The sequence below is a fragment of the Bos indicus genome, chromosome 18, assembly GCF_029378745.1.
Source record: "Bos indicus isolate NIAB-ARS_2022 breed Sahiwal x Tharparkar chromosome 18, NIAB-ARS_B.indTharparkar_mat_pri_1.0, whole genome shotgun sequence".
Taxonomy (NCBI): Eukaryota; Metazoa; Chordata; class Mammalia; order Artiodactyla; family Bovidae; genus Bos; species Bos indicus.
The window spans coordinates 60710876-60782964 of record NC_091777.1 but is presented as its reverse complement, the minus strand read 5'-3'; the positions used below and the strand labels follow the sequence as shown (position 1 = coordinate 60782964).

General features: G+C 42.9%; 3 protein-coding genes and 1 pseudogene across 3 annotated transcripts; 3 read left to right on the top strand and 1 right to left on the bottom strand.

The window, feature by feature from the left end:
- Positions 1-773: 773 nt before the first annotated feature.
- On the bottom strand, positions 774-22854 carry LOC139176991 (zinc finger protein 345-like). The gene is given in 4 exon segments (XM_070770243.1): positions 774-859; positions 1266-1385; positions 10424-10955; positions 22006-22854. Coding segments are annotated over 4 exon segments (1587 nt in total).
- A 7-nt stretch (positions 22855-22861) lies between these two features.
- LOC109571594 (large ribosomal subunit protein eL38 pseudogene) lies at positions 22862-23092 on the top strand (annotated as a pseudogene).
- A 28666-nt stretch (positions 23093-51758) lies between these two features.
- Positions 51759-53855, top strand: LOC139176990 (protein FRG2-like-2). The gene is made up of 4 exons (XM_070770242.1): positions 51759-51975; positions 52307-52387; positions 52619-52696; positions 52981-53855. The coding sequence occupies exons 1-4, from the start codon at positions 51759-51761 to the stop codon at positions 53448-53450; spliced, it is 846 nt and encodes a 281-aa protein (XP_070626343.1). The 3' UTR covers positions 53451-53855.
- Positions 53856-58328: 4473 nt separating this feature from the next.
- LOC109572014 (zinc finger protein 677-like) lies at positions 58329-67834 on the top strand. Its single transcript, XM_019978544.2, is given in 5 exon segments — positions 58329-58447; positions 61486-61553; positions 64216-64369; positions 66177-67660; positions 67663-67834. Coding segments are annotated over 4 exon segments (1692 nt in total). The 5' UTR covers positions 58329-58447; positions 61486-61538; the 3' UTR covers positions 67702-67834.
- Positions 67835-72089: the final 4255 nt, after the last annotated feature.

Below are 72089 nucleotides of genomic sequence, written 5' to 3'. Positions count from 1 at the left end.
TGACACCAGTTATTCTCATAAGCACACGCACTAGATAACAGCCTGCAAATTCATAAGCAAATGTAAATTCCTCATAGGTCTTCCCCAGCAGCCCTGGTCACCAGCAGTCTTCCTAAATCCCAGGCCCTTCTATTTTTAATTATTCATTTATTTATTTCTGGCTGCACCGGGTCTTTGTTGCTGTGCGGGCTTTTCTCTAGTTGTGGCGCATGGGCTTAGCTGCTCCGCAGGACTGTGGAATCTTCCCAGGCCGGGTATGGAACCTGTGTCCCCTGCACTGGCAGGAGGATTCTTAGCCACAAGGAAAGTCATTAGTTCTCGGTGAGAATACTTCGTGTTCTACAGGGAACCTTGATGAAGACAGACACCTGAGAAAAGGTTCTGGGACGTGAGGGAGAAACATTCTGAAGCTCTGATCTTGACCATCATCAGAATAAAAGGGGAAAAAATTTAGCCGTTGAAAACCACGTCAATAGGCAACATCAGAAGTAGAGAATGAAAGGTTTGTAAACTGTTAATCCAGGGCATTTCAGGAGGAAAAGCAGACATAGCCTCTGACCCAGGACAGACATTTACCCGAGAAGCTGCCATTTCTTCCTCTTTTCCTCCTGCCCTGGGTCGTTTTCTCCTCAAGGTCATGGGGAAAGATCACCTCAGCATCATGAGATAACACCTTCCAAGGCGTCAGCACAGCGTCTTCGCCTGCTCGCAACACGCCCACAGGCAGAAGGAGCTTGAAAAGCTGAGAGGGCCCACCTCTGCTGTCCTTCGTCTCAGGAGAGACTCAGGACGATCAGCTCCTCCCGGAGACGCACGTCAAGTTTTCCTTTGCTGTCCACACGTGTTCTCTCCCCGGATTCTGCCAACACGGGAGAGGTGAGCGGCACTGACGTCCCCTCCTGACCCCGCCGCCCGCCCCGGCCTGAAGCTGGCTCTGAGCTCTCACAGACGCGCCCGAAGCCCCGTGTTCAGCCCGGGCCTCGCCTGGAGCAGGAAGACAAGCAGCGCTGATGCTCCTCCAGGACCAGGGGCCGGAGTTTGCGAAGAGGATCCTCCTGGGACCCCAGATGAGAGCCGCTTGCCTAAAGATTTTCTCTAGCTTTAAAGTGGATACAAACCCTCCCCAGTCTAAGAAGCTATGAATTAGCCAGTTTGAGGGGAACCCGTGAAATGACACGTTGAGCAAGCCCCCTGTGGGTGCTGTCGCTGCTCCTGTAACCCCTGTCTTCCGTGACACTGAGCTGGAGCCATCCCACACAGCACACCTGGGAGCCCTGAGCCGGTGAGGGTGCGGGGCTGGAACCTCTGAAAACACCGGCTCCCTCCGCCTGATGCCCCGGGGAGGGGCTCCTCCTGGGGGTGGCCCTCCGTGGCCTCGAGCTGCGCTTGGGGAAGGGGAGGCGGGAGGCGAGTGGTGCACAAAGTCACATGACGCCCTTGGTGGGGTGTGTGTGTGTGGGGGTGGGGGGGGTGTGGTGAGGCTCTGCTCTCCCAGATCTTCCCAAAGTTACTCTGAGCCCTTGGGTCCTGTCTCACCCTCCCCTTCCTGGGGCCACGTGCTTCCGTGCTCAGTAGCTCAGTCGTGTCCCACTCTTTTGCGACCCCGTGGACTATAGCCCTCCAGGCTCCTCTGCCCTTGGAATTTCCCAGGCACGAATACTGGCGTGGGTTGTCATTCCCTTCTTCAGGGGATCTTCCTGACCCAGGGATCGAACCTGCGTTTCCTGGGTCTTCTACATTGGCAGACGGATTCTTTACCACTGAGCCACCTGGGAAGACCCCTGGGGCCACAGGCATTCCCAAAATGATTTGCGTTTTGACCACCTATCCAGAGGTTAGGGGGCCTCCATGTTCAGAAACCAGGAGGCACGATTTTACGAAGGTGTTTACATCACAGCTTTCTTTGAAAATAAACCCTAGGCAGGCATGGAGGATGGATTAAAATGTATGTTGGGAAGGGACCAAAACCTTTGGACATGAACCATAAATGTGTATTTGAAATTGAAAGTGAAGTCACTCAGTCCTGTCCAACTCTTTGCGACCCCATGGACTGTGGCCTGCCAGGCTTCTCTGCCCATGGATTTTCCAGGCAAGAAGACTGGAATGGGTGTCATTTCTTTGTACAGGGGATCTTCCTAACCTACGGATGGAACCTGCCTGTCTTGCATCTCCTGCCCTGCTGCCGCTGCTGCTAAGTCGCTTCAGTCATGTCCAATTCTGTGCAACCCCATAGACGGCAGCCCACCAGGCTCCCCCATCCCTGGGATTCTCTAGGCAAGAATACTGGAGTGAGTTGCCATTTCCTTCTCCAATGCATGAAAGTGAAAATTCAGAGTGAAGTCGATCAGTCGTGTCCGACTCTTAGCGACCCCATGGACTGCAGCCTACCAGGCTCCTCTGTCCATGGGATTTTCCAGGCAAGAGTACTGGAGTGGGGTGCCATTGCCTTCTCCACTCCTGCACTGGCGGGCAGATTTTTTTTTGTTTTTAATGACTAGTGCCACTTGGGAAGTGTTTGCACACTATGAGTCTGGGCTAATGTATAGCAATGTGTGTCCATCATGAAAGTTTTACACAGATTATTTCATGGTTCTGGAAGTACTCTAGACTCAGGATATTTATAGCCTGAACTTTACAACCCCTGGGAAACAGTGACTATAATATCAAAAAACTTAATATCAAACAAACTGCACAATCAAAAAATGGGCAGAAGACCTCATTTCTCCAGACATTTAGGTGGCCGCCAGGTACATCAAAGATGCTCAACATCACTAATTATTAGATAAATGCAAGTCAAAATTACAATAATATCACATCCCACATCAGTCAGAATGACCATTATCAAAGGGCCTGCAAATAGTATCAGAAATGCTGAGTGGCGGTTTAGTCACTAAGTTGTGTCCTACCCTTGTGACCCCATGGACTGTAGCCCACCAGGCTCCTCTGTCCATGGGATTCTCCAGGCAAGAATACTGGAGTGGGTTGCCATTTCCTCCTCCAGGGGATCTTCCTGACCCAGGGATCGAACCTGGGTCTCCTGCATTGCAGACAGATTCTTTATCAACTGAGCTATGAAAAAAAGCCTAGAGAGGGTGTGGAAAATAGGGAACCATCCTACAGTGTTCATGGGAATGTAAACTGCTACAATCACTAAAGACAGCAGGATGGAGGGTCCTTAAAAAACTAAAACTTAAAACAGTATCATTTCAGTTCAGTTGCTCAGTCATGTCCAACTCTTTGCGACCCCATGAACCGCAGCATGCCAGGCCTCCCTGTCCATCACCAACTTCCAGAGTCCACACAAACCCATGTCTGTTGAGTCAGTGATGCCATCCACCCATCTCCTCCTCTGTCGTCCCCTTCTCCTCCTGCCCTCAAACTTTCCCAGCATCGGGGTCTTTTCAAATGAGTCCACTCTTCACATCAGGTGGCCAAAGTATTGGAGTTTCAGCTTCAACATCAGTCCTACCAATGAACACCCAGGACTGATCTCCTTTAGGATGGAATGGTTGGGTCTTTTTGCAGTCCAAGGGACTCTCAAGGGTCTTCTCCAACACCACAGTTCAAAAGCATCAATTCTTCGGCACTCAGCTTTCTTTATAGTCCAACTCTCACATCCATACACGACTACTGGAAAAAACATAGCCTTGACTAGATGGACCTTTGTTGACAAAGTAATGTCTCTGCTTCTTAATATGCTGTCTAGGTTGGTCATAACTTTCCTTCCAAGGAGTACGCATCTTTTAATTTCATGGCTGCAATCACCATCCACAGTGATTTGGAGCTCAGAAAAATAAAATCAGCCACTGTTTTCAGTTTCCCCATCGATTTGCCATGAAGTGACGGGACCAGATGCCATGATCTTCGTTTTCTGAATGTTGATCTTTAAGCCAACTTTTTCACTCTCCTCTTTCACTTTCATCAAGAGGCTCTGTAGTTCTTCACTTTCTGCCATAAGTGTGGTGTCATCTGCATATCTGAGGTTATTGATACTTCTCCCGGCAATCTTGATTCCAACTTGTGCTTCTTCCAGCCCAGCATTTCTCATGATGTACTCTGCATATAAGTTAAATAAGCAGGGTGACAATATACAGCCTTGAGGAACTCCTTTTCCTCTTTGGAATCAGTCTGTTGTTCCATGTCCAGTTCTAACTGTTGCTTCCTGACCTGCATACAGGTTTTTCAAGAGGCAGGTCAGGTGGTCTGGTATTCCCATCTCTTTCAGAATTTTCCACAGTTTATTGTGATCCACACAGTCAAAGGCTTTGGCATAGTCAATAAAGCAGAAATAGATGTTTTTCTGGAACTCTCTTGCTTTTTCCATGATCCAGCAGATGTTGGCAATTTGATCTCTGGTTCCTCTGCCTTTTCTAAAACCAGCTTGAACATCTGGAAGTTCACAGTTCATGTATTGCTGAAGCCTGGCTTAGAGAATTTTAAGCATTACTTTACTAGTGTGTGAGATGAGTGCAATTGTGCAGTAGTTTGAGTATTCTTTGACATTGCCTTTCTTTGGGATTGGAACGAAAACACCTTTTCTAGTCCTGTGGCCACTGCTGAGTTTTCCAAATGTGCTGGCATATTGAGTGCAGCACTTTCACAGCATCATCTTTCAGGATTTGAAATAGCTCAACTGGAATTCCATCACCTCCACTAGCTTTGTTCATAGTGATGCTTCGTAAGGCCCACTGGACTTCACATTCCAGGATATCTGGCTCTGGTGAGTGATCACACCATTGTGATTATCTGGGTCGTGCCACCTCTTCTTAATATCTTCTGCTTCTGTTAGTTCCATACCATTTCTGTCCTTTTTTCAGCCCGTCTTTGTGTGAAATATTCGCTTGGTATCTCTAATTTTCTTGATGAGATCTCTAGTTTTTCCCATTCTATTGTTTTCCTCTATTTCTTTGCATTGATCTCTGAGGAAGGCTTTCTTATCTCTCCTCGCTATTCCCTGGAACTCTGCATTCAAATGGGTATATCTTTCCTTTTCTCCTTTGCTTTTTGCTTCCCTTCTTTTCACAGCTATTTGTAAAGCCTCCTCAGATAGCCATTTTGCTTTTTTGCATTTCTTTTTCTTGGGGATGGTCTTGATTCCTGTCTCCTGTACAATGCCACAAACCTTCGTCCATAGTTCATCAGGCACACTGTCTACCAGATCTAGTCCCTTAAATCTATTTCTCACTTCCACTGTATAGTTATAAGGGATTTGATTTAGGTCATACCTGAATGGTCTAGTGGTTTTCCCCACTTTCTTCAATTTAAGTCTAAATTTGGTAATAAGGAGTTCATGATCTGAGCCACAATCAGCTTCCGGTCTTGTTTTTGCTGACTATATAGAGCATCTCCATCTTTGGCTGCAAAAATTATAATCAATCTGATTTTGGTGTTGACCATCTGGTGATGTCCATGTGTAGAGTCTTCTCTTGTGTTGTTGGAAGAGGGTGTTTGCTATGACCAGTGTGTTCTCTTGGCAGAACTCTGTTAGCCTTTGCCCTCCTTCATTCTGTACTCCAAGGCCAAATTTGCCTGTTACTCCAGGTGTTTCCCGGAGAAGGCAATGGCACCCCACTCCAGTGTTCTTGCCTGGAAAATCCCATGGACAGAAGAGCCTGATAGGCTGCAGTCTATGGGGTCGCTCAGAGTCGGACACGACTGAGCGACTTCACTTTCACTTTTCCCTTTCATGCATTGGAGAAGGAAATGGCAACCCACTCCAGTGTTCTTGTCTGGAGAATCCCAGGGACAGGGGAGCCTAGTGACCTGCCATCTCAAGGGTCGCACAGAGCCGGACATGACTGAAGCGACTTAGCAGCAGCAGCCAGGTGTTTCTTGACTTCCTACTTTTGCATTCCAGTCCCCTATAATGAAAAGGACATCTTTTTTTGGGTGTTAGTTCTAGAAAGTCTTGTAGGTCTTCATATAACTGTTCAACTTCAGCTTCTTTGGCATTACTGGTCGGGGCATAGACTTGGATTACTGTGATATTGAATGGTTTGCCTTGGAAATGAAGAGAGATCATTCTGTCATTTTTGAGATTGCATCCAAGTACTGCATTTTGGACTCTCTTGTTGACTATGATGGGTATTCCATTTCTTCTAAGGGATTCCTGCCCACAGTAGTAGATATAATGGTCATCTGAGTTAAATTCACCCATTCCAGTCCATCTTAGTTTGCTGATTCCTAGAATGTCGACGTTCACTCTTGCCATCTATTTGACCACTTCCAATTTGCCTTGATTCATGAACCTAACATTCCAGGTTCCTATGCACTATTGCTTTTTACAGCATCAAACCTTGCTTCTATCACCAGTCCCATCCACAACTGGGTGTTGTTTTTGCTTTGGCTCCATCCCTTCATTCTTTCTGGAGTTATTTCTCCACTGATCTCCAGTAGCATATTGAGCACCTACCGACCTGGGGAGTTCATCTTTTAGTGTCCTATCTTTTTGCCTTTTCATACTGTTCATGGGGTTCTCAAGGCAAGAATACTGAAGTGGTTTGCCATTCCCTTCTCCAGTGGACCACATTCTGTCAGACCTCTCCACCACGACCCGTCCATCTTGGGTGGCCCTACACAGCATGGCTTAGTTTCATTGAGTTAGACAAGGCAGTGGTCCATGTGATCAGATTGGCTAGTTGCCTTGTGATTATGGTTTCAGTCTGGTGTTCAGTTTTATGTTACCATAGAACAGTATGGTGTTTCCTTTAAAACACAGATTCCTGAAGTTTGGGGGAAATGAACTCAATGGAAAATAGGTAAAATATATCTAATTTTAAAATCTCATTTCTCAGTTCTTAGTAAATCAAAAAGTTTGAAAGCATCAATTTTGATCTAATGCTTCTTAATTCTTCAAAAGACCAGGGTACAAATACAGACACACTCTTCATTCTTAGTTTTTTCACTGCTAATGTATACCTTCATGTGTTTATATATTGCATTCAGTGTATGTCAAAGCCATGGAAAGAAGCTTCTTTAAGCATAGACAAGAAACACGTGCTAAAAATACATAGTGTAGAATTTTATGAATATTAGTTCAGAATATTAACATGGCTTTTAATTTTAGTTCTTTTCAGTTTTTAGGGTTTGCACTTGTTAAAATGAGACTGTGGCAGTCTGTGGAATGTCTCAGTTCCACAAAGGACCACAAGGGAAATGAGGGAGGTAAGTTTATGACTCTAGGTCCTGAGAGAATTCACAGGCAGCCTTGAGGGCCCCCCTGAGGGAGATCAGGCTAGAACCAGGCTGAGAAAGCTCCAGTACTTGGGGTTCAGGCCTTTATAAGGGACCCTGGGTGAAGTGCTGTGGGCTCCCCAGGCTGAGCGTGGATGGGTCCATTCAAACCAGAGGAGCAGGATTCTGGTGAGTGCTGTGAGGGTGTCATTGAAGGGGGGCCTGTGCAATAGACCCTGGGGTTCAGAAAGACTGCTGGTCTCAGGGAAGGGGGTCATCTAGTGCAGGTGCTCACAGGACTGGCTGGTGTGAGTTCAAGGACCTGCAGGCTTCCTGCTCCCCAGACAGACGCTGAGGCAGCAACAGCACGGAGCAGTCAGGGAAACTGTCAACAATATCTGTATAATCTTTCTTATTAGAACCGTCACAATGTCCCAGCAGTTACAGAGAGAGAAAAACGTACAATGTAGAAATGATGGGAAATACAGGAAATTATTTGAGGTTTAAAGGCACTAAGGAAGCTAATTTCTACAGATGCCATCCCTCTGTGCTAAAAGTAGTTTATTATTACAATACCTTCCCTGCAAACTTAAAAAACGTGGGAGAGGTTAATTTTGGCTTTGGTTAACACTTCATTACACATTAAATGTAACACTACAAACCATTCTCTTCTATTAATCAACATCAATATTAATTCACACATAGTCAACATAAAACATTTTATAATCCACTCTATGATCCTTGGGCTTCTGAGGTGGCTCTAGTGGTAAAGAACTCGTCTGCCAATGCCGAAGACATGAGACATGCATCTTACTTTGTGATCACTGTGTGATTCTTGATTAAATAGAGATTACAAGCTTTCAGAAACATTCCTGTTCCTATGATAAAACGATCTGAGAATTGTGGTTTCTATGATTTACAAAACGGAGGCCAGTTATTTAGTAAACATGGACGTACATTAACTATATGAGTTTTCCAGGAAGGGTTTTCTACACTTTTCTCAGGGAGAAGGAAGATGTCCTTACCTCAAGTCTGTCTGGTAATATGCATGATTTCTCATGTTGATGTAATAAAAGTACAGCGTACATCGTGAGAAACGTTGGACTGGAAGAAACACAAGCTGGAATCAAGATTGCCAGGTGAAATATCAATAACCTCAGATATGCAGATGACACCACCCTTATGGCAGAAAGTGAAGAGGAACTCAAAAGCCTCTTGATGAAGGTGAAATTGGAGAGTGAAAAAGTTGGCTTAAAGCTCAACATTCAGAAAATGAAGATCATGGCATCCAGTCCCATCACTTCATGGGAAATAGATGGGGAAACAGTGGAAACAGTGTCAGACTTTATTTTTCTGGGCTCCAAAATCACTGCAGATCGTGACTGCAGCCATGAAATGAAAAGACGCTTACTCCTTGGAAGGAAAGTTACGACCAACCTAGATAGCATATTCAAAAGCAGAGACATTACTTTGCCAAGAAAGGTTTGTCTAGTCAAGGCTATGGTTTTTCCTGTGGTCATGTATGGACATGAGAGTTGGACTGTGAAGAAGGCTGAGTGCCGAAGAATTGATGTTTTTGAACTGTGGTGTTGGAGAAGACTCTCGAGAGTCCCTTGGACTGCAAGGAGATCCAACCAGTCCATTCTGAAGGAGATCAGTCCTGGGATTTCTTTGGAAGGAATGATGCTAAAGCTGAAACTCCAGTACTTTGGCCACCTGATACGAAGAGTTGACTCATTGGAAAAGACTCTGATGCTGGGAGGGATTGGGGGCAAGAGGAGAAGGGGACGACAGAGGATAAAATGGCTGGATGGCATCGCTGACTTGATGGACGTGAGTCTGAGTGAACTCCGGGAGTTGGTGATGGACAGGGAGGCCTGGCGTGCTGCGATTCATGGGGTCACAAAGAGTCGGACATGACTGAGCGACTGATCTGATCTGACCTGATTAGTTTTATTCTTAAAAATCAAGTGACATAAGTATTACAATTTTAGAACAAACCTCTGTCTTACATTAATACAGGGAATGATTCCTGAACACTTCCATCATGGTGACCTATAGGGATGTTTGACGTCAATGACATACAACACCACTTAGATATTCAGTGTACACATTACATTACTGTGTTCTTCATCTTCTAATGGAAAATAAATACGAATGATTTCTCTCTAGGTTAGAAGGGCTTCTCTTATCTTTGAGGCAGCAACCATCAAAAACGAAAGTCAATTTATACACTATGAATGAACCTTACTATGTAGAAATCTGAGAGTCGAATTACATTCATTTTGGTTTCTTAATAATTTCAAATAATGTTAGTATAAACCAAGATACATTGATAATAACTATACGTCTCCAAACATCCACCCCTTCATCTTGTGTTCCATACTAACATATCAATTTTCTATGCATTTTAACAATGGATTACCTTCTACAGTATTCTCAATTTAGAATCATTCCAGAAAAGAGGTATAGATGCAAGTCTTTCTAGTATGCATTCTCTGATATTTATTTACATTTGATTTTTAAGCACAATTCTACATTTTTTACATTATTCACACATTTTCCAGGGTAAATGCTCTCATTTTTTTTTCTAAAGTGTGTAAATATTTAGGACAAACCTCTTTTATCACTTACTGACTTCTAGCGTTTTTCTCCAGTATGTGCTGTCTAATGTCAAGGGAGGTGATGGCTCTGATTAAAGCCTTTGCCACATTCCTTGCAAATGTAAAGTTTCTTCAGAGCATGAAATCTCTGATGTCTAGTGAGACTTGAAAGTGAAAAGTGAAAGTGAAGTCGCTCAGTTGTGTCCAACTCTTTGCGACCCCAAGGACTGTAGCCTACCAGGCTCCTCTGTCCATGGAATTTTCCAGGCAAGAGTACTGGAATGGGTTGCCATTTGAGATCTGGGTAAAAGCTCACACTCTTTACATTTGCATAATTTCTCCCCAGTGTGAGTTCTTTGATGTTGAGTAATGCTTCCAAACCAGTTAAAGGTTTGGCAACATTCCTTACACTTAGAAAGTTTCTGGGGCTTCCCAGGTGGCGCTAGTGGAAAAGAACCTGCCTGCCAGTGCAGGAGACAAAAGAAACTTGGGTTCAATCCCCTGGGTTGGGAAGACCCCCTGGAGGAGGGCATGGCAAACCACTTCAGTGTTCTTGACTGGAGAATCCCATGGACCTCTGAGGAGCCTGGAGGGCTCGAAGAGTCGGACATAACTGAAGTCACTTAGCATGCATACATGTGCTGTACAAAGTTTCTCTCTGGTGTGAGTTTGCAGATGTATAGTAAGACTTGAGCTCTGATTAAAGGCTTTGCCGCATTCTTTACATTTGTAAGGTTTCTCTCCAGTATGGATTCGCTGGTGTCTAATAAGAGCTGAGTAACGGGCAAAGGCTTTGCCACAATCCTTACACTTATAAGGCCTCTCCCCAGTATGAATTACCTGATGTTGAATAAGATTTGAACAATGGATAAAGGTTTTGCCACATTCTTTACATGTGTATGGTTTCTCCATGGTATGAATTTGCTGATGTTGATTAAGGCTTGCATGCCACTTAAAGGCTTTGTCACACTCCTTACATTTAAAAGGTTTCTCCCCAGTATGAATTCTTTGATGTTTAGTAAGTTTTGAGCTCTGATTAAAGGCTTTTGCACACTCTGTACATCTATAAGTCTTCCCCCCAGTAAGAATTACCTGATGTTGAATAAGACTTGAACAGCAGCTAAAGGTTTTGCCACACTCTTTACATTTATATAGTTTATTCCCAGTATGAATTTGCTGCTGTTGAGTAAGGCTTGATTGCCAAAGGCTTTGCCACAGGAGAGTGAAATAGCTGGCTTAAAGCTCAACATTCAGAAAACGAAGATCATGGCACCCGGTCCCATCACTTTATGGGAAATAGATGGGGAAACAGTGGAAACAGTGTCAGATTTTATTTTGGGGGGCTTCAAAATCACTGCAGATGGTGACTGCAGCCATGAAATTAAAAGATGCTTACTCCTTGGAAGGAAAGTTATGACAAACTTAGATTGCATATGGAAAAGCAGAGATATTACTTTGCCAACAAAGGTCCATCTAGTTAAGGCTATGGTTTTTCCTGTGATCATGTATGGATGTGAGAGTTGGACTGTGAAGAAGGCTGAGCGCCGAAGAATTGATGCTTTTGAACTGTGGTGTTGGAGAAGACTCTTGAGAGTCCCTTGGACTGAAAGGAGATCCAACCAGTCCATTCTGAAGGAGATCAGCCCTGGGATTTCTTTGGAGGGAATGATGCTGAAGCTGAAACTCCAGTTCTTTGGCCACCTCATGCGAAGATCTGACTCATTGGAAAAGACTCTGATGCTGGGAGGGATTGGCAGCAGGAGGAGAAGGGGACGACAGAGGATGAGATGGCTGGATGGCATCACTGACTCGATGGACTTAAGTCTGAGTGAACTCCGGGAGTTGGTGATGGACAGGGAGGCCTGGCGTGCTGCGATTCATGGGGTTGCAAAGAGTCGGACACGACTGAGCGACTGAACTGAACTGAACTGTACATTTGAAAGGCTTCCTTCCTATATGAATTTGTCTATGTCTGTTTAGACTTGATGATTTACTAATAACTTTTTCACATTTATTACATTTGCAGCATTTTTGCTTAGTCTGAATAAGTTTTGAAGACTGATTACAACCTTTACCGTATTCACAATTATGATTTTTCTCTCCAATATGAATGCTCTTATAACTAGTAAGATTTGAGCTTTGATAAAAGACATTCCTACATTGATTACTTTTAGAATCATTGATAATTGAAGTCCTTGATATTTCATAACATTTGGGTCTTGGTCAAGGTTATACCCAGTTTCATTGCATGAATAGCTTCTCACTCCATCATACATACTCTTGTAATTATTGGGAGTAGAGCTCTTATGTAAGGCATTACTCATTTTACTACACTTGTAAAGTTGTTCCACACTAAGTATACCTCCACATGTATTGGACAGTGATGGTTCACTAAGGTCTCTCCTGGTATTATCAACATTACAGATTTTGGAATGGGCAGAAAATATCTGTTGGTTGAGGAATAATAAACCCTTGCTAAAAGATTCATTAAATTGATTATATTGGGAATTTTCCCCCTCATTTTTAAATTTCTGGTTTTCAGGCATTTTTTGAATGTATGTTTAATCGAAGCCTATGTTCAGAATTGTGTGACTGATTATTTGCAGTAGAAACTGGATGAATTTCCAGATTTTCCACATTTTTCTCAAGAGAACATGTATGTTTCAAACAACAATGTGGGTTTTTTCTTACCAACATACACTTCTCTGCAGATGTTGATGTCTCAAATTGGTGTTTTTCCCAATTTGACTCATATCCTTGATTTCTGTTGGCAGTAACGTTTGCATTATGGGAAACTGTCTCAATTTCTTTATATCCATGTAAATATCCTCTCTGTCCTTCACATGCCCTTGTATATTTGCAGTCTTTCATTAAATATAAGTTGCCAAGGTGAACTCTTTCATACATTTCTAGCTTTGCTTTGGAGATTAAATCTTCTAACTGGATTTTTTGGCATCAAATCTTGCATGTTATGAGATGACACAGCTGAAAAATACCAAAGAACATGGTATTTTACTTACAAGTCTCAGTGAATATCCTTTAAAATTTACATAAAATTGATGAACCCTTAGCTAGATTGAGACAGAAGGACCAAGATGACAGAGGATTAGGCAGACATGGAGTTGATCTCTCTCCACAAATGCATCAAGAATACATCTGCAAATGTAACAATTCTCACAGAGCCTCTGCAGAAAATTAGCAGAGGACGTGAGACACCTAAAAGGACGAGAAGGATTCCTGCTGAGTGAGGTAGTTCAAAAGAAAGAAGAAGGAAAAGGAGGAGGAAAAGAAGCAAGATAGGACCTGCAACCCTGAGGGAAGCAGAAAGAAAGGGGTGAACTCCACATCCGGGGAAGAGAACATGGCAGCCAGCGTGTGGCAGGAGGACAGAGTGAGACCTGTACACGGGGTACTGACCCCTGCCCTGCCCACCCAGCCTGAGAGGGTGTCCACCACTGCAGACAAGGGCTCAGGGTGCTGAAATGTGGGGTTTGGAGAGCAGACCCAGGCAGAGGACTGCGGTTGGCTCTGAGGAGATATCCTCAGGGAACGGGAATGAGGGGAGAGCTCTGCAAACAGGATGCTTGAGGTAGAAGCCTGAACCACCATAGTGCGGAGCGCCATTGGTGAGTGATGCCCAAGGCGAAGACCCACCATTGTTTGTAGCCTCTCTCCCCCTGTGCCGGCCCCTCCTCACCAGGCAGTGCGAAGGCCTCCCGCCAGGGTGGGTGCTCTCACGATGCTGGCTGCTGCCTCCTCCTCTGTGCCCCCTCCCTACCAGGGTAGACTGGTGGGCTCTGGGAAACCTCGGGAGCAGGTGCCTATGGGTCGTCCACATGCACAGAGCGGGCTAAACACTGCTGAGCCCTAGGGTTTGGAAATTAAGGAAGTAAAGCTGAAATCTCCTACTGGAAGCTGCACAAACTCGTTTCTATACCATCACAACTGTCTTTGTAACCTACAGAGCGTCTGAATGGACAACCAGGGCTCCCCCAGTCATAGAAGGTGTAGCTTTAGCAGCTGTAGACTTTGTGGGCTCCTACACTAGGGGGCGGGGCCAGGCCGGAGTCTGAGCTGCCCCACAGCACCACAGTGGGTCCAGCTCCATGATGAATGCCATCCTGGGACCTGACTTCAGAGGATCTATGCTGGTGACCTTCTGAAAACAACATCTGAGAGACACCAGGGCCGTGTGCCAGCATACACATGGTTAAAGTAGGGCCAAGGGCAGTGCCAACACAGGGCCACATGAGATTCACACAATGGGTGAAATTGACACACACAGCACACACAGAGGTGAACATCCTCAGAGGAGCAATACTCAGGGCCTTCTCTCCCAGTGGGTGTGCTCCAATCCCACCTTCCTCAACCACAGATCAGAATCACAGAGAAGAAACAGATCTGGGTGGGCTCTATTCCACCCACCAGGGAGCAGACCCCACCACAGACAGGGCAGTGACAGCCACAGAGCCAAGGGGAAGCTCGCTTCAATATCCAGGGCAGGCTCGGGTCACAGTAACAACAGTCAAAGCCCAGATCAAGGAGATAAGGGCACAAACCTCTGGACCAACCTCACCCATGAGGGTGCAGACACCACAGCAAGAGGAACTAGGATCCTGCAGCCTTCATAAGAGAGACCACAGGCACAAAAAAATTGGACAAAATGAGAGGACAAAGAAATATGTTGTAGAGGAATGAGCAAGATAAAACCTACAAGAACCACTAAATGAAAAAGAGGCAATCTAGTGATGACTTTTTGCTTTAAGTCATGTTGAATTGAGACATTTTCACAAATACTAGGTGCTTAATAATTCTTTAATCCACTTCTTACCACATCTGTTTTTATTTGAGCATATTCTATTCAATGTTTGAATCTAAAAATCATAAATGACATTGACATACAACTAATCAGAAAGTGAGAATATATAGAACAAGTCCGGGGAAACTGATAACAAATAAGATAAACTTAAGTAGTAGTTCTTAAGAAATTAAATAAGAAATGAGACTTTAAAAATATGATGGGAACACAGGGAACTCTGCTCAATGCTCCGTGGAGACTTAAGTGGAAGGAAATCTAAAAGAGAGTGGATATGTATACGTATAATTGATTCTCTTTGCTGTACAGCAGCACAACATTGTAAAATAGCTACACTCCAATAAGAACTTTTTAAAAAGATGTCTTCATATAATCTAAAAATCTTAACAGTGAGGAACAACTGTAAAAATATGGTAGAAAATGATCTAAGCTCCCATGTCAATTTATTTGAAAATTCATTGAGTTAAATGAATACATTAAAGTATTTTAGCATTGAGAAGTCAGAACAAATACACTTAAGATATTTCACATGAGTTCATATGAAGAAAAGGGAAACTTTGAAGTAACCCTGAGATTTGCATTCTCTCATTTTGGGGAGGTTTTGATCTATGCAGTGAAGACATTACTTGAGTTTAAAATTTACAAGGTCATATTTGTAGCTTGCAGTGTTATAGATAATATAAATCAGGAAAAAAAAAAAGTGTCTCCAGTTTTCCTAGAACTTTGGCAGTGAATCTACAACTCCACTTACACACTTCTGTCTGGAGGTAGAAACAAACTTTAAAAAGAGTATCATAGAGTCACTCAGAAATGGGCACAGTTTTCCTAGGATCCCCAAGAAATGAAAGAGCAGCCAATTCATGCAGGTTGTCACAGGCCAAGAAGAGAATTTTGGTTCTCACTGTGAGTGAGAAAAGTAATCACTGCAGATGAATTCATGAATGATTAAAGAGACAGAATGGGGCAGATGTCCCTCTATGACAGCAACAGAAATAAACCCAGACTTTTCCAAAATCTTATCCACTGAAGCAGATCTTCCCAAATCACAAGACAAAGGGTGACTTCTTCATAGATCCTTGGACCTCTCACCTGAGTCATCGACTCCATCCATTCACACCTACCTGGGTATGTGGCTGTTGTCTCCATTCTCCTTACATCCCACAGATGCTTCCTTTGCTCCAGAAAGATGACCAGATCTGGCTTAGAGACAAGAAGACCTGTTCATCAGAAAAAGGAAACTTAGTTTTGCTGGAGATTCATCAGTTTCCAATCCAGTGTATATTCAGGTGAGAAGAGAAGGTGTGGTAGAATATTAACACAGCCTAGAAAATGATTTCCCCAAATATTTTATTGAAAGTACCTTTACAACACTAACAAATACATAAAAATGAGAACCTGAGATACTGGTAAAGTACTACAAGGCAAAAGTAAGTAGTGGAAATCTGATTTTGAAATGAGGGCAGAACTATTTTATACCACAGAACTTATAACATTCCTAGTAATCCAGAGAGAAGGAGGTAGATTACATCAAGGAAGAGGAAGGTTAGAACCATAAATCATCATGAAGTCTTTCTAATCTCACAAACTTCCATTTTTTCCCCTAAAAAGCAGGGATCTGAAACTCTATTATAAGAAGCAGATAATTCCAGGAGACATTCTAGAAATGCAGGAACCAAAACCCTGAGGGTAGATAAGGGATTCTGGAAGGAAATTATCCTCACCCAAGGAGGCCAGTTCCCATAGTTCTCTAACATCACTTCCCTGTACAATTCCCGCTGACCGAGGTTCAGGCACTCCCACTCCTCTAGAGTGAAGTCTATGGTCACATCCCAGAATGTCAGCAGTCTCTGAAATATAAGTTACATGTGCCATGTGGCCATAGCAAGACTTCCTAATGTGACCCAAGATGGAACCAGCAAGAGAAATGGTTTTGATTTAGGAGAATGTCTGGTATTACACAAGAATATAATTTTTACACACTAATGTTCTCTATCATATTTTTAGCCCCAGAAAAAAGATGGTATACAATTCACAAAACCACTGTAGAGATTCTTTTTATCTGGGAGAAAAACTGTATTATGATGTGATCTACAGAGGCATATTTATTTAGTATGTTGTTCTTGTGTTATACAGAATAAATCATCTATCAACCAAACCTGAATATTTTTCTCCAAACTGGGAATATTTTTTAAAAGTGGATTCCAATTCAAGAGTTCTGGAGTCAGGCCAGAGTTATTCTTCTTTAACAAGCTCATTTTTAACTGGATAGTTCATGGTTATTACGTCAAGGCTGTATATTGTCACCCTGCTTATTTAACTTATATGCAGAGTACATCATGAGAAATGCTGGGCTGGAAGAAGCACAAGCTGGAATCAAGATTGCCGGGAGAAATATCAATAACCTCAGATATGCAGATGATACCACCCTTACGGCAGAAAGTGAAGAGGAACTAAAAAGCCTCTTGATAAAAGTGAAAGAGGAGAGTGGAAAAGTTGGCTTAAAGCTCAACATTCAGAAAATGAAGATCATGGCATCTGGTCCCATCACTTCATGGGAAATAGATGTGGAAACAGTGTCAGACTTTATTTTTTTGGTCTCCAAAATCACTGCTGATGGTGACTGTAGCCACAAAATTAAAAGATGCTTACTCCTTGGAAGGAAAGTTATGACCAACCTAGATAGCATATTAAAAATCAGAGACATTACTTTGCCAACAAAGGTCCGTCTAGTCACGGCTATGGTTTTTCCAGTGGTCATGTATGGATGTGAGAGTTGGACTGTGAAGACAGCTGAGCGCCAAAGAATTGATGCTTTTGAACTGTGGTGTTGGAGAAGACTCTTGAGAGTCCCTTGGACTGCAAAGAGGTCCAACCAGTCCATCCTAAAGGAGATCAGTCCTGGGTGTTCACTGGAAGGACTGATGCTAAAGCTGAAACTCCAATACTTTGGCCACCTCATGCAAAGAGTTGACTTATTGGAAAAGACTCTGATGCTGGGAGGGATTGGGGGCAGGAGGAGAAGGGGATGACAGAGGATGAGATGGCTGGATGGCATCACCGACTCGATGAACATGAGTCTGAGTGAACTCCGGAAGTTGGTGATGGACAGGGAGGCCTGGCGTGCTGCAATTCATGGGGTCGCAAAGAGTTGGACACAACTGAACGACTGAATTGAACTGATATCCTTGTACTTTTCTGAATCTTCATTCCATTAACTTTGGAGAGTTTGACATTGAAACACCAATTTAAAATCATAATTCATCTATTTTTAATATATATTATATAATAGAATCTATGTAACTTTGTTCTGTATTTCACATGTCTCTCACATACACTTTCATAAAATAAAAAATAAAATGAAAAAATAAAAAAGGAACACAGACAAATACAGAGACAATTCTGCTGCTGCTGCTGCTGCTGCTGTCACTTCAGTCGTGTCCGACTCTGTGTGACCCCATAGATGGCAGCCCAACAGGCTCCGCCGTCCCTGGGATTTTCCAGGCAAGAACACTGGAGTGGGTTACCATTTCCTTCTCCAATGCATGAAAGTGAAAAGTGAAAGTGAAGTCGCTCAGTCGTGTCTGACTCCCACCAACCCCATGGACTGCAGCCCACCAGGCTCCTCTGCCCATGAGCTTTTCCAGGCAAGAGTACTGGAGTGGGTTGCCATTGCCTTCTCCAAGAGACAATTCTAATAAATGTGTATACCAGTGTAGATAACTGGGAAAAACAAAAATATACCTGAAAATGGATCAAATAATGTTATCATTTTTGTGCATACACACTAAAATGGGAAGTATATATGTTTTAAAAGTGAGAAAAAGTACTCAAGTCAATAAAGTCTGGTTAAATTTCATTTATTTGTGGATGATAATCTGTATTCTTTAAATACACTAACATACAAACGCACATAACAATATAAAATAAATTAGAGTTCTTGGTTCTGAGTCCTTTCTTTCAAAATCTATATCACTTGTGTTGAGCTGTATTTTAGAAATTTAACATAGTTACACAAACATTAGGAATAATCATAACTATTTGTGAAAATCAAAAAATGCGATAAGATGATTATTTGAGATATGACAGTGGAGTACAATGTAAACTCAGATCTGGACTTGCATGATGAAAACCTCCACTTCCAAAACCCAATATGCACACTAAACACAGGTTTGTTCAGTATCCAAAGCAAAGAGAAACTTAAGAAGGTATGGATTTCTACTGTAACTGGTGGCTTCTGTATGTCCCTGACAACCATCCAAAACCTTTCTTAAAGATGAAGAGGAAAAATGTGAACATCACAGTGCTGGAATCTCGCATAAGACCCTGAATCAGGAAAGATGCAGTATAATGGGATAAATGGTAAGAGGTGATCTGAATCTACCCTGAAAAATGTCAGTCATGCAAATTTCAGTTCATATATACCTCCCCGGCTCTGCATCTTATATTTTAAGAGCAAGTTATTTTAATGATATAGACCTTACATTATTATTTCTTTTTGTTTCAAAATTTTCTGAAAAATTCCGGACCATTGAGTTCATTCTATTTATAACTGCATTTTCTTACTCCTGTTCTAAAGATCTGAAGTTGCATACAGATGGAAGCTCCTCACTGCAATTCCTCTACTTCCCTAAGATCCCAACACCAAACTACATCCCAGTGGGAATCTTGGATACCAGTGACTCCTCATGTTGATCTCTCACAAAGGGAATATACTTTCAACTTTCACCAGTTGAAAGTCACTAAATCACACGGAGAATTCATCTTGCTCTATAGAAAGCTGGGATACAGACAATGGAGAAAGGGCTCTGAGACATAAGGGAGAGGTGGTCTAAAGAGCTGGTCTTCACTATTGTAGGAAAAAGCAAATAGTTGAAAACAAACAGCCCAAGCCCCGCCCCCACCCCCACCCCCCCAAAAAAAATACGAGTAGAGAATTAAAGGTTTGCAGGTTCTCAGTCCAGGCATTTCAGGAGGAAAAGCAGACACAACCCCAGACCCAGGACAGGACATGTACCTGAGAAGCTGCCATTTCCTCCTCTTCTGCGTCTTCTCTAGGAATGTTATGCAGCAAACACACCTCTGCATCTTGAGAAAATACCTTTAAAGGCATCCGCGCAGCTCTATAACCTGCAACCACCTCTCCTGTACTCTGTCTCAGGAAAGATTCAAGAACAATCACTTCCTACTTGGAGACCAGCCTGTGAACTTATTTCTTGATTGTTCTCTCCCCACAGAGAGCTCCTAACCCTCTGCTCACACAGACCATATGAGCTGACTGACTTCCCCAGTCCAAATCCAGTTAGACCAACCCTGCTGCCTCTCCTCAGACTGAAGCCTGGCCTCAGCTCTCACAAATGGACCAGGAGCCACATGCTTAAGCCAGGCCTCCCCTTAGAATCCCCTGGAGCACTTCCTACACACCACTCTGATGCTCCCACAGGACTGAGAGAGAACTCTGTGGGGAGGGCACAAGGGAGGTCATTTCCTAATACTGATCACGTGATCCTGATGGAAGCAGATGGAAATCACTTGGCCAAAGATTCTTTCTGAACCAGTTCAGTGAATACAAAGCCCTCGAGGTCAGGTTCCCCACTCTAAGAGGTAATGCATCTGCAGGTCTGAGGTGGGGCCATGAAAGGAGTCTTTACCAAGTTTCCTGTTTATTCTGATGCTTCTCCCCCAAGACCAGGTTCAGAAGGCGAGCTGAAGCCCTCACACTCAGCACACCTGAGACATCTCAGGAGGGGAGGGTCTAGGATGGGAATTTCTGAAGGTCAAGCAAGAGAACCAAGTAGAGAAAGCTCCAGTACTTGGGGTTCAGGCCTTTCTAAGTGACCCTGGGTGAAGTGCTGTGGGCTCCCCAGGCTGAGCGTGGATGGGTCCATTCAAACCAGAGGAGCAGGAATCTGGTGAGCTCTGAGGGTGTCATTAAAGGGGGGCCTGTGAAGTAGACCCTGGGGTTCAGCAAGACTGCTGATCTCAAGGAAGGGGGTCATCTAGTGGAGGTGCTCACAGGACTGGCTGGTGTGAGTTCAAGGACCTGCAGGCTGCCTGCTCCCCAGACAGGCACTGAGGCAGCAATAGCATGGACCAGTCAGGGAAGCTCTCAACAGAACTCTGTATGGTCCTTCTTATTAGAACCGTCACAATGTCCGAGTAGTTACAAAATGAGAGAGGAGATACAACATAGAAATGGTGGAAAATATCTGAAGTTATTAGAGGTTTAAAGCCAAATGGCATCTCTCTCTGCTACCAAATAGTTTGTTAGTCTCTTCTCTACAACCTTAAAAAAGGTGGGAGAGGTTAATGGTGGTAGTAGTGGGTTAACACTAAATTCATTACAATCAACCAAAACACTAAAAACTATTCACTTTTATTAATTAGCATATTTAGAACATAGTTGAAATAAAACCTTTTACAACCCACTGTGTGATCCTTGATTAAAATACAAATTATAAGCATAGAGAAAGATATTTATTTTTCTGATACAATGATCTGAGAATTGTGATTTCTATGGTTTACAAAACAGAGGCTAGGAATCACTTAGTAAATTGACAAACCCTAATTATATGATTTTTTCAGGAAGGGTTTCCCATACGTTTCTAGGTTACCACAGAAGATGTTTTTATTTTAACGTTGTCAACTAATATCCATGACTTTCGTTGATATTATAGATATGTCAATATTTTAGTTATCCGTCACTGAGTTCTTACAAATCAAGTGATATAACTACTGAAAATTTAGAACAAACCTCTGTCTTACTTTAATACATGGAAAGAGTCCATCGTCACTTACATGACGTGACCTACAGGGATATTTGATATCAATGACAAACACCTCCATTTAGATGTTCATTGTACATTTTACATTACTGTGTCTTTAATCTTCTAATGGAAATTAGATATAAATGGTTCCAACACAATATAGAAGGTCTTCTCTCATCTTTGAGGTAGTAACCATCAGAAAAAGTTTGTTTCTACACACTAGAAACAAAGCCTAGCATGGAGTATTTGAGAGTTGAATTACATTCATTTTGGTTTTCAAATAATCTCAAATCATGTCAGTCTAAACAAGGATACAATGCTAATAACTGTAACTTCTTAAACACCAACCATTCATCTCATGATCCATACTAACATATCAATTTTCTATTGATATGAAACATTGATTCAATGTTTTAACTACAGATTACTCTCTGCAGTAATTCTCCTTCAGAGTAACTTCAGAAAACAGGATTGACGAAATGCTTTCTAATAAGCCATCTCTGATATTTACTTAGATTTGAGTTTTGATTAAATACTTTTCTACGTATTTATTACATCATTCCCATGTGTTTCTTGTGTAAACTCTCATGTTTTCTGGTGTATGTTTAGGACAAATCTCTTCCATCACTTGTTTCATTACTATGTGTACTCTCAAATGTCTAGTGAGATGACCGCTCTGATTAAAGCCTTTGCCACATTCCTTTCATTTGTAAGGTTTCTTTTCAGTATGAATTCTCTGATGTTTATGAAAACTTGAGCTCTGACGAAAGGCTTTGCCACATTCTTTACATATATAAGGTTTCTCTCCGGTATGAATTCGCTGATGTTGAGTAAGGCTTGAACTTTGGGTAAAGGCTTTGCCACATTCCTTACATTTATAAGGTTTCTCTCCAGTATGGATTCGGCAGTGTGGAATAAGGCTCGTAATTTTGATAAATCCTTTGCCACAATCCTTACATTTATAAGGCTTTTCTCTAGAATGAATTACCTGATGTTCAGTAAGACTTGAGCAGCAAGTAATAACTTCACTGCATTTGTTAAATTGGTTGGACTTCCCAGTATGAAGTCGCTGATGATGATTAAGACTTGAGTTCTGTTTAAAGGCTTTGCCACACTTTGTACATTTATAAGGCTTCTCTTCAGTGTGAACTCGCTGATGTCGAGTAAGACTTGAGCTACAGTTAAAGGCTTTGTCACATACCTTACATTTATAAGGTTTCTGGCCGGTATGGATTCGTTGATGTTGTGTAAGATCAGTGCCACGCATAAAGCCTTTGCCGCACTCTGTACATTTGAAAGGTTTCCTTCCTGAATGGATTTTCCTGTGTCTACTTAGATTGGATGAGTTAGTAAAGACTTTCCCACATATATTACACTTGTTCTCTTTCCGTGGATTCTGAATCCTCTGCTGTCGAGTAAGATCTGAAGACGGATCAGAAACTTTCCGGGGTGCTCCAAGCGATTCTCTCCTGCTGTTCCCCTTGCAATCTCCGCGCATTGTCGCCATGCCTTGCAAAACTGAAGAAATCGAGGACAATCGGCTCACAGCTGGGCGAAAGGATGCCAAATCTGTGAAGATCAAGAAAAATAAGGATGATGTGAAGTTTTCAGTTCGATGCAGCAGATACCTTTACACCTTGGTCATCACCGACAATAAGAAGGCAGAAACGCTGAAGCAGACTGAGCCCCCAGGTTCAGCAGTGAAGGAGCGGAAATGAACCACACACACTGATTTAAACTGGATTCAAATTTTAAAAATCTCAAAAAAACAAGGAAAAAAAAGAAACATTATCATATTTATTACAATTATAAGTCTGCTCTCCAATATGAATACTCTTATATAAAGATGTGTTCATTGATAAAAGATATTCCTACATTTATTACTTTTAAAAACCTTGTGTGGACATTGAGGTCTCTGATACTTGTTCAGGTTTGAGACTTGTTCAACCTTATGCCCAGTGTCATTGCATGTATAGCGTCTCACTCCATCACAAATAGTCTTGTAATTATTGGGGGTGGAGCTCTTACTTAAGGCCTGACCTATTTTAGTACACATGAAAAGTTGTTCCCCATTAACCATATCACGATATGTATTGAACTATGGTGGTTGGATTAAGTGTCTTGGATTATTATCAACATTACAAATATTGAAACAGAAAGAATATATCTGTTGTTGGAAGACTAATGACCCCTTGCTTACCGATCTCTCAAACTGCTTGTATTGGGAGTTTTCCCCCTGATTTTTAAATACCTGGTTTTTAGACATGTTTGAATTTATGTTTAATTGAAGCCTATATTCAGAATAGTTTGAATGAGTATTTGCAGTATGGACTGGATATCTTTCCAGATTTTAGACATTTCCTTTCAGAGAATATGTATATTTCAAAAATGATGTGGGTCTTTGCTTAAAAACTTGCACTCTCTGCAGATATTGATGCCTGAAATTGGTGTTTTTCCCAAACTGACTCATAGTACTTTTTTTTTGACAGTCATATCTGTATTATGTGAAACTGTCTCAATTTCCTTATGTCGTTGCAAACATCCTCTCTGTATTTCACATGCTCTTGTATATTCCCAGTCTTTCATTAAATGTAAGTTGCCAAGGTGAAATCTTTCATTTATTTCTAGGTTTGCTTTTGGGAATACATCTCCTAACCCTGGATCCTTTGGCATCAAACCCAGGGTGTCGTAAGAAGACGCAGCTGAAAGATACCAAATAACAAGTCATTTTAGTATTTTCTGTGAACATCCTTAAATATTTACATGACATTGATGAACCTTTGCTAGATTAAGGATAAAATAGAGATGGAAAGATCAAAATGGCAGAGGATTAGGAAGACGTGGAGTTCATCTCTCTACAGATGCATTGAGAATACATGTGCAAATGGGACAACTCTCAGAGAGCCCAGCTGAACACTAACAGAGGATCTTGGACACCTAAAAGGACAAGAAAGGCTCCTGCTTAGCCAAGTAGGACAAAAGAAAGAAGGAAATGGAAGAGGTGGTATGGGACCTCCAATCCTAGTGGGGGAACTGAAGAGAGGAGAGGTTGACATCTGGGGAAGCCGGTCACTGGGATGGGATGGGAGCTCAGTTGGGGTAGAAGAGGAGCCTCATTCTCTGTGGGAAGAGAACACGGCAACAGTCTGTGGCAGCAGGACACAGTGAGACCTGTACACAGGCTGCTGACCCCAGCCCTGCCCACCCAGCCTGAGAGGGCTGAGTGGGCACCACCCTGAGAGGGCACCACTGCAGACAAGGGCTGGGTGCTGGAATGTGGGGTTTGGAGAGCAGACCCAGGCAGAGGACTGCGGTTGGCTGTGAGGAGACATCCTGAGGAGACAGGAGGGAGGGAGGAGCTCTGCAAATGAAATGCTTGTGGAGGAAGCCTGAACTTCTATAGTGCAAAGCACCATTGGTGAGTGATACCCAAAGGGAAGACCCACCATTGCAGCCTCTCTCCTTCTGTGCCAGCCCCTCCTTGCCAGGCTCTAGGAAGGGCTCTCACTGGGCTCCACTTCTTATCACACAGGTTTTTATTTGAGAATGTTCTATTAGATGTTTGAATCTAAAAGTCATAACTGATATTGACAGAGAACTCATCAGAAAGTGAGGACATGTGGGATAAAGTCCAGGGAAACTGATAACAAACAAGATAAATTAATAGTCATTCTTCAGAAATTAAGTAAGAAGTAAGACTTTAAAGATATGATGAGAACACAGGAACCTCTACTTAGTGATTTATGGAGACCTAAATGAGAAGTAATCAAAAAAGAGTGGATATGTAGTGGATATACATTTATGTGTATAATTGATTCTCTTTGCTGTACAGTAGCACAGCATTGTAAAACAGCTATACTCCAATAAGATCATTTTTGAAAGATTTCCTTATATTATCTAAAAATTCTAATAGTTTAACAACCATTAAAAATATGGTGGAAAATGTTCTAATCTCTTATGCCAATTTATTTTAACATTCTTTGAGGTAATGGATTATATTCAAGTATTTTAGCATTGAGGAATTGGGACAGATACACTTAATATATTTAACATGAATTCATATAAAGAAAAAAGAAACTTTGAAGTAACCCTGAGATTTGCATTCTCTCATTTTAGGGAGGTTTTGACTGATGCAGTGAAGAAATGACTTGAGTTTAAAACTTATAAGTTCATATTTGTAGCTTCCAGTGTTTTAGAAATTATAAATCAGAAGAAAAAAAAAATCCGTCCCCAGTATTCCTAGAACTTTAACAGTTTGTCTACAACTCCACTCACATACTTCTGTCTAAAGGTAGAAACAAACTTTAAAAGGAGCATCATAGAGTTACTCAGAAATGGGCACAGTTTTCCCAGGATCCCCATGAAATGGAAGAGTAGCCAACTCATGCAGGTTGTCACAGGCCAAGAAGAGAATTTTAACTCTCACTGTGAATGAGAAAAGTAATCACTAGAGATGAATTCATGAATGATTAAAGAGACACAATGGGGCAGGAGATATCCATCTATGACAGCAACAGAAATATAACCAGACTTCCCCAAAATCATATCCACTGAAGCAGATCTTCTGAAACCATATACAAAGGATAGATTCCTCTCTGATGCTTGGACTTCTCACCTGAACCATCTGCTCCATCCATTCAGACATACCTGGGTGTATTGCTGTTGTCTCCATTCTCCTTACATCCTGAGGATCCCTCATTTTCTCCAGAAAGGTGACCAGGTCTGGCTTAGAGACTATGAGACCTGTTCATCAGAGAAAGGAATATTTGTTTTGCTAGAGTTTCATCAGTTTCCAATCCAATATGTATTCATGCGCAAAGAGAATGCATGGCTGACTGTTAATACAGCCTAGAGAATGATTTTCCCAAATACTTTAATGAAAGGACATTTACAACACTAACAAATACATTAAAGAACAGATCTGAGATTCTAGTGAAGTACTGCTAAGGTAAAAGTAAGTAGTAGAAATCTGATTTGAAAAGGAAGGAGACATCCTTTTATACTACAAAACTTACAGAATTGCCATTAACCTAAAAGGTGGCAGATTATATCAAGGAAGAAAAAGGTTACAATCATAATCATCATGAAGTCTTCTTTCTAAACTCACAGATTCCCATTTTCCCCTAAAAAGCAGGCATCTGAAACTCTATTATAAGAAGCAGAAGATTCCAGGAGACATTCTACAAATGAAAGGACCAAAACCAGGTAGGTAGATAAGGGATTCTGGAAGAAAGTTATTCTCACCCAAGGAGGCTAGGTTCCCGTAGTTCTCTAACATCACGTCCCTGTACAATTCCCGCTGACCGAGGTCCAGGCACTCCCACTCCTCTAGAGTGAAATCTATGGCCACATCCTGGAACCTCAGCCGTCCCTGAAATACAAAGTACATGTGTCATATGGCTGTGGGAAGACTTCCTGCTGCTGCTGCTGCTAAGTCGCTTCAGTCGTGTCCGACTCTGTGCAACCCCATACACGGCAGCCCATTAGGCTCCCCTTTCCCTGGGATTCTTCAGGCAAGAGCACTGGAGTGGGTTGCCATTTCCTTCTCCAATGCATGAAAGTGAAAATGAAAGTGAAGCCACTCAGTCGTGTCCGACTTGCAGTGACCCCATGGACTGCAGCCTACTGGCTCCTCCACCCATGGGATTTTCCAGGCAAGAGTACTGGAGTGGGTTGCCATTGCCTTCTCTGGGAAGACTTCCTAATGTGACCCAAGATGAAAACAGCAAGTTCAGAGACCTGGTTTTGATCTAGGAGAGTGGCCGGTATTACACAATAATATAATTTAATATAATATAATATTTTGTACCATATTGCTAACCCCAAGAGAAGAGGATGAGATATGATCCACAAATCACTACAGAAACTATTCTGATCTGGAAGAGAAATTGTAAAATAATCAGATCAACATTGGCATATTTATTTTTGAGTGTTTTACTCATGTGACACAGGATAAATTGTTTATCAAAGAAACAGGAAATATTTTTAAAAAGCATACTCTGATCCAAGAGTACTGGAATGGGACAAATGTGGCCCATTTTAAACAAGTTTATTTTAACTAGCAATGTTGAAAGTTGTGTTCCATTAATGACTATTTTTGAACAGCAACGAAGTAGAAAGTAAGGGAAGAATTCATACTTAACTTTCAACTTCAAGTGTTTTAATGATTTTACTGTCTAATAGGATAGTAACCTTGGCAGTAAGAATCATTTTAATTTTAGTATATATTATATATCTTTCTGACAATTTTAGAAGAGTCTTGAAAATGTGCAACAGAAATAATGTAAAATCAATAATATTGCTGACTCATCTTTTGGCAAATATTTTAACAAATATTCTGTAAATGGCAGAGCTTAAATTTTACTTCAATTTATGGACTCTAGACTTTAATAAACAGAAAAATACACAGAGACAACTCTAATGAAAATTTATAGAAATTTCTTTATTTGTAAATAATATTTGATAATATTTGTAAATTAGTCACTCAGTCTTTCCTATTCATTGTAACCCCATGGACTGTAGCCTGCCAGGCTCCCCTGTCCATGGAATTCTCCAGACAAGAATACTGGAGTGGATCATGATTCCCTTCTGAGGGACTCTTCAAAGAAAAAAATAGATCAAATCATATCAACATGTTCTCGCACATAAACATACACTAAAATGGGGCTATATACTTAGTAACAGAGAAAAACTGTCATGTCAATAAAATCAGTATAATTTTTAACTGATTAAAAATGTGCATAAGTATTTGAGGATGATATTAATTTTTAAAAAGACTAGGATGCAGACATACACAATGATATAAAATAAAGTAGAGCTCTGGTTCTGAATTTTTTAATTTCCTGAAAATCTATCTTTTGCACAGAGCTATATTTTAAAATTTAGCACAGTTGAACATAGATTAGCACTAACATGATTCTTGTAAACATTCTGGAAAATTCAAAAATGTAATGAGACTATGTGTGTGATGTGAGCGCAGAGTGTACTGGAAGTGATCAGACCTGGACTTGAGTAATGAAAACCCTCCCTCCCAAAACCTAGCATCTCTACTAAACACACGTGAGTGTTGTCAACTACAATTTGGCACTTGCCAAGAGGATTGCCAGCAACTGAACCAGGGCATTTGCCATCTGCCTCTGGGAAGAATGAGCCCTATGGTCCCTGCAGCTGTAAACTCTCCCCAGAGGGAGTTCAGGGTGGATTGAGGCACTCTGCTCCAGGGAATCTGGTGGAACAGGTCTTGTCAGGAACTGATTTCATGATCCAAACCCTTGCATCTCTTTATATCTAGAAAATCACTAAATGGTGACACCAGCTCCTCACGACTGGCAGAAAACCTTTTGTAAAGTAAGAGCCTGACTGCACTGAACTCCCCCTTGTTAGGGAAATGAAATGAATAGCCTGGTTTAGGCCTCAGAGACAAAGCCGAGCAGGCCTCTGACCTTGCTTCTAACCTGCCTGGACTCTGCCCTGACTGAAAGCGACTGAGTGACTGCCTGCAGTGAGTACAAGACTTGCAGCACCAGAGATAAGGTGAGGGAGAAATCTTGAGATTGTTGAGACCTTGGGGGACCCAGCCAACCGAACCCCAGGTTTAGCAAAATTCCAAGTTTTACAAGACAAAACAAACAGCTTTAACATAGAACCAGGCTTGCAATTTGGTCACAGATTGGCGAAGTTATCAGTTGTATCCCTCCTGGGATTATAAACCAGACCCGAAATGCAAAGTTTGAAGTCTCACCCAATGAGCAGAAGGTCTGCTTGGTACCTTTTCCCCATTGAGACTCCAGATGTGCTGTGTCCTGGGACTTCCCAGGGCTGTTCCAAGTCTGGATGTTTGTCAGAAGCCAATTTGGTGATGTATCCTCTGTTGTTTTTACTTCTCTTTTCTTTTAATGTTAGTATATTGAAAGTAAGTTTGGCAATTTTTAAGTAAATATCTGTATTATTTATTTGTATGTAACAAGTGATTTAGTTAATAAACCTGAGACAAAAGCAAAAACTTTCGGCAAAACACCCCTTCACCAAAATCTTATAGACTGACTTTCCCCCACTGCCACTATAAAGCAGTCTCTCAGAGCTATTTGAGGTGCTATCTCCAGGGCTGCAGTCCTCATTTTGCCCCAGATAAAGCTTGATTCGAAACTATCAAGTTGTGCATTGGTTTTAGCCAACAGTGTTCATTTTCCAAACCAGAGAGAAACTAAAAAGATACTGAGTTTCCCCATTAACTGTGATAGTTAGGCATATCCGTCAGTTTTTCTTTCCAAGACTCTTGTTCAAGACAGACAGGAAAAAAAAAAAGAACTTCATAGCATGGGAATCTCACACAAACACCTAAACCAGTGAACATCTGAGGTCATGGGGTAAGAAGTACAAGGAAAAATGCACTATTACCACCGGATATTTTGGCAATATTATGGAATCCATGATCTGAACCTATGGTGAAAAGATGTCAGTTTTAAGCAAATTTCACTTCATATATACCTCCCATGATCTGTAACCTAATAATACGTTTAACAGCTATTGTTTCTTATAGATATAGAGGATAGTGTCTGCAACTTTTTTCATTTCTGAAAAATTCTGGACTGCTGAGTTCATTTTACTTATAAGGACATTTTCTTACTCCTGTTCTGAAGAACTGAATTGCATCCAGATGTAAACTCATCACTGCATTTCCCCTACTTCTCTAAGATCCCAGCACTGAACTACATCCCAGTGGGAATCTCGGATACCAGTGCCTCTCTGAATTGATCTCTCACCAAGGGAATACATTTACCTGTTGAAAGTCACTAATTCATATTGGGAATGCATCACACTCTCTAGAAAGCTGGGATACAAACAATGGAAAAAAGGCTCTGGGACACAAGGGAGAAATAGTCTAAGGAGACTGGCTTCACTATTAAAAGAAAAGAGAGAGAAAATAAGCTTTTGATAACAAACACCCCAGGCAGAAAAATTAGAAGCAGAGAACTAAAGGTTTGCAGATTCTCAGTCCAGGCATTCCAGAAGGAAAAGCAGACACAGCCCAGACCAGGGACAGGACAATTACCTGAGAAGCTGCCATTTCCTCCTCTTCTTCCTCCTGCTCTGCGTCTTCTCTGGGGATATTATGTTGCAAACTCATAACTACATGTTGAGAAAATACCTTCAAATGCAACAACACAACTCTTTAACCTGCAACTGCTACAGTGAACAAGAAGAAAAAGTTTTCTTGGTTCTTTCACCCTTTTCTGAGCTCTTTTCTGACTTTCTGTGTTCCTGTAGTGGGTAATCAAGACTAACCTGATATGCTAATCACATCTTGGGTTTGGTGCTCACCTTTCCTGCACGCCCGTTGCAGACCACCCCTGCGAGTTCTCCTTTCTTCTTGCGTTGCAGACAGCAGGCCGCAGAACAATTCACGAGAGACAATCATGGACCCGCCAACTGGGCTACCAGGCCCAGGCTCTGAGGGTTTCGGAAATAACGCAGGAGGAAGACCTGCATTTAGGAGCCTGGAGCTGCAGCCTCACACTGAGCACACCTGAGACCTCAGAAAGGGAGGATTTAGGGCGGGAACTTCTAGAAACAAAGAATGTCAGCCTGATTCCCTGGGGAGAGGCTCTTTCTAGGATGGGTGTGGCCTGCGCTGTGCCCTTGAAGGAGGGGAGGGGAGGTGGGGGGGATGACTGCTTGGTGGGAATCACCTGGGGGCCTTGCGTTTTGAAAAGGCTTTGCTCCCAGCTGTGGATACTCAGTGGAATGTGAAGTAAAGTGGGCCTTAGAAAGCATCCCTACGAACAAAGCTAGTGGAGGTGATGGAATTCCAGTAGAGCTATTTCAAATCTTAAAAGATGATGCTGTGAAAGTGCTGTACTCAATATGCCAGCACATTTGGAAAACTCAGCAGTGGCCACAGGACTGGAAAAGGTCAGTTTGCATTCCAATCCCAAAGAAAGGCAATGCCAAAGAATGCTCAAACTACCGCACGATTGAACTCATCTCACATGCTAGTAAAGTAATGCTCAAAATTCTCCAAGCCAGGCTTCAGCAATACGTGAACCAGGAACTTCCAGATGTTCAAGCTGGTTTTAGAAAAGGCAGAGGAACCAGAGACCAAATTGCCAACATCCGCTGGATCATCGAACAAGCAAGAGAGTTCCAGAAAAACATCTATTTCTGCTTTATTGACTATGCCAAAGCCTTTGACTGTGTGGATCACAATAAACTGTGGAAAATTCTGAAAGACATGGGAATGCCAGACCACCTGACCTGCCTCTTGAGAAATTTGTATGCAGGTCAGGAAGCAACAGTTAGAACTGGACATGGAACAACAGACTAGTTCCAAATAGGAAAAGGAGTTCCTCAAGGCTGTATATTGTCACCCTGCTTATTTAACTTATATGCAGAGTACATCATGAGAAATGCTGGGCTGGAAGAAGCACAAGCTGGAATCAAGATTGCCGGGAGAAATATCATAACCTCAGATATGCAGATGACATCACCCTTATGGCAGAAAGTGAAGAGGAACTCAAAAGCCTCTTGATGAAAGTGAAAGAGGAGAGTGAAAAAGTTGGCTTAAAGCTCAACATTCAGAAAACTAAGATCATGGCATCCAGTCCCATCACTTCATGGAAAATAGATGGGGAAACAGTGGAAACAGTGTCAGACTTTATTTTGGAGGGCTCCAAAATCACTGCAGATCGTGACTGCAGCCATGAAATGAAAAGATGCTTACTTCTTGGAAGGAAAGTTATGACCAACCTAGATAGCATATTAAAAAGCAGAGACATTACTTTGCCAACAAAGGTCCATCTAGTCAAGGCTATGGTTTTTCCAGTGGTCATGTATGGATGTGAGAGTTGGACTGTGAAGAAAGCTGAGCGCCAAATAATTGATGCTTTTAAACTGTGGTGTTGGAGAAGAGCCTTGAGAGTCCCTTGGACTGCAAGGAGATCCAACCAGTCCATTCTGAAGGAGATCAGCTCTGGGATTTCTTTGGAAGGAATGATGCTAAAGCTGAAACTCCAGTACTTTGGCCACCTCATTGGAAGAGTTGACTCATTGGAAAAGACTCTGATGCTGGGAGGGATTGGGGGCAAGAGGAGAAGAGGACGACAGAGGATGAGATGGCTGGATGGCATCACTGACTCGATGGACGTGAGTCTGAGTGAAGTCTGGGAGTTGGTGATGGACAGGGAGGCCTGGTGTGCTGTGATTCATGGGGTCACAGATAGTCGGACATGACTGAGCAACTGAACTGAACTGTGCACACTCAGTATCTCAGTTGTGTCCAACTCTTTGCAACCCCATGGACTGTAGCCCTCCAGGCTTCTCTGTTCATGGAACTTTTCACACAAGAATACAAGTTCAGTTCAGTTCAGTGGCTCAGTCATGTCCAACTCTTTGCGACCCCATGAACCACAGCACGCCAGGCCTCCCTGTCCATCACCAAATCCCTGAGTTCACCCAAACCCATGTTCATTGAGTTGGTGATGCCATCCAACCATCTCATACTCTGTCGTCCCCTTCTCCTCCTGCCCTCAATCTTTCCTAGCATCAGGGTCTTTTCAAATGAGTCAGCTCTTTGCATTAGGTGGCCAAAGTATTGGAGTTTCAGCTTCAACATCAGTCCTTCCAGTGAACACCCAGGACTGATCTCCTTTAGCATGCACTGGCTGGATTTTCGTGCAGTCCAAGGGACTCTCAAGAATCTTCTCCAACACCACAGTTCAAAAGCATCAATTCTTTGGCGCTCAGCTTTCTTTGTAGTCCAACTCTCACATCCATACATAACTACTGGAAAAACCATAGCCTTGACTAGACGGACCTTTGTTGACAAAGTAATGTCTCTGCTTTTTAATATGCTGTCTATGTTGTCATAGCTTTCCTTCCAAGGAGTAAATGTCTTTTAATTTCATGGCTGCAACAGGAGTGGGTTGTCAATTCCTAAGCCAGGGGATCTTCCCGACCCAGGGATCGAACCCATCTCTCTCACATCTCCTTCCTCGCCAGGCAAATTATTTACCATTGCGCCACCTAGGAAGATCAGAATTCTTCTCAAGGATATCTTGAGTCCTTCATTTCTTTCATTCCCCTCTGCAGCCTGGGGACACAGGTTTTCACAAAATAATTTGCATTGTGACCACCTGTCTGCAGGTGGGAGGCCTCCAACTTCAGAGACCAGGAGTCTGAAGGGGTTTATATCACAGCTTTCTTTGAACATAAAACAAGGGCAGCAGAGGATGTTGGGCTAACAGTGTGTGAGAAAGAGACAAATGCCTTTGAAAATGATTCTCTAAATGCTTTCTGATGACCAAGCAAGGAAATAATGATCCTTGTTCAGTAATAAGTGACCTTATCTGTAAAATGAGACTTGAGAACATTGTTGCTCTACTTCCTGTGTGTGTTTTTCTAGGATTTGTGAACCATCTGCTACAGTTTATTGTCTGGTCCATTTAGAAAGCTCTATTTTCTCACACCTTTAAAGTATAATGATTAAGGAAAAATTAAAGATAGAAGCATGTCCATTTTTTTAATGTTATATATTCTAAAAAATATTCAGTGTGCATGCACTGATACCAATTTTTTAGATGATTTAGTTTCACAGCAAAATTGAGAATAAGGTACAGGGATTTCCCATATACCTCTTGTTCCCACATGTGGATAATCTTCCTACATATCTCTCCCCACCAGAAGACACATTTGTTACCACTGATGAATCTAAATGGACATTAAATAGATAAAGTCCCTATGGACTTCCCTGGTGGCTCAGATAAAGCATCTGCCTACAATGTGGGAGACCCAGGTTCGATCCCTGGGTTGGGAAGATCCTCTGGAGAAGTAAATGGCAACCCAGTCCAGTATTCTTCTCTGGAAAATCCCATGGACAGAGGAGCCTGGTGGGCTACAGTCCATGGGGTCGCAAAGAGGTGGACACAATTGAGCAACTTCACTTTCTTTTCTTTCCTAGTTTACCCTTATGCTTCTCTTTAGGGATTTTCACTCTATGGATCTGGGCAAATGTATAATAACCTGTGTCCATCATGACAGTTTAACACAATTTCATGATCCTGAAAGTTCTCTAGACTCAAGATATTCATAGCCCCTTCTTTGTAACCCAAGTCAACCACTGACCTTTTTAATCTCTTCTACATTTCCTACAATGTAATTCCTTTTTAATCTCTTTTAATGTAATACAATTTCAGTTGTGTTCAACTCTTTGGACTTCCTCTGTGGCTCAGACGGTAAAGTGTCTGCCTACAATGCGGGAGACCTGGATTCGATCCCTGGGTCGGGAAGATCCCCTGGAGAAGGAAATGGCAACAAACTCCAGTACTCTTGCCTGGAAAATCCCATGGACAGAGGAGCCTGGTAGATTACAGTTCATAGGGTCACAAAGAGTCAGACATGACTGAGCGACTTCACTCACTCAGTCTCAACTCTTTGAGACCCCATGGACTATATGGAATTCTCCAGGCCAGAATACTGGAGTGGGTAGGCTTTCCCTTTTCCAGGGGATCTTTCCAACCCAGGGATTGAACCCAGGTCTCCCACATTGCAGGTAGATTCTTTATCAACTGAGCTATCAGGGAAGCTCTTAATCTCTTCTACATTTCCTACAAAGCAACAGTTAGAACTGACATGGAACAACAGACTGGTTCCAAATTGGGAAAGGAGTACATCAAGGCTATATACTATTACCCTTCTTAGTTAACTTTGATTCAAAGTCAGTTCAGTTCAGTTGCTCAGTCGTGTCTGACTCTTTGCGACCCCGTGGAGTGCAGCATGTCAGGCTTCCCTGTCAATCACCAACTCCCAGAGCTTACTCAAACTCATGACAACTGAGTCGGTGATGCCATCCAACCATCTCATCCTCTGTTGTCCCCTTCTCCTCCTGCCCTCAATCTTTCCCAGCATCAGGGTCTTTTCCAATGAGTCAGTTCATCACATCAAGTGACCAAGGTACTGGAGTTTCAGCTTCAGCATCAATGAATATTTAGAACTGATTTCCTTTAGGATGGACTGGTTGGATCTCCTTGTTGTCCGAGGGACTCTCAAGAGTCTTTTCCAACACCATAGTTCAAAAGCATCAATTCTTCGGTGCTCAGCTTTCTTTATAGTCCAACTCTCACATCCATACGAGACTACTGGAAAAACCATAGCCTTGACTAGATGGACCTTTGTTGGCAAAGTAGTGTCTCTGCTTCTTAATATGCTATCTAGGTTGGTCATAGCTTTTCTTCCAAGGAGCAAGTATCTTTTAATTTCACGGCTGCAGTCACAATCTGCAGTGATTTTGGAGCCCAAAAAATGAAGTCTCTCACTGTTTCTATTGTTTCCCCATCTATTTGCTATGAAGCGATAGGACCAGATGCCATGATCTTTGTTTTCTGAATGTTGAGCTTTAAGCCAACTTTTTCACTCTCCTCTTTCACTTTCATCAAGAGGCTCTTTAGTCCTTCTTTGCTTTCTGCAATAAGGATGGTGTCATCTGCATATCTGAGATTATTGACATTTCTCCCAGCATTCTTGACTCCAGTTTGTGCTTCATCCAGCCCAGCGTTTCTTATGATGTACTCTGCATATAAGTTAAATAAGCAAGGTGACAATATACAGCCTTGATGTACTCCTTTCCCAATTTGGAACCAGTACATCATTTGAAATGCCAGGCTGGATGAAGCACAAGCTGGATTTGAAATAGCTCAACTGGAATTCCATTACCTCCACTAGCTTTCCTTGAAGTTATGCTTCCTAAGCATCTGGATGAAGCACAAACTGGAATCAAGATTCCCAGGAGAAATATCAATAACCTCAGATATGCAGATGACACCACTCTTATGGCAGAAAGCAAAGAACCTCTTTAGCAGAAACCTAACGAGCCTCTCGATGAAAGTGAGAGGAGAGTGAAAAAGTTGGCTTAAAACTCAACATTCAGAAAACTATGATTATGGCATCCAGTCCTATCACTTCATGGCAAATAGATAGGGAAACAGTGGAAACAGTGGCTGACTTTATTTTGGGGGCTCCAAAATCACAGCAGATGGTGACTGCAGCCATGAAATTAAAAGACGCTTGCTCCTTGGAAGAAAAGCTATGACCAACCTAGATAGCATATTAAAAAGCAGAGACATTACTTTGCCAACAAAGGTCCATCTAGTCAAGGCTATGGCTTTTCCAGTAGTCTTTTATGGATGTGAGAATTGGACTATAATGAAAGCTGAGCACTGAAGAATTGATGCTTTTGAACTGTGGTTTTGGAGAAGACTCTTGAGAGTCCCTTGGACAGCAAGGAGATCCAACGAGTCTATCCTAAAGGAAATTAGTCCTGAATATTCATTGGAAGGACTGATGCTGAAGCTGAAACCTTGGCCACTTGATGTGATGAACTGACTCATTGGAAATGACCCTGATGCTGGGAAAGATTGAAGGCAGGAGGAGAAGGGGACAACAGAGGATGAGATGATGGGATGGCATCATCTACTCAATGGATATGAGTCTGGGCAATCTCCAGGAGTTGGTGATCGACAGGAAAGCCTGGTGTGCTGCAGTCCGTGGGGTCTCAAAGAGTCGGAAACAGCTGAGCAACTGAACTGAACTGATGAAGCAGGATAGGGGCGCTCACTCAACATCGAATCTGCTGGTGCCTTGATCTAGAACTTATTATCTTTTAAAACTGTCAGAAGTAAATGTTTAGTCTTTAAGCCACCAGTGTATGATATAGCAGCCTAAAAGGAGTAAGACAACTAGGATAAGTAAGCACTAATTAAGTAAAATACACTGTGATGATAAGTCTAATGAAAGTGCACTTGTTAGGTTCCTGCTGCTGCTGCTGCTGCTGCTAAGTCACTTCAGTCGTGTCCGACTCTGTGCGACCCCATAGACGGCAGCCCACCAGGCTCCCCCATCCCCAGGATTCTCCATGCAAGAACACTGGAGTGGGTTGCCATTTCCTTCTCCAATGCATGAAAGTGAAAAGTGAAAGTGAAGTCGCTCAGTCGTGTCCGACTCCTAGCAACCCCATGGACTGCAGCCCACCAGGCTCCTCCATCCATGGGATTTTCCAGGCAAGAGTACTGGAGTGGGGTGCCATTGCCTTTGGTTAGGTTACTGGGTGTGCCAATTTAAAACTATGCTTATGAGGACTTCCCTGGTGGTCTAGTGGTTAAGACTCCATGCTTCCACTGCAGGGCGTATGGGTTTGATCCTTGGTTGGGAAACTAAGATCCCATAAGCCATGTGGCACAGCCAAAATAATTTTTGCTATAACAGATTATAGAATTCAGAGAAATATTTATTGAAGCTAACATATATGAAATGATATGGCAAAGGTTGGAGAAGGAAATGGCAACCCACTCCAGTATTCTTGCCTAGAAGAGCCTGGTGGGCTGCTGTCCATAGGGTCACATAGAGTTGGACACGACTGAAGCGACTTAGCAGCAGCAGCAGCATCATGGTAAAGGTTATTGATGAACAGCCAGATGAATAGACACAAAGGACAGGTCTGAGAGGGTCCCAGTCGTGGGAGCTTTGGCACTCGTGGATTTGGGCTGCTTCACCCTCCCAGTGTGAACATGTCTGCCAACCTGGAAATTCACCGAATATTCCCAGAACTTCGATTTTATGAAGGCTTACTCATGTAGGCATGATCAATAATTAATTCCATTCCTAGACCCTTCCACCCTCTCTGGAAGATGAAGGGCAGGATGCAAATTCCAAGCTTCTAATCACAGAAATCAACCCTGAATATTCACTGGAACGACTGATGCTGAAGCTGAAGCTCCAACACTTTGTCCACCTGATGCGAAGAGCTGACCCATTGGAAAAGACTCTGATGCTGGGAAAGATTGAAGGCAAAAGGAGAAGGGGGTGGCAGAGGATGAGATGATTAGATAGCATCACCGACTCTGTGGACATGAATTTGAGCAAACTACAGGAAATAGTGAAGGATAGGAAAGCCTATGTGCTGCAGTCTATGGGGTTGAAAAGAGTCAGACACGACTTAGCGACTGAACAACAACAACAAAATCATAGCTTGATCTTTCCAGTGATCAGCCTCCATCCAAGAGCCCAACTCGAGTCACCTCAATAGAACAAAATATGCTCCTAGTGTAAGTGAGAATGGGGTCTGGCTGCTCACCTGCTCAAAAGCCAATACACAGGCCAGGTTGGTGGAAAGGAAAATTTGCTTTATTTTGAATGCCGGCAACCAGGGGTCATCCAAGAATGGACTCCTGTCCAAAGGCTAACTCTTCACCCCCATAGCTTTTATAGATGGAGGGAGGAGGCTACATGCACAAACAACAGTCAGCTCTGACAGTCATCTTGAAATTGGTCTTTGGTGGTCTGACCAGTGTTGTCTTGATTGTTTTCAGATCAGATCAGATCAGTCGCTCAGTCGTGTCCGACTCTTTGCAACCCCATGAATCGCAGCACGCCAGGCCTCCCTGTCCATCACCAACTCCCAGAGTTCACTGAGACTCACGTCCATCGAGTCAGTGATGCCATCCAGCCATCTCATCCTCTGTCGTCCCCTTCTCCTCCTGCCCCTAATCCCTCCCAGCATCAGAGTCTTTTCCAATGAGTCAACTCTTCGCATGAGGTGGCCAAAGTACTGGAATTTCAGCTTTAGCATCATTCCTTCCAAAGAAATCCCAGGTCTGATCTCCTTCAGAATGGACTGGTTGGATCTCCTTGCAGTCCAAGGGACTCTCAAGAGTCTTCTCCAACACCACAGTTCAAAAGCATCAATTCTTCGGAGCTCAGCCTTCTGACCAGTGTTGTCTTGATTGTTTTAGGTACAGCTAATCTTCAGTCGGGAGAAGGAAATGGCAACCTACTCCAATATTCTTGTCTGGAAAATCCTGTGGACAGTGGAGCCTGAAGGGCTGCTGTCCATGGGGTCGCACAGAGTCAGACACGACTGAAGTGATGCAGCAGCAGCAATCTTCAGTCAGAAGATCAGTTTGTTTCCATTTGAGGTCCAGTCTCAGAATTGAGTCAGCTGTTGTCATGGCTACGGTCTAGTTATCATGTACTTGAGAAGGAACTAAAGGTCCTTGACTTTGCTTAATAACCAAATTGTTAGTATTTAGTCTTGTTGGACTGTTTTCCTTTGTTTCTGCATTTTCGCACTTCTCTGATTAAACTTTCCTTTGGCTAACATTTTTCCCACAGACAAAAGGCAATCAGAGGACACAGGGGGAAGAACCAGAGGGTCCTGTTCCATTTCACCAGTATTCTTATCACTTAGGAATTTACATGGGTCTTACAAGCTCTGAGGATGAGATGGTTGGATGGCATCGTGGGCTCGATAGACATGAGTTTGAGTAAACTCCAGGAGTTGGTGATGAACAAGGAGGCGTGGCGTGCTGCAGTCCATGGGGTCAGAAAGAGTCGGACACAACTGAGCGACTGAACTGAACTACAAGCTTGGTGCCAGGAAGCGAGGGGGAAGAGACCAATATTCATATTTTCAATATTTTCATGTGTGTATGTGTGTGTGCGCTCAGTCGTGTCTACTCTTTGAGACCCCACGGACTATAGCCTGCCAGGCTCTTCTGTCCATGGGATTTTCCAGGCGAGAATCCTGGAGTGGCTTGCCGTTTCCTACTCCAGAGCATCTTTCCAAACCAAGGGCTGAACCCACATCTCAGGTGTCTCCTGCACTGGCAGGCAGATTCTTTACCCCTGCACCACCTGGGAAACCCCAATTGTCTCACACCATGCCAAACCCAGTAAGGAAATATCCCTGGGAGCAGGAACCAGTCATGACAATTTTTAAAGCTCACCATGTGATTCTGATGTGCAAAGTCAGGTCCAGTTTATTTTTGCGCTTATCAAGCTACATATAAAACACCTAGAATTGTTAATAAGACTCAAGATATTAGTTTGAGAATACTGGCTTGTGGCTAAGGATTTGTATTTCTTACAAGATACAGTCTCTGGACTTCACTGCAGGTACCAAGATCCTCTTTACTCAAGAGAATTTGATGAAGAAAAATAAAGAAAATTAACTTGAGGTGACAAACAAAAATGAAAACACCTACAATATACATTCTATTTCAGAGCATTTTATTAATACTTAAAGAAATCCATCAAAAAATAACATTATAATGGTTTTTAATAACAAACTGCAAAAAGTTAAGAAAATAATTGCCCTTAACCAAGTGAAGAGAACTTACACTGAAATTCTTCAGACATTTTCCAAAATCATAAACAGGCCTTTTGCCCAGTTACCCATATTTTAGTCATTTACTCATCCACACGGATGAATTTCATAGCTTTTACTGACATTATAACAGTTTCTTTGTATTCCACTTCTTACATAGCTAACTTACAAAGGACTACCTATGATAATTTCGCAAGCTCCATTTTAAATACAACAGAAATTTACAAAACGTCAAGGCAGTGTTTGTCCCCCGGTCCCCAGTCATGTCTGGAGTTCCAGAATCTGCACAGGCAAGTGCAGATTCACCAGACTCAGGGATGCCCACATCTTCCCAACTCTCCGCCACTCAGTCTCATCCCAATCTAGCAAGACTTGAAGATGAGCCTCCCTCCATGGGAGCGAGGGGGAGGGTCACACGGTCACTCAGGGGAGAAAGAGACGAGGACACACCTGTCCCTCAGATTCCTCGCTGCTGTGAGGGTTCTGACCAACGAGTGTAGACTTCTTGAGAGGAGGAAGCACCTGAGATTGGAGCTTGGCCAGCCCTCACCCCATCTTATACAGACAATTCTGTCTGGCTGACCAGAAACACTCATGGTGGGGATTAGAGACACTCCAGATCTTTTTTTTTTTTTAATTTAGTTTTAACTGGAGGATAATTCCTTTACAAGGCTGTGTTGATTTCTGCCACACAACAGTCAGCCATAGGTCTACATATGTACCTTGCCTCGAAACTCACTCCCACCTCCCCACCCCACCCCACCCCACCCCTCTAGGGTATGACAGAGCACTGGGTTGAGCTCCCTGTGTTCTACACCAACTTCCCACTAGCTATCTATCTTATACATGGTAAAATACATGTTTCAGTGCTACTACTCAGTCCATCCTCCTGTCTCCTTCCCACCACTGGGGACACTGCAGATCTTGACAGGGCTCGGCCAAACTGAGTTGGGTGGAGCCTGCAGGCATAAAGGGGCTTTCCTGGGGGCGTCCAGTGGTAAAGACTCCACTCTCCCAATGCAGGGGGTGAGGGTTCGTTCCCAGTTAGGGAACTAAGATTTCACATGCCTCAGAGTACAGCCAGGAAAAAGTTGGGCGTCACGGCTGGTGTCTTCCTGGTCACGTGGGTGCCTGTCAGGATCCAAGTCCAGGTGTACTGAGGGGACATGGGAGAGCCTGGCAGCCCCAGAGCAGGTGCTGAGAATGGGGCTGGAAGCTGTAAGATAGGCCAAGTCTTGCCTTTTGGTGAGAGATTCTGGCAAGTCTGCACAGGGATCTAGGAAGCCCTCTCAAGTCATGCCTGGAAGCTGCACTGAGTTCTGGGCACACTGTTGTACAGCACGTTGGGGGCTGGGCTTTGAGCCCACATCAGGACATTAGCTTTGTGCCCAGAGGTCACAGACACAACCCAGGGCAAGCCGGGTGGAGTGGAATATCCCACGGGATACCATCAGGCCCACTGGCTGTCGACTCGGCCATGAGAGGGACCTCCAGGCAGAAGGTCTGCACAGCTGGGTGAGGCATTAGCGTCCACCGCGTGTCTTGTGTCCACAAGCACTCAGTTCAAGGGCAGAGTCATCTCTTCTTGGGGATCTGGGCCAGTGGCTGACCCATGAGGACAGGGCCTAGGACAGGTCTCCTCTTGGACGTTTGGACAGGCATCGGCCGGGTGGGTTGCTGTGGGAGAAGGAACCTCATTAGATACCTCGGGAGTCAGAATTATCTAACTGAATGCAATACGGCACTGGCACTGATCGTTTCAACAATATAGTAATAGAAAACAGGAACATCATAAGCAATTTGGGACAAATGTTGTATTAGCTGGCAGACTAATACAATATAATTATATATATGTAATATACATATAATAAAATAAAATGAAATACAATAGACAGAAAATAAATATATGCTAGGAGTTTTTTTCTACAACAGGAAGAGGAACAACCCAATTAGACACAGACAACACATACAAAATTAAATTTCACAGAAAAGACATGCAAATAAATGGTCATTACACATTTGCAGAGAAATCCACCTCAGAGATGGTCAAGGGGAAAAATTACTATACCAATCTGAGGCTTTTGCCCATCAGTTATGGCCATGAAAACTTCCCTATATTGTCTATTGTTAAGGTCAATGGTAGAAACATTTTCCTATGCAATGTGAAGAATGTCAATAGCAACTATCTTTTTGAGGACAATTGGGAGTAATTGCAAGTTAAAAGATGCCTCATCTGGACTTGAAGTCAGAGAAGGCATCTGATAAAACACTTTGTATGCTAAAATCATCCCTGAATATTCATTGGAAGGACTGATCCTGAAGCTGAAGCTCCAATATGTTGGCCACCTAATGTGAAGAGCCAACTCATTGGGAAAGACCCTGATGCAAGGAAAGATTAACAGCAGGAGGAGAAGGAGCAACAGAAGATGAGATGGTTGGATAGAATTACCAACTCAATGGACCTGAATGTGAGCAAACTTCAGGAGATGGTGAAGGACGGGGAAGCCTGGCATGCTACAGTCCATGGGGTGGCAAAGAATCAGACACGACTGAGCCACTGCACAATAAAAATGCTGAAATGCCTTCACTAGCTTTTGCTGGCCTACTTGCATAAAAAATTAAAATAGTGGGACCAGAATTTTGGATTCCCCAACCCATAGTGTAAAAAAAAAAAAAAAAAAAAATGGAACCTGAAAAATATAGAAAGTGAAAACAAAAAACAGGACACCTAGCGGCCAGCCTGGGTTTAACATGACCTTGCACACATGAGAGGCATGAAGTGAAGTGGCTCAGTCGTGTCCAATTCTTGGCGACCCTGTGGACTGTTGCCTACCAGGCTCCTCCGTCCAGGGATTTTCCAAGCAAGAGTACTATATCACATAGAAGCACAAGGGGGATGGAAGGGAGGGACAGAGCTGGGGGGCTTGGGCAAGACTCACCCTCATGAAGGCACGCAAATCTTCAGGCTCCTGTCTCTGCGTCTTCCCTTGGCAACTCACAGGGTGGGTCTGGGGAACAGCATTTCTCTGCGGCACCTCTTGCCTGCAGAACAGTTCATGTAAGTGTCTGGATGCCCCTACCTTTCTGTCTTCACCACTGACCAGGAGCCAAGAGCAGCCCTGGAGCCTGGTCCTAGCCCCTGTTTGGGGTGAGGAAGGTGGCCAAGGTTCTGAGACTTTTGCAAAGGCAAGTCCTTCCACCATTTCAGAGGCAGCTTCCTCTCCCGGAAGTGCCTCTTCCCCTCCTGAGGTCTCATCCTTGAACACTCTCAGGTGGTTCTCTCCATCCTTTCAAGAGAGCTGCTGGCCCTTCCCCCATCATGATTCTCAGGACTAGAATAAGCTCTGAAGGTGTTCCCCACCCCACCAAAATCATTCTGAATTCCACGATTCCTCACCTTGGTTCTGGTTCCTGCTCTCTGACAGCCTCATTAAAGAACGTTGGAGCCTGGATGTCCTGGGGTCTCCTCGGTTCCAGATTCTCCTTCTTCTTGGAGCCCAAAGGCTGTGGAGCAACGGCCCCAGCCCAGGACTTCATGGGGCACCACTTGCTGGTGGCCAGGTGTCCAAAAGCACCACAGTTTCTGCACGTCACCTGGGGGTGGGGGAGGAGTGTGAAGTTAACAGGTACCACAGGCAAGCTTTTTTCAAAGATTAATTTATTTTATAGTTTTTTTCAACTTTTTTAAAGCCATACCATATAGCATGTGGGATCTTCGTTCCCTGACCAGGGATCGAACCCATGCCCCCCGCGTTGGAAGCATGGAGTCTTAACCACTGGACTGCCAGAGAAGTTCCCACAGGCAAATTTCAAAGGTTAATACAGTTGACTCTTCGAGACATGGGTTGAACGGGGCAGATCCATTTACACTCAGATATTTTTCATACATACGTACTGTAGGATGACCACATCCAAAGTTGGTTGAATGCTCAGATGGGAAACCACTTGCAAGTATAATGGACTACGGGGCTGGCTCTAAAGTCATAGTTGGATTTTCCACTGACTAAGGTTTGCTGCTCCTAACTCTTGCATTGTTTCAGGATCAGCTGCATAAGGACAGATTTTTGAAGTTGCATATTGATTTGGGATAGAAGACATGGACCAGAGCTGCCAGGAAATTTGAGATCCTACAATGCAAGGAGATCCAACGAGTCCATCCTAAAGGAAATCAGTCCTGATTTTTCATTGGAAGGACTGATGCTGAAGCCAAAACTCCAATACTTTGGCTACTTGATGAGAAAAACTTGACTCATTGGAAAAGACCCTGATGCTGGGAAAGATTGAAGGTGGGAGGAGAAGGGGACGACAGAGGATGATATGGTTGGATGGCATCACCGACTCAATTGTCATGAGTTTGAGTAAACTCCGGGAGTTGGTGATAGACAGGGAGGCCTGGTGTGCTGCAGTCCATGGGGTCGCAAAGAGTGAGACACGACTGAGTGACTGAACTGAACTGAACTGAACTGATGGTGCTGCCCACAGAGCATTTTAGAGAGAGAGATCAAGGAGAAAAGAATCTAGTGTCTAAAGGTAATAAAAATGAACCAGGTTTGTGCATTGGAAAAACACCCAGCTTGACATGACACTGAACATTGAATAAAGTTTCTCCTCAGAGGAGCTGATGGGTCAATTGTCCTGGTGAGGATACTACAAACCAAGCCAGCCTTGGATAAGTAAGAACATCTGAGTCATAAGACACAGATGTTTCTGAGTTCTTTGGTGGTCCAGTGGTTAGGACTCAGCACGTTCATTGCCCCAAGCAGGGGTTCAATGCTTACTTGGAGAACTAAGATCCTGCAAACATCTCCACAGTAAAATCCACTTTCTGGGATGCATGCAGACACCCTGGTTCTTGAAACATCCAAGCTTCCACCTACCTTGTTATTCTTGTCTGAGAAAGTAGTCCTCCGCTCCACAGGTCCCCTCAGTAGCTTCTTCACATTCTGAGCCATAGTGGGTCTCTGGGGCAGTTGGTGAATGTAGTGACTTTTTATCTGCCTCACCTCCTGGGGCTTCTGGGCATTCTTCCTTGGGAGTTGACTATTGGATTTTCTAGTCACAAGAAAAAAAAAATAAAGGTAAACACAGAGACCCTGATGGAAAAGACACTGATGCTGGAAAAGACTGAGGGAAGGAGGAAAAGGGGATGACAGAGGATGAGATGGTTGATGGTATCATCGACTCAATGGACATGAGTTTGAGCACACTCTGGGAGCCGGTAAAGGACAGGGAAGCCTAGCCTGCCGCAGTCCATGGGGTCGCAAAGAGTTGGACACGACTGAGTGACTGAACAACAATGAACATAAAGACAGAAGCCCATCATACCCCCACTTCTGAATGAATGAGGGGCTCAGTGATCACTAAGGCACATCCTCTGTGAGTTGGTCTACTCATGAACTCATGTCCCATTCTGTGAAATGTGTCATCTTCTTCCGTCATTACTTAGTTCCAGAGTGGGACATTGCCTGAGATGAATCCTCTTATTTACAAACAGGGAAATTAGATTTGCAACCTTGAATGCCTGGTTTTGATGACTTGGCTATGATCAGGGCTTCTTCTAATGTTTCTCCCTGAGAATTTCAACATAAACTTGGGCCTGAATTTTGGATTTTTAGCCAGGTACTCCCTGCAACATTTAAGCATCTACCAATATTTATTAAAGCTAAAACGGAGGCAGCCAACATGTATAGAATTTTTCCCCACATACTTTCAGAAAACTCACAATTTTCACATAACAACTTCTTACTGAGAAAACCTGCCAGTTCTTCTGACAAAGCATTGCAAAGATGTGACATGTAAATTAATGAACACCTGTGAAATTTCAGACATGACCCCAACCCCATAGGTCAACGTTTAATAGAGGCTTTTGCACAAAGCCGCAGATGAACAAGCAGTCTGAGGGTCCTTGTACAAGCTCACATATATGTGCAAACTCACACCAGGCTGAGGCTGTGCTGTGTTGAGGGACACACAAGTCAAAAGTCTATGGTTGGGGGAGGGTCTTCCTGGTAGCTCAGTGGTGAAAAATTCACCTGCCAAGGCAGGAGACACGGGTTCAATCTCTGGTCCTGGACGATCCCACATGCTGTGGAGAAGCAAAGCCTGTGTGCCACAACTATTGTGCCTAAAGCCCTTGTGCCTAAACTAAAGCTATTGTGCCTAAACAACTATTGTGCCTAGAGCCCGAGAGCTGCAACTGTTGAAGCCGGAGTGCCTAGAGCCTGTGCTCTGCCATAGAGAAGCCCACACACCACAACTAGAAAGAGTACCCCCCCCACACAATGCTCACTACACCTAGGGAAAGCCTGTGCAGCATCAAAGACCCAGTATAGTCAATAACTAGATAAATAATTGTTTTAAAGTCTCTTGGAGGGAGGAATCGGGATTGACACATATACACTATTGATACTATGTATAAAATAGATAACTAATGAGAACCTACTGTATAACATCAGAGACTCTACTCAAAGCTCTGTGGGGACCTAAATGGGAAGGAAACCCAAGGAAGAGGGGATATATGTATACATGTGCCTGATTCACTTTGCTGTACAGCAGAAACTGACCTATTGTAAAGCAACTATACTCCAGAAAAAAAAAAACAAACTTGTTTTTAATCTATGCAAGCAGAAATCTACAGCTACATCTGTGCCCTTGGGAATCCCTCCAGGCCCTACCCACATCACTGTCTGACGTCTGACCTACCTCTCCTCTTGGACTTCAGGTCTCTGTGGAGCTCCGTGAGGCTTGTGCACTGGAGGCTGACATTTCTTATCGGGGACACAGCGGGCAGTTGGGTCCTCTCCTGGCAACAGAGGGAACCGTAGCAGAACCTCCACAGAAGCATCAACTACCCATTTCTCTGTCATCAAGTCGAGCTGATGGAGACAAAAGAGAACCAACATACAATCTGAGTTTTGCACCCAGGAAGAAGCCTTGGGATTACAGAAGATGAAAGAGACTCCCAGTTTCCTAAGGTCTTTAATGTAACGCTAGTCTGAGTGTAAACGTTCTTTCCTCCAACCTCATGATGAGTTTTCTCGTTATCTTCAAGGAGCAGGCAGCAGGGGGTGAACGTGGGGTGTTAAGGGAATACTGGGAATCCCCAAGTGAGAACTGAAGAGCCAGAGCCGTAGCATGTTGGTTCTCTTTTGTCTCCATTAGATCGAAACTCGATTTTTGATTGAGTTCGATTGACTGAATTATTGGTCATATGATTGAACTCAATCTCCAAGCACCCTTTCCTATGTGCACCCACGTTGTTCATCATTGAATTTCACCCCTGTGCACAGGAAAGCCCACCTTAGCACTGAAAGCAGAGCGGAAGTCCACCTTATTCCTCAACATCTTACTTGCCCTACCTAAAACCTCGAGTACTTACATCTCTTTGTGGGATCCCGATCTCCTGTAAGAATGCTTTACCCTGTTCCATGGAAAGTTTGCTGGGGTCCATCGCTGGGGTTTTACCCCAGAGATTCTCTTTCTCTGTGGAGTAAAGAAAATGAAATTTTATTTTAGACATTGAATTTTAGGCCATTGAATTTTACACATTCTTAGAACCTCCCACGTACAGGACAGTCAAGTCCCATCCCTCTTCTCTGCCTACCATCTCACCTGCTACTTTTTATTCAAAGTATATGTACATATTCTTCTACTAGGAACAGAGTACCAATTAATGAAAAATAAGGTGATACTATTTACAATAGCCAAGACATGGAAACAACCTAAATGCTCATCCACAGATGAATGGATACAGAAGATGTGGTAAATATGAGTACTGCTGCTGCTGCTGCTAAGTCGCTTCAGTGGTGTCCGACTCTGTGTGACCCCAGAGACGGCAGCCCACCAGGCTCCCCCGTCCCTGGGATTCTCCAGGCAAGAACACCGGAGTGGGTTGCCATTTCCTTTTCCAGTGCATGAAAGGGAAAAGTGAAAGTGAAGTTGCTCAGTCGTGTCCGACTCCTAGCGACCCCATGGACTGCAGCCTACCAGGCTCCTCCGTCTGTAGGATTTTCCAGGCAAGAGTACTGGAGTGGGGTGCCATTGCCTTCTCCAAATATGAGTATTACTCAGGCATAAAAAAGAATGAAATAATGCCATTTGTAGCAATATGGATGGACCTAGAGGTACTATACAAGTGAAGTAAGTCAGAAAGACAAAGATCTTATGATTTCACTTATACGTGGAATCTAAAATACGACATGAGTGAACTTATCTATGAAACAGACTCACAGACACAGAGAACAGATTGTGGTTGCCAAGGGTGACGAGGGGTGAGGGAGGGATGAAGTGAGAGAGTGGGGTTAGCAGATGCAAACTATTATATATAAAATGGATAAACAACAAGGTCCTACTGTATGGTACAGGAAACTATATTCAATATCCTATTACAAATCATAATGGAAAGGAATATGAAAAAAGAATACATATAAATTTATATAAATGAAACATTGTACTGTATACAAGACATTAACCTTCATGTAAAAATTAACACTTCGTAAGTATTTTGTGAATCAGCACTGTGCTAGAAATTCTAGCAAAGAATTAACTAATCCTTACCTCAATGCCTGAAAATGGACCGCTGCAGAGTTTTCCCAATCTCCTAGTTTGCTGAGGACAAACTGAGGCCCCTAAAGAGAAAAGAATTCAATCGTGCTTTTGCTGTCTGTCCAGAGCCACTCAGATATGTGGACACTGGGCAAAACCGCTGGAGACAGAGCAGTTACCTGGATGAAGAGGGAAGAGACCACTTAGCAGAATGCCTTCTGCTGGCCTAGGTCTTAGGAACCCCCACCTTGGCCACGCCCTCCCAATATCCCCATCTCCTTTACCTAATCACGTGACAAAGCCCCGCCAACCTAACCTGATTGGATAGAATGTTGTATTGTGTTTTCACCATTCTTTTACACTCCCACTTTATTTCGAAGTATAAACCTGAAAAAATAGTCTAATTTGGTTTTTGCCATTCCCTAAGACTTTAGAAAGATACATGTATAACTACTTCATTTAAACGATATAGTGAAAGCATTAGTCCCTCAGTGCTCGCGGACTCTTCTGACCCATGGACTGTAGCCAGTGAGGCTCCTCTGTCCATGGGTTTCTCCAGGGGCGAATACTGGAGTGGGTTGCCAACTCCTCCTTCAGGGGATCTTCCCAACCCAGGGATCAAACCCATGTCTCCTGCATTGCAGGTGTATTCTTTACCCTTGAATCTCCTGGGAAGCCCCTCACTCAGGGAACTTCTTTGAAAAGATGGAATGGGTTGACTAAAAAATTAATAGGATCTAATGGAAATACAAATAGATTGCAGTGGGAAAATATCCTATTCCACAAGCTGTCATAAGAAGTAAATAAAATTTACCATAATGGATTATATTAAGAAAAAGAAAAGACAGTTCTGCCAGGGACAGGAAAGAAAGGGTCAGCACATGGTATATCTGATCATGGGACTGGCATATTTGATGGTCTAGAATAAAGTGTGTTTTCCTCTTCATATTTTCAATGACCAATTTCAAGTATTGAGGAAGCACTTCCCAAACACAAATTAAGTTAGAATAACTCATCTCTGGGACTTCCTAGCAGTCCAGTGGTTAAAACACTGCACTTCCATGGGAGGAGGCCAAAAAATAAAAATATAAAATAAAATTTCTAAAAAGAAAATGTAACTCTGGTTTCCACATAGCTCTTACAGGTTTATGGTCAGGGTCCTAAATTTCAACCAGCTCCAAATATGTTCTGCTAAACACACTGGGATAAAAATATATGAGTAACTCAGTATTTTATATTTTTATTTTTTGGCTTTCTCCCATGGAAGTGCAGAGTCTTAACCACTGGACCTCCTGGCCACACCCTCAGGTAACCATCATCCTAATCTAATCACATGGTAACAGAGCCCCGCCCACCTCCCCTGATTGGATGGAATGTTCTAGTGGTTGTTAACCATTCTGTCACACTCCAAATTATATCCAGTGTGTAGAAATGAAGATATATAATTTGGTCTTTGGCATTCCATATGATCTTAGAAAGATAGACATATGACCGTACAACTTTGCAATTATATACTATGTTTAAAATACTTAAGCCTATGCTGCCAGTGGGAGAGGATCTGCATGAGTTGGGGAGGGGGTACATGGAAATATTTGAGCTTTCTGCTCATTTTTGCTGTGAGCTAAAAACTGCTATAAAAATAGACCCTATTTAGGAAAAAAAAAAAAACCTCATGCATTAAAAATATTCAGGGTCCTGAATTTAAATCAGCTGCAAACTAATTTTCCTGAGTACACCAGGATAAAGAGAAGTTAATAACTCACAGTTTTTAAAAGCCCTTGCTCAAAGACAACAGGGCTCCATAACTGATAATCCAACACCTCACCCCACACATACATAAATCAGTCTCCGAGTAACCATTATTTAAAAAGTTTGACTTTCATCTAAAAATTGACATTTTAGAAGTATTTTGTGAATCAGGCACGATGCCAAGAAATGCTATTTAACAATTAACTAATCCTCATCTCAACACTCAAATTGGTCCTCAATAGATTTGTCCCACTCAGCAATTTCTCTGAGGGATTCTTTGAGTTCTCAAGGAGAAATCAGAACTAAGCCGTGTCCTTGCCCCCTGTCCTGAGCCGATCAAATACGTGGACACTGCACAAAACCACTGGAGGCAGAATGTTCACCAAGATGACTGGAGAAGCAACTGCAGACTAGAAATCCTTCTTCTGCTGGGCTTTATACTGTCTCAGGACCCGCTGGCTATGCCCTCCAGATAATCCCATCATCCTAACCTAATCACCCATCCCGTCCCCCTGATTGGATGGAATGTTTTATAGGTGTTTACCATTACTTTATACGTTCCACTTTTTTCTCAAATGTATACATCTGAAACAACATGCTACAATTAGGTTTTGCCAATTTTTATATTTTAAACCACAGCTTCCCTGGTGGCACTAGTGGTACAGAACCTGACTGCCAATGCTGGAGACCTAAGAGCCGAGGGTTCGATCCCTGGGTCGGGAAGATTCCAGGGAGTAGGAAATGGCTGCCGCTGCTGCTGCTAAGTCGCTTCAGTCGTGTCTGACAGTACAACCACAAATAAGGCTCCTAATCTCACGAGAAGACGGCATAACCCAATCAACCAATAGGAACAAGCCACGCCCCCTGAGGTTCTAATAAAAGGCTGGTTCATCCCTCCAGTGGACACGTCTCACTCAGAACCTCTCTGAGAGCAGGCACGTCGTTTGGAGCTCCAGATGGAATCCGGCACAGAAGACCGGCACCCCAACAGCCCTTCCATGGAACAACCCACTGACCAGAACCCATCTCAACAAGACTCCTTTGAAGAAAAGAGCTCTGATGTGGAGGAGAAACTCTCTGAAGGGAAAGGCAAAATAGTCTCTTCCCAACTCCAACAGAACTCCGTGGAAGAAAGGGGCTCAGATGGGGAGGAGAAACGATCCGAAGAAAAAGGCAAGACCTTCTCTTTCCACTTAGACAGCCACGTCCAGAGGCCAGATAGGAACCTGAGCTGTTGGTCTGGGGTGGAAAGGAGGAATGGAATCAGGGACATCTAATTTGTGGGTATTTTATTTGGAGATTGGTGATAGGAGCCGAACCCCAGTCCTATGAGGGCTCTGAGTACTGTGGCGATGATCCCCAAGAACCGTATTGCTCCAGTTCATATAGGATGCGTCTGCAGGGCCTCAGTTGAGAGATTTGCCCCAAAATACGGGCGAGGGATGGACTAAACACTTCAGTGTCCCCCAAGGTGGGCAGTCATTTAATTCCCCCTTTTTTCCAGGATCAGAGCCCGAGATGGATGAGAAAGATAATTCGAAGGAAAACGAGACCCAAGACAGAAACAGACACACTGCTCCTTCAGGTAAGACTTAATTTTTCTGGAGAAGAGGGACAGGACAGGGGGTACCCCAGTCTCTCTGAGCAGGGAACTAGGTGAGCTTTGGCCGCCAGGCCTTGCCCATCCTGAACTCGAGGATGCGTAGCGGGTAAACCAGCTTTTGTTGCGATCTTGGCTTCTTGTGTGTCGGGGATCAGCTAGGTTGCCAAGGCACGGGTTGCAAGCAGTCACTCAAAACTCTCACCTGATTCACAGATTCAGAACGCGGTTCCAGTTCCGAGAGTTCCAGAAAGCGGAAGATGGATTCCAGGAACCGCACCTGCGATGGAACAGGTAGGATCTTGCTTTTGGGTCTCGAGGTGTGTGAAGAGAAAGCAGGTGACCTGTCCAGTGCGTGGGCACAAAGGGGGTTGTCCAATGGCTGAAGGCATTTAGAAACTCTGGGATCCCTGGAGCATTTGAGCGCCCAAGATGGGTGTAGCATCACCTCGTTCTAGAGCTGAGGGTGTGGTGCAGGAGAGGTGGGGTGTACCTGAAGGCGCGTGGTGAGATCCCTGGGATGGGGGGTCCTTGGGAATTGATGTGGCAGGTCTCTCACCCGCATGCTTTGTCCGTAGGGGCCTCTCCACATGAACCCAGTGTGACTTCGGAAAACAAGAAACGGAAGGTGCTTGAGTCTGGCCGCAGCAGCTCCAGCGAAAAGACCCGGGCTCCTCGCTCCAGAAGACCCCACCCGAGGCGCCCTGGGCGCAGTCGGCGGCCCAGATCCAGGTCCCCCGAAGACCAGTTGCCTCCACTACGAAAAAGCCTCGTGACCTCCCTGCGCTATATGTCCGAGGCCATTTATCAGAGCATAGTCCACATGCACAAGCAGCCGGGATATTCCCCGCAGTGCTGGCAGCAGCTGGCCCAGCTCCGGGAGCCTCTGTGGGCCGCGGCGCAGACCATATACACCATGGCCAACCAGGCGGCCTATGCCTTCCCTGCTGAGGGCTGGCTCTCTCCGGCCCCGGCGCAGGGTACCCTGCGGCCAACCAAGGATGGAGTAGAAGGGCCGAGCTCTGAGGCCAGTCCACCTCTTCTCTAGACGTCAGAGCGTCAGAAGAAGCTTGATTTGAGCCAGGGGGACCCAAGCCTACTCAGCAGAGACCACAGCTCTGACAGAGCCAAACCTTGAAACCCCCTAGATTCTCCAAAATGACCAGCAGGGCCGATTGTTCGTCACAAACCCGGGGTGGTGATAGGAAAGGAACTTGAAAATTGGACTCAGAATGTGAAATCTGGGTTTCCTTGAGGATTCAGATTACAGAGTTTAAAATTCATGCTAGACAATGCATGCACTTTGAGTATCTTGGAAAAACCAAGTTGGTGTATTAATAACCACCACCTTTCCCACCTACCTGCCTCTTTCCCCCTGCCCCCGCCACCCCACCCCACCAACTCCCAGGCCCCTTGCCTCTCTGGAGGGCTAAAGCTGAGGTGCATGTACCACACTGGCATTATTTTATAATGAGAGCAAGTATCAGGATGTAATTCACATGTATTTGCACACTTTGAAGTGTAGAACTGAAAACATATTCATATCCTTTTTTTTTTTTTTTCCTGAAAAAGCACTAGATCTTTCCTCATTCCCCTCCAGGCCATGGAGGCAGATACTCACAAAGCTTTAATAAGAATCTGTCTTGGGAAATGTTTACAGTTTTCAGTTTGATGAAAGATGGTGATGCCACCATGCGGCATATTTTTGTTTAATTTAGATATTAAACATATTTTTGTTTAATTTAGGTAAAACCTAAGTCAAGATATATGAAAAGGTTTCTTGACCTTTTGTATTTATTCTTATGTACCTACTTTTAGATTTCTCCTGCTTCATAGATTTCAATTTGCCATGGTTTCACAGAGGATATTAAATCTCATATATATATTGTTGTTGGCTTTATATATTATTGTATTTAATTCCGTATAGTTTTGATTTGCACTTTACACTGGAATCGTATAGTCTCAGCATATAAATGTATATAATTTTTATGTAACAAAAATGAAATTAAAGTTTCAGAAATTTATTTTAGCCTTTGTCATCTTATTTCCATATCACTTAGTAACCAAGTAAACAGTAATGTTTTGGGGGAAGGAAATGGCAACCTACTCAAGTACTCTTGCCTGGGAAATCCCATGGACAGAGGAGCCTGAGGACTGCAAGAGTCAGACACAACTTAGCGACTAAACCACCACCATGGTGATGGAAGTTAACTATAAGTATAATGGTAATAAAAAAAACAGTGATAACACAGAGACACACACAGACATTCACAAAGCTCAAATATATCCACATTGTTAGGCAACAGAGCTCTAGAACTTTCTTCACCTTGAAAAATTGAAACTCTGTACCCATTAAATTACTCTCTGGGTCTCCCTCCCCTCAGTCCCCAGTAACTACCATCCTACTATTTCTGTAACTATGAATTTGACTACTCTAGATATTTCGGTAAGTGAAATCATATGATACTTGTGTTATTGTGACTGGCATAGTTTGCTCAGCATAATGTCCTCAAGGTGCATCCATTCTGTAGCATGTGACAAGATTTCCTTTCTTTCCAAGGCTGAATACTATCCATTTGTATGTTTCTGTCACTCAGCATAATGCCTTTGGTATTCAGTCATGTTTTTACACAGAGTAAGAGTTTATTGTTTTTCATTGCTGACTGCCATTCAGTTTTACAGATTGACTAGTGGTTGTTTATCCACCATTTGTTGGACATTTGGGTTCCTTCCAGTTTTGGGGCGTGCGTGTGCGATAAGTTGCTTCAGCCGAGTCCAACTCTTTGTGACCCCGTGGTCTGTAGCCTGCCAGGCTCCTCTGTCCATGGGATTCTCCAGGCAAGAACCCTGGAATGGTTTGCCCTGCTCTCTTCCAGGGGATCTCCCTAACCCAGGAATCAAACCCGCATCTCTTGCATCTCCTGCATTGGCAAGCAGGTTCTTTACCACCAGGGAAGCCCTCTGTTTTAGAGACAACATAATTCTATAAACATGCCATGTAGGTCTGTTTTTGGTGATGTAAAATTTTTTATTTTCATGGGTAATATTTGAGATATTCTGCAAACTGTACCATTTATAGCATTCATTCTTTACATTAAAATTTTAGATTCCATCTGAAATGAGGTCACAGTTTCACAAGCCATGGAGTGTTCACAAAACTTTTGAGCATTACCAATATACCATGAAACCCAAAATTTTCATGAAAGTTGCATCAGTAAACATCTATCAAAACAGGAGAACAGAGATGCTACTGAATTAGTCCCATGTGAACAAATGGATGCTTTATCTGTTCCCTCTCCTGATGTGATGATCCTAGAAGAGACAAAATCCATTCATAAATTTTAGGAAAATTTATTCTGCTTCCAAGCATTTACCCAGATAGCCTAGGTTAACTGTAGAGTTGTCAGAATGGCTCTGGGGTAGTGTGGAGGGCAGCTGTGAAATTTCATCTTATCACTGTCACCCTGATCTAGATCAGGCTCTTGGAGTCAGTCACCCTACAATAAACTGATTCATTGATTACCTAAAGATCCTTGCCTCCCTGCTTTGGTTTCAAGATGCCTTCTTGTTTCATTGGGCTTTTCATTCCCTCTGACATCCAATATAATGCATTCACATGAGATCTAATCATGGGTGTCCATGGGAATTGACCTGGCAGGTCTCATCCACAAGACCGGAAGAGAAATTTATTTCCTATTTACTTTGCATTTTCATTTGATCACATATGTATCTGATACACAACTATAACTTGATCTTTGTCTTTCCCAAGCATTTTTAGAAATTCTAACACATACATACTTTTAACTCTAAATATTATTTTCTGTGAGTGCAAAATGTTTATATACATGTCTTTATGCTATCTAATTTTGTATCATGACTTTTCTCCCAATTGTTTTCAAGAAGATTTTCTTCTTACATATGTACCTCTAGTTCATTGAGCTTCACCACTGTGTAATATTCCAATTCTCTCATAACCTGGTTGGTTTTTCTGGGGTCCAAGCTCCTATTCCAAAATTTTGTATGGATCCCCCACTCAAAGTTGCCTTTTTAACATAATAACAAAAGCACGTCTGTCATTCAGGAAACTCCAATCTTGTTTTTTATATTTAATTGAAGGGTAATTGATTTACAATGTTGTATCAGTTTCTGCTATAGAGCACAGTGTTCAGTTAGCGGAAATTCCAAAGGTTTTTGGAGTTTTCCACCAGAGCCTTGGACAAAGGAGATATGTTTATTCTCAACTGATAAATCATTCAGAAATATGCCAAAGTGCATAAGAAAAGTTAATAAGCAGCAAAACTACAGTGAAGATAACATTAATAGTTGATATTTGGGAAGTGGAAATTTCTATCGAAATGGTCTTATTCTTCAAATCCACTAGCCTGATACAAGTCAAAGAAAAAAAAATTTATACTGCACATATATATATATATGGTTGAATTCCTTCCTAAAGCTTCTTTCTCAAGTGCCCGACTGTAGCCTACTCCTTGCGCACAATCTCCAAAGGCGTCCCTTGGACAATGACATATTTAGGGTTGAAATTTTTCCTCACTTAGTTTCTGATGCCTCCAAATGAATGGGAAACAGAAGTTTAAATTATACTCTGGAGGGAAAGTGAAGTGAAAGTCGTTCAGTTGTGTTCGACTCTTTTCGACCCCATGGGCTATACAGTCCATGGAATTCTCCAGGCCAGAATACTGGAGTGGGTAGCCTTTCCCTTCTCCAGGGGATCTTCCCAACCCAGGGATGGAACCCAGGTCTCCTACATTGCAGGTGGATTCTTTACCAGCTGAGCCACAAGGGAAGCCCAGGAGGGAAGTGAGTATAAAATTGCACATTTCCCACATGCACAATTCTGCATTTCCTGTCACACTACCAGTGTCCATCACCTGCTCTAAAACTCAAGCTTTTGGTTAAGTAAATAAAAAGCTGTGGGACTTCCTTGGTGGGCCAATGGTTAAGAATCTGCCTTCCAATGCAGGGGACAAGGGTTCAATCCCTTATCAGGGAGGATTCCACATGCCACAGGGCAGCTAAGCCCCTGCACCACCACTACTAAGGCCAGAAAGGTCTAGATTTCAGGCTTGGCAACAACAGAAGCCACTGCAAGGAGAAGCCCACACAAGGAAACTACAGAAAAGCCTAAGGAGCAAGGAAGACCTAGCACAGTCAAAAATAAATAAATTTAAAATAAATAATCCTGGTGGCTCAGAGGGTAAAGAGTCTGCCTGCAATGCAGGGCACCCTGGTTCGATCCCCGGGTCCGGAAGATCCCCTGGAGAAGGAAATGGCAACCCACTCCAGTATCCTTGCCTGGAGAACCCCCATAGACAGCGGAACCTGGCCGGCTACAGTCCTTGGGATCGCAAAGTCGGAGACGACTGAGCAACTTCACTTTCACTTTCAAAAACGTGTAACTGCCTGAGGTCTCAAGTTCCGGGATCCAACCCCGCCCACAGCGCCAAGCCCCGCCCTAGGTCCAGGGCTCCTGCATCCTCGCTGCTCAGAGAATCCAGTTTCTTCATCTGCTGGCTCTTTCCACGTAAGTGGGTGCGGGGGTGGGGGAGAGTGAAAGTGTTAGTTGCTCAGTAGTGTCCGACTCTGCGACCCCATGGACTGCAGCCCACCACGTTTTTCTGTCCATGTTTCTCAACTTTCAGCTTCTAATAGAAGTGGACTGTGCATCTCTAATTCTGCACCGAGGCCTGGCTTCAAAGGACAGCATACAAGTGCGGAGGATCCAAAGTACAGAAACCTGTCCAGAGGGAAGAGGAGCAACCAGAAACTCCCAGGGGCCGGTCCGAGGACCAGATCAAGGACCACAGGCGGAGGCCCCCTCCATCCACCCGAAAGCCACAGCCCCGCCCCGCGGGGGCCCAGGCCCCGCCCCGCCCCAGTGAGCACGCGCAGTTCCCTGAAGAGCCGGAAGTGATTTCCGCGTAACAACGGGTACACTCGGAAGAGAAAGTCTTGGTTTCGTTGGTGACCGCGCTATGCGTTCTTCGGGCATCGCGGCCCCCGACCGGGGTTTTGGAGCGGCTCGCAGTAAGTTAAAACCCCTGAACGCGGCCGTCGCTCTCGCTCTGAGTCCTCTCATTTCGCCTGTTGCGGCGTCACCTGAAAACTTTTTCGGTCCCGGCAGTCTGGGCCCGGTTCCTGTTAAAATCGCTCTAAGGCAGACACCGGCCCCAACTTTCTGCCTTCGGTCCGTATAGACGCTGACCTCCTGTAGCGCTGTTTTCCTGCTCTGACTCCCTTTCTAACTTCTATCCGACTCCCGGCTCCCCTGCCCGACCTCACCCTCCTCGGCCCGATTTCGTTCTGACAAGTCCTCAGTCCTGGAGGATGGATCATCCTTGACCTCCCTCTAAGGAGAGCGGGAAGGGAATACTGAGGCAGAAGTTTCTGCAACTAGTGAGGCATCAGAAATACTGTGCAGGAAGAACGTCAGGTATTGCAACAGGGCGAGGCCAGACTGTGGGAGGAGGAATAGAAAGAGAAGGAAACAAAATGATGCACAGAAAAGAGAGAAAGAAACGCAGAAATGGGCAAAGGAGAAGAGAAACAGAAGGATCCAGAGAGATATACAGAGGAAAAAAAGCACATAGTGGTGGAGAAAGCAGGGGTACCCAAACCTAGGTGAGTATTGAGTAGATTGGGTATGGACTGTTAAGTTCTGAAATAGTGAATTTGTGGCTGTACAACCTAATTTTTATAAAATTTGTTGACTTGTCTAAATTATGCAGAAGAGATGAGAGTTGCAAAACCAGGTGTTGGAATCAGATAATAATTCTATTTGCAGTCCGTATTCAACCAGAAGGCTTACCTCAGTCACTTCTAGGTCCTCCTCCGAGAAATGGAACACAAATTTCTTTCACCACATGGTGCTTTTGTTTAAATGACTATTTTAAAAATTAACTTACTTATTTTTGTTTTTGGCTGTGCTGGGTCTTCCTTGGTTGCAAGGGCTTTCTCTAGTTTTGGCAAGCAGGGGCTACTCTTACTCATGGTGCACTGGACTTCTCTTTGCAGTGGCTTTTCTTGTTGCAGAGCACAGGCTTCAGAGCTTGCGGGCTTCAGAAGTTGCAGCACATGGTCTCAGTAGTTGTGCGCACCAGCTTAGGTGCCCTGAGACATGTGGGATCCTCCTGGACCATAGATTAAACCCATATCCCCAGCACTGGCAGGCAGACTCCCAAACACTAGACCACCAAGGAAGCTGCTAAAATGGCCATTGTTAACGGTACTGCTTTCCTCTCCTTTAAATTTACAGATTATTTTCCCTCTTAATTTGATTGTTCACATTATGAGGTTTATGTGCTTTATATCCTAACTTGGAGCTCTTCTGTGATGTCTGGTAAATAACTACAGTATTTCATTAGGCCTGTGGTTATGAATGTTGATAATCTTTTAAAACTCAAAACCTAGATTCACCAGTTACTTTGGTATTTAACAACTTTATTCTTCCCTTAAAAGATCTGCTAAGTTAGTGAGCTCTGAGCTGAAGTCTCCAGCTAAGAATTGAATAGATGTTCCTCGCTCATCCCCTTCATCCTTTTTCTGCAGATGTTGAAGGATGGGCTGGATTGATGTGGCTTGCATTTTTTGTTCTGTTTTTTTCTACAGTAGAGGAATAAAATGTTTGTCTTTCATTAAACCCTGAAAAAGAAGCCTCTCTAGCTTAGAAATAAATAGGTAATCTGCAAATAGGATAAACTCTTTCTACTTAAACCTATAAAAGTGTAAGGCTACCACTTACACTCAGTTCTGCTCACTCAACTCAGACTTCTTCAAAGTAACTTGGTAAATCCTTTCCCCTGTGAGACGCGTGCACCACCTGTAACATGGAGAAGTAAAGTAGACCCGGTTTTCTGAGTCTGAGCAAATGAGATCCTCTGAGAGAAATAATTTACAAAGTTGGTCTTGTTTTTGCATCTGGTGGTTTTCTGGGATGAGTGGCCAGTTACAATGAGAATTTGAAAAGTGCTGCAGTCCTCCAACAATTATGAAAAACTTAAGGGCAGAGGGCCTAGGCCCAGAGATAAAGACATAACTTTTCTCTTAGCTTGTGTCTATCTCTGTATCATAACATGAAGTCTTTTTCTTAAGACTTATTGTGATCATTTCATAATGTTTGAAAATGTCAAATCCCTCTGTAGTATTCTCAAAACTAACATAGTATTGTACATCAATTATATTTCAACAAAATAGAAAAAAAAAGTTAAAGTGACTGTGTTGTTCTTCTTCAGTTGCTCAGTCATGTCTGACTCTTTGCGACTCCAAGGACGGTAGCCCAGCAGGCTCCTCCGTCCATGAGATTCTCCAGGCAAGAATGCTGGACTGGGATGCCATTTCCTTCTCCAGAGGATCTTGACCCTGGGATGGAACCCACTTCTCCTGCATTGGCAGGCAGATTCTTTACCACTGAGCCATCAGTGAAGCCCTAGTGTGGCTTTAGAATAATTGTTGAATTATAGTCTTCACGTAAACATTGGAGCACAGTAACTAAGTGCAAAAAACAGTATTTATTGGTTTATGACATTTGTCGTAAAAAAATATAAAGGATATTTTACTGAAGGCAGAGATTATGAACAAAAAATTAAGCAGGCGAGAATACTGGAGTGGGTTGCCATGCCCTCCTCCAGGGGATCTTCCTGACCCAGGGATCGAACCTGGGTCTCCTGTATTGCAGGCAGATTCTTTACTGTCTGAGTCACCAAGGAAGCCCAGATTGTTGGATGGATAAGCATGTTATCCTGCATCAGCCAGTCCTTGGATGCTGGCTGCCCAGGAAGGAGCCAGGAACCGGGAGGAGACAGTTTCCTTTGGCTGAATGTCATATGGACAAAGGACGGTGCAGTTGCAGCAGAGTGAGGGTTCCAGCAGGAGAAGGGGTTGAAAAAAGGGGTGAAAACTCACATATTGGTCTCCTGATAGTTCATTGTCTCCGATCCCTCCAGTCACTGGGGACCTTCTTTACCCCAGAGGAAGTTTCTTTGTGTGTGGATACTTGTGGCAGGGGAGGGAGGTTTGTTGATTCTAAACATTAAAAGATGTGTTTTGTTTTTTTTTTTGTCACACAGAATAATCTTACCTGAGAAAGAAGCTCAGAGGAAGAGGAAAGAAAGGAGAAGGGATGGCCCTTTCCCAGGTAAAAGTCATATTCTTTGTTGATGTTAACTCTTTCCTAAAATGACATGAATTGGACTTGTTAAACTTCTCTATGAAGTTTCCTGCCTAAAATATTTAATCACACACAGGGCCTTCCCTGAATCTCCTCTCATCTCCCTGCAGATTTCCTCCTCAGTGTGACTTAGTGACCTTGCATTTGGGAAGAGGGTCCTTTTAGGCGATCCTCCTGTGAAAGGTTTTGTACTCAGACGATTGGAAGTAGGAGTAGGCTCTGTGGTGTCAGCGAGGTAGGCCACTAAGGATTGTTCAGAGAACCCTTCTGCAAGCCCTTGCAGCTCCATGTAAACCAGGGTCAAAGAGACTACATATGATAAGTGATGTTCCAATGCTCACAATACCTGAAGTCTGAAAGGAAGACTTATATGGGGAAACGCGCTTTTGAAGGCATTTGAAGTTGAGTGAATCATTGTGTTCCTGACTCTAAAATATCAGTACTTTAAAATGGGAAGTTCCAAAATGGAAACAGGATGTAGAAGAGGGTGTTTTAGTACATGTGCTGTGCTAAGTTGCTTCAGTTGTGTCCAACTCTTTGCGAACCCATGGACTGTAGCTGCCAGGCTCCTCTGTCCATGTCCTCCGGGCAAAAATACCAGAGTGGGTTGCCATTTCCTTCTCCGGGGGATCTTCCCAATCCAGGGATTGAACCCGTCTCTTATGTCTCCTGCACTGGCAGGTGGATTCTTTACCACTAGTGCCACCTGGGAAGTCTTGTTTTAGTACATAATTAGTTGTAAAAAATGGAATTAACTTAATTGCCTAACAGGAAAAGCTCTATATATAATTCATACCACATTCATGGCTGAAAGACCCAGGTATTCCAATAGGGGCTCTCATGTAGCAGGTGTTTTCGATTAAAATGGTTATAATTCAGCCAAGACATAGGAGCAGAACTTTGTGCCATCAGAAAGCCTGGAGCCATGATCTGATTCTACCATTATAGTTGTTCAGTGTTGTATATTGCTAAAAAAAGAATGCTAACCATCGTCTGAGCCTTCAGCAAGTTATAGTCATAACATCAGGGATCACAGATCATCATAACAAATAGTGTTATTTTTTTTTGTATTAAACATCTCATGTATATACACTTGTGATTCAACTCCACATAGTGATGCAGATTAGAGGCTTAAGTAAAATATCCCTTTCTCTGTCACGTCTTCCAGCATCACTTAATGTCTCCATCAGGAACAACTCTTTGTTCTCAACCCAAATCTTAATAAAAATGCATCTTATATTGTAATGTGATTTTAGAAAATATTTTTTGGTAAATGTTTTCTTATGATATTTATTCTGCAAGTTTAAATTTTCACAAGCCATACATGTTGGAGTTATTTTCACTTTAGTAAACATAGAGGTGATTTTCCTTTTTACATCCTCATTGGATCATTCTCTTCATGAAGACACAAGGGTTTCACATTTGTGTCTGTTATAAAAGATTTCACAGTGGCTGCTTTTGAGCAGGCCAGCTTCAGTACAGATGCCTAAGGATTTCTCCAGATTGAGCAGCTTAAGCATGTTATTGTTGTTGTAGTTGTTTAGTCACTAAGTTGTGTTCAACTCTTTTGCGATTCTGTGGACTGTAGCCTGCCAGGCTTCTCTGTCCATGGGATTCTCCAGGCAAGAATACTGGAGCAGGTTGCCATTTCTTTCACCAGAGCTTAAGCATGATTACTGCATTAATGATGGTGTTTGTAAAGAAGAACAGAATTTGCAAGTTCTAAGATTTTAAATCAACCATCTTAAACATCCTTAGAGAGCTACGGGAAGCTATGGACAAAGAACTAAAGGAAAGTGGGAGAACTGTGTTTAAACGAATAAAAAATATTAAAGGGTCTTCTGTGGTGGTCCAGTGGTTAAGACTCTGCAGTTCCCTGTAGGGGGCACAGGTTCAATCTCTGGTTGGGGAACTAAAATTTAAGATCCCACATACCACAAGGTGCAGCCAAAAAAAAAAAAAAAAGGTTAAAAATAGGTATTTGCACATATACTTGTACATGAAAGTTCCAGCAGAACTGTTAAAATTAGGAAAGAAGTGGTAACCAACTAAATGGCCATCAGGATGAGTGGATATATAAAACGTGTTGTAGTCATAGAATTCAATTATTCAGCCCTGAAAAAGGAATACTTTAGGAATGTAGTACTGATGCCATATCATGGATAAATTGAAAAAACCATTGTAAGTGGAAGAAGCCACACAGAAAAGCTCACATTTCGTACCATTGCATTTATATGAAAATATCACAAGTAGGTAAATGCATAATGACAGTAAGCATTATGGTATACAGGGATGGGGGGCAAAGAGGAACGGGAAGAGATTGTTAAATGGGTAAATTTCCTTTAACGATGATATGATGTTTTTGAACTAGATAGGCAAGTGTTTGTTCAACATTGTGAGGGTACTAAATGCCACTCACTGAATGGTACCTTACAATATCTACCTTTATGTTACACGAATTTCACCTCAGTTTAAAAAAATTTGAGAAAAGTAACTTGCTCAAAATTATCTTACAGATCGGTCAGGACATTCGCTCCAGCCAAGTCAATCCTTACACGTTTGTTTCTGTAATTTTGTCAGACTCGGAGCTTGCTCCTTGTCCACTTGGCGAAATGTGCTTTCCTTTCAGGGACTATTTACATTCAAGGATGTGGCCATTGAATTTTCTCAGGAGGAGTGGGAATGCCTGGCCCCTTCTCAGAGGGCCCTCTACAGGGATGTGATGCTGGAGACCTACAGGAACCTGGTCTCCCTGGGTGATGATAACTTCTCTCCGGAAGGTGGTAACTAGTTCTATGTATCTTTTGAGTTTTCCCTTCTGAGTCTCAAACTTGGAATCCCCTGGCATGCTTGTTAAAGTTTCAAATCCCTGTTCTTAAGAGAGTGATTGAAGCTGTTTGGATTCAGAATGAAAAGGCTTCATGACATGGCTTATCACTCTATAACTTCTCATTTTGTTAGAAGTTGGGCATTCGTGCTTAATCAATGGTGGTTGCAGAATATTAGTAGTCAGAAAGCATTACAGCACATTTTTTTAAAACATCTCATTCTGTGCTTCCACCTTTGTGTTTTTGATTCAGTAGTTCTTAAAAGTTAATTAGATAATTTGCACGCCGTGCTGTGGTGTGCTTAGTGGCTCAGTTGTGTCTGACTCTTTGCGACCCCATGGGATTTTCCAGGCAAGAATACTGAAGTGGGTTGCTGTCCCCTCCAGGGGATCTCCCCAACCCAGGGATCAAATCCAGGTCTCCCACATTGCAGGCAGATTCTTTACCATCTGAGCCACCAGGGAAGCCCATGAATACCGGAGTTGGTAGCCTATCCGTTCTGCAGTGGATTTTCCTGACCCTACTTAATCTAAAACTTCAGGAGGCAGTCAGTTGACTAATTTTTATGATACATTTCTAGACCCATCTATACTTTTCTTTCTTAGCTGAACAAAAAGCTGGGCATGTGTTCTGTAATAGCCTAGCATGTCATGTCCCATTTTACTTTATGAATTGAAATCTCTTATAAGCTGAATGTTATCTTCATCTTAGAGCAAGGGAAAGAGCCCTGGACTTTGGAAGGCAAAGTGAAAATCGGGGAAAATCAGACAAGTATGAATAGATTGAGATGGGAATACAGATAGGAGCTCAAGTGCGCACAGAGTAAACTGCTCCATTAAATATTGCTTGGGAAATTCTCCTTAAGTGGGAATTATCTGTAGAAAAATAACAGTTTGTTTCTTAGCGGATCTAAAAGGAGATCCATTCCATACACTCAAACTTGTCACTCTCTTGTTCAAATATATAAAAGTTTAAACTCCATTCCACCATGATGCTGTGGCTCATTCAGAGCTGAGGAAGGGCTTTGTTGTGGCCTACAACATTATATTTTCTATTTTATAAAGGGACACCGCTGACCATTTTGATGCTTTAGTTTGAGAGGGACTGAGATGGCTCTCTCGAGAGTCATCTTTCCCCTTGATCTCTCTTGGTTTTCAATTAATACATATCAAGTTCTCTGTTGTCCTGACCCTAGGACTGTTTCATTTGTTCCCTTTCACATTTTATATCCTTGAGAGAACTTCTCAGAAGATAGACAAACTTCAGTAATTCTCAAAATATATTTCACTTTTCCTATAATATATTCCTTCTGGAATATATATTCTTTCTTCTGTTTTTATGGAAGAATCCTTTAGAATGCCAGAAACTGTTATTTGGCATAATTGTGGTTATTTATTAACTTAACCTGCTAGATTTATCATGGGTTGCATGCATGCATGCCTGCTAAGCTGCATCAGTTGTGTCTGACTCTTTGCAACTCTATGAACTGTAGCCCACCAGGCTCCTCTGCCCATGGGGTTCTCTAGGCACACATACTGGAGTGAATTGCCAAGCCCTCCTCCAGGGGATCTTCCTGACCCAGTAATCAAACCCACATCACTTATGTCTCCTGCATTGGCATGTGGGTTCTTTACCACTAGCGCCACCTGGGAAACCCATTGTGATATATAGACTTTTTAAAATATTTTTTTCTTATATCATATTGCCACATGCTATTAAACACATTTTTTTGTATAATTATGTAATTCAATATATTTTCCAGATTATCTTATAGGAATCCTTTCTGCTGGATTTGCAATTAACAAATTATCACCAAGAGAGAACATTAATTTAGTAGAATTATATGGAGATGAAAACCATGGCATCAAGGATTTTGACCTCAAGGAAGTCTGTGAAAATATGCAGAAGAATGAGAGTGAGTGGGGATATGATGCAAGAAATGACAAAAAAGTGCTTTTGACCCATAACAAAAATCTCAGTCAGAGAGAAGATCAGGATAATAAATCCTTAATTAATTTTCCTCAGAGTGTTTCTGTAAGAAGTAATACATATGAATATTTCATGCATGACAAGCCATTCATAAGAAGTTGGTTAACAGTGAAAAATAACATGAGCATTGCTGGAAGCAAAGATACGAAGTATTTGGACAATAGAACTGGAGCAAGGCTGCAGGCGCAGGTGGCTGAACTGCAGAGATTTCCAACTGAGGAGAAAATGTATAGAGGCCCTCAAGTTGAGAAGTCAGTTAACAATGGTTCCTCAGTTTCCCCACTTCATAGAATTCCTCCTACTGTGGAACCTACTGTGTTACCCACACAACACAGGAGAACACACACTGAAGAAAAATCTTACAACTGTAATGACTGTGGGAAGGCTTTTAGCAAAAGCTCAAACCTCAGAAATCACAAGAGGATCCATTCTGGACAGAAACCTTACAAATGTAATGTGTGTGGCAAAGCCTTTAACCAGGGTTCTAATCTCACTACGCATCAGAGAGTGCACACAGGAGAGAAACCATATAAATGTGATGTCTGTGGCAAGGTCTTTAGTAGAAACTCACACCTTGAAAATCATCAGAGGATGCACACTGGAGAGAAACCTTACAAATGTAGTGAATGTGGTAAGGCCTTTATCCAGCATTCACTCCTTTGGAGTCATGAGAAAATGCACAGTGGTGAGAAACCTTACAAATGTAATGAATGTGGCAAAGCATTTGCCGAGCGGTCAAGCCTTAACAAACACAAGAAAATCCATACTGGAGAGAAACCGTACAAGTGTACTGTGTGTGGCAAAGCCTTTACCATGAGATCAAATCTTACTCAGCACGAGACAATCCATACTGGAGAGAAACCTTACAAATGTAGTGAGTGTGGCAGAGCTTTTACCCAATTTTCACGCCTTACTCGACATCAGAAAATGCACACTGGAGAGAAACCACACAAGTGTAATGTGTGTGGTAAGGCCTTTATTGAACTTTCACAACTTTGGGGTCATGAGAGAATTCATACTGGAGAGAAACCACACAAATGTAATGTGTGTGGCAAAAGGTTTACCCAACGTTCAAGCCTTATGGCACATCAGAGAATTCATACAGGAGAAAAATCTTACAAATGTAAAGACTGTGATAAGGCCTTTATCCAACGTTCCCAACTTTGGGGTCATGAGAGAACTCACACTGGAGAGAAACCTTACAAATGTAATGAGTGTGGCAAAGCTTTCACAATGCGTTCATACCTTACTCAACATAAAACCATCCATACTGGAGAGAAACCTTACAAATGTCATGAATGTGGCAAAGCTTATACCCAATTTGCAAGCCTTACTAGGCATCAAAAAAGGCATACTGAAAACAGACATAAATCCAACACATGTGGCAGTGCTTTTATTCCGAACTTGAGCTTTGGGGATCATCCAACAATTCATAGTAGAAAGAAACCTTAAAATGTAATGCCTGACACAAAACTTGTGCAAGTATTCAAGCCCTACTCAGGTTGAGACACTCCATCATGGAGGAGGAGACTTACAGATGGCCAAAAGGTACATGATACGATGCACAGCATCACTAATCATCGGGGAAATGCAGGTCAAAACCACAATGAGATACCACCTCACACCTGTCAGAATGGGCTGGCATCAAAAAGACAAGTCACAGTGTTGGTGAAGATGAGAAAAGGGAACCCTCAAGCACTTTTGGTAGCATTGTAAATTGGTAGCTACTATGGCCAACTATGGCCACTCCTCAAAAATTAAAAATAGAGCTGCCATATAATCTGGCAATTGCACATCTGGGCATTTACCTAGAGAAAACAAAAATGCTTATTCAAAAAATATATGAACTTCATTGTTCATTGTACCATTATTTATAATAGCCAAGGGACTTACCTGGTAGTTTAGTGGCTTAGAATCCGCAATTCCATTGCAGGAGGTGTGGGGGTTCAATTCCTGGTCAGGGAGGTAATCCCACATGCCTTGAGGCCAAAAGAACAAAACATAAAACAGAAAGAATATTGTAACAGATTCAATAAAGACTTTTAAAATGTTCCACATAAAAAAAAAATTTTTTTTTAAAGTAGCCAAGGTAAGAAACCTACCAAAAGTCCACCAATAGATGAATCAATAAAGAAAATAGATAAAGGGAAAAAAATATATATATACATATACACACACATCCACATATATACACACATATAGTAGAATATTAGTTGTGAAGAAAAACCAAAATCTTGCCATTTCCAGTAACATACACAATTCTACAGGGTATTTGGGTGCAATAAGTCAGAGAATGACACAGCACGTGATTTCACTTATATGTGGAATTTAGAAAACAAAAGGAAAATAGTCTCATACATAGAACAAATAGACGGTTGCCAGAAGGGCAGGTGTGTGTGAAGTGAAAGAAAGTGAAAAAGTGAAAGTAAAAGTCTCTCAGTCATGTCCGACTCTGCAACTCCATGGACTGTAGCACACCAGGCTTCTCTGTCTGTGGAATTTTCCAGGCAAGGATACTGGAGTGGGTTGCCATTTCCTTTTCCAGGGGATCTTCCCAACCCAGGGATGGAACCCTGGCCTCCTGCACTTCAGGCTGACTCTTTACTGTCTGAGCCACCAGGGAGGCCCTTGTGTGTGAAGTAGGAAAGGTTTAAGAGGTACAGGTCTACAGTTACATAATGAAGTGTAGGGTGTAATATACAAAATAAGGAGTATAGTCAGTGATAATAACTTTGTACTGGGACAGATGGCTACTAGATTTACTGGGGTGATTAGTTCATCCTGTATGCAGTTGTTAAAATTGTTATGTGGTACACCTGGAACATAATATTGAATTATCCACTGCATGTGTGCATGCTAAGTAACTTCAGGGATGGCATATGTGGGAGAAAAAAATGGAGGTGGAACAATGGTCTCCCTGTGTTTTGAAGGGGAATAGCTACTGTATATATAAAATATTCAAAATTAGTCTCATTTTGGGAAACCGAAGGGACAGTGTTACAGAGGACAGTCATCAAAAGAATCAGAGTAGTGTATCTGCGAAGGCTGTGGATTTGGCCTCTAGAGTTGCATTTTGATAGCATTTTGTTTATTAGAATGTATCATACTTCTCATATCCAAATGAATAAAGTGTCATCTTTTTTTTTTACAGTGTTAGTTGCTCAGTCGTGTCTGATTCTTTGCGACCCCATGGACCATAGCCCGCCAGGCTCCTCTGTCCATGGGATTTTCCAGGCAAGGATATTGGAGTGGATAGCCATTCCCTTCTCCAGGAGATCTTCCCAACCCAGGGATTGAACCCAGGTCTCCTGCAGTGTGAGACAGATTCTTTACCACCTGAGCCAGTAAGGAAACCCAATCTGTTTTGTAATCCTTAGTGAATCATGTGCCTTCTATTAATGCAAGCATATCCCACTGCATTGGGGGCTTCATAATAATGACCCTTAAATATACATCATCATGTTTCTCTAGGTTGAATGGCATCTGTGACAATTTCTTTTCAAATTAGATTTAAACAACTTAAAGTATTTGAAATAGATATACATTCACAATTTACACTGGAGTTAAAAACTCCATAGTGTAACCCAGATAATTTCTGTAGCTATAATGAAAATACTGTAGCAGTACAATTTCAGACTCAGTCCTCTGAAATCTGCCTCCTCGGTTGTAAATCTACACTGTATGATTATATTCCTACATACATTTGTGTGTGTGTGTGTGCACTTAAAGCTTTACATGAAGTGACGACATATGATGAACATATAAAAAATACTAGGAGATAAAATTTCAGAAATAAAAAAGATAAAATAATCTTTGTGTGCTTGGAGTTCATATTTTAATAAAATTTATATTTCAAGGCAAGACAAGAAAGAAACATTTCTGTTTGCTTGGGCTTCCTCCCTCCATCCCTAATGTGCAGTGTACCTGTGCGTTACACATAAACCACAGCTCCTCAGAGGTGGGAGTGCCTCCTCGACCATAAAGGTCAACTTACTTTTTTATTTCTGACACTAGTGATCTAACTTCTTAAAAGTGTTCTAGGATCTTCCCTAGTGGTCCAGTGGCTAAGACTTAGAACTCCCAATGCAGGGGGTCTGGGTTTGATCCCTGGTGAGGGAACTAGATCCCCCATGTTGCAACTAAGACCTGGCCAAATAAATATTAGATATTTTTTAAGAGTAGTGTTCTTTCTCAACTCTGTGAAAGGTCATGGTGACTTACTGCTTGCTTTGTACATGGTTACCTGGACCGTATGTCCTTGGTGAAGTTTATGAAAAATGATCAACATGTCATATTGATGAACTATCCTTTATCTTGAAAATGTATATATAACTGTGCCTTCAACTTCTAACAGGCAGAACAGTTCTCAGAGCTTTATGAGACCCTTCCAAGTTATAATCCTCAGCTTGACTCAAATAAAATTCCCTTTTTCCTTCTTGATTGTTAATGGAATTTTGTTGACATTTTCTTGTAGTCAGTAGGCTATCAGGGACACCTACTGGAGGACCCTGGAGTCTGTCCTAAACCCATGCTTGGTACCAGCGTGGGTCCTTTGAGCCCCGCCCACTTCTTCAGTGTTTCTTGGGTACTTTAGTGATTTCTCCTGATATTCAGACATTATTGCTTTAAGTGATGTCCTGAGTTTTATTCGAGCTGTTTTTTCTTAGGACTTGGAGTCATCAGAGGGAGCATGGTTTAACATTCCCTAGGCAGGGGACTTCCCTGGTGGCCCAGTGGTTAATCATCTGCCTTGCAATTCAGGGGATGCAGGTCAGGGAACTAAAATCCCACATGCCATGGAGCAACTAAGCCTGAACACTGCAGCTACTGAGCACGCATGCTCTGGAGCCCATGTGCCACGATGAAAGATCCTGCATGATGCAATGAAAATCCCACATGCCACAACTAAGACCCAATGCAGCCAAATAAATGTTTAAAAAAAAACTTCCCTAGGCAGGGAACTTTATAATGAACTGGGTTGGCTGGTCTTTTTTTTTTTTTTTTTTTAATTTGGCTTAAATTGAAAAGATTATATATGACCTGAACAAACTTTGATAGTCAAATGAGACTGATCCTGACTGTACTGAAATAAAAGTAGTATATCTCTTTGAGATGTTCATGTTATCTCTGTCACAATATTTGTCCACAAGAAAATTAATGGTACAATAGCATGACAATTTTATCAGAAATGCTCAGAATGTTAGGTTGTATGGTATGGGAGTAAAGAATCGGATGCTGTTACCAAAAGGTATGCATAGGGGGTCTGGCTGCTCACCTCTCAAAAGACAGTAAATGGGCCAGGTTGGGGAAAAGGAAAGTTTATTTCAGTTGCTGGCAACTGTGGGGGAGGGGTGGTGGACATCTGTCCAAAGGCTAACTCCCCACCCTGCCCCCGACAAGCAGGGGGTGAGAGCTTTTATAGACAGTGTGTGGGGGGGGGGCTGGGGGGGCGCGGAGCAGATTACATGCAGAAATAGCACAGTCATCTCTAACAGTCATCTTCATATTGGTCATCAGTGGTCTGACTAGCAGTAGCATCTTGGTTGTTTTAGGTACAGTTAATCTTTAGTTCTGGGGTGCACTTGTTCCCATTTCTTTGTGGTCAATTCTTGGAATTGTGGCAGCTCAAGTCCTGGGTACAGTCTGGCCATCTTGTAGTTAACTTCTCCACCTGGGGTTTTGGTAT

Excerpts from the sequence above, each read along its gene's own strand:
- LOC139176990 (XM_070770242.1), top strand. The coding sequence starts at position 51,759 with ATGGAATCCGGCACAGAAGACCGGCACCCCAACAGCCCTTCCATGGAA. Across the intron at positions 51,976-52,306 it reads GAAACGATCCGAAGAAAAAG|GATCAGAGCCCGAGATGGAT; the intron begins GCAAGACCTTCT and ends CCTTTTTTCCAG. Across the intron at positions 52,388-52,618 it reads CAGACACACTGCTCCTTCAG|ATTCAGAACGCGGTTCCAGT; the intron begins GTAAGACTTAAT and ends CCTGATTCACAG.